General features: G+C 40.0%; 1 protein-coding gene across 2 annotated transcripts; it reads left to right on the plus strand.

Moving 5' to 3' along the window:
* The first annotated feature begins 6,041 nt into the window (after nt 1–6,041).
* On the plus strand, nt 6,042–44,947 carry hdac11 (histone deacetylase 11). 2 transcript variants are annotated; one of them, XM_084349741.1, is made up of 11 exons: nt 6,042–6,213; nt 6,704–6,763; nt 6,882–7,033; nt 9,527–9,627; nt 10,510–10,626; nt 21,320–21,362; nt 26,700–26,776; nt 27,021–27,083; nt 38,148–38,244; nt 39,164–39,342; nt 41,743–44,947. In XM_084349741.1, the coding sequence occupies exons 2-11, from the start codon at nt 6,729–6,731 to the stop codon at nt 41,983–41,985; spliced, it is 1,107 nt and encodes a 368-aa protein (XP_084205867.1). In that variant the 5' UTR covers nt 6,042–6,213; nt 6,704–6,728; the 3' UTR covers nt 41,986–44,947. The 2 variants fall into 2 exon arrangements, with proteins under 2 accessions (XP_084205867.1, XP_084205868.1); XM_084349742.1 differs by having other exon boundaries at nt 10,579–10,626.
* The last annotated feature ends 27,142 nt before the right edge of the window (nt 44,948–72,089 follow it).

Genomic DNA, 72,089 nt, shown 5'->3' on the forward strand with positions numbered 1-72,089 from the left:
ATTTTACTGATCACTTTTAAAGCTTGCCTTGGTCTGGCTCCAAGCTACATAACTGAAATGTGGATCCCATATGAGCCAACTCGCAGCCTTAGATCCTCGGGTGGGGGCCTGCTGGCGGTTCCAAAGTCGAGGCTTAAATCTAAAGGTGACCGAGCTTTTTCTGTCACAGCCCCTCGACTTTGGAACGACCTACCTGAGGAGATAAGGCTTGCAGAATCAGTAACTTCTTTTAAATCACTTCTTAAAACCCACTTTTATAGACTCGCCTTTTTGTGATGTCGTCTCCTTTTTACTTTTTAATTTTTAAGTTTTATTTTATCATTTCTTTATTTATTCATTTATTTTATTATCTTCTCAGTCATTTTTTCCCCCTGTATTGTACTCTATGTAATTACTTACTGATGTAACATTTCTTATATGTTTCCATTGTTCTCATATGAAATCTTTTTATTGCTCTGTTTCTGTGTGTATCCTGCTTCTGCTTTGTTTGTCAAAGCACTTTGTAAACCCTGTTTTTAAAGGTGCTATATAAATAAAGTTATTATTATTGTTATTATTATAACATTCCTCAAAGCCGATGTGCAGGACTAATCAACAGTTACCAGTTATTGCTGCACAAGGGGGTCACACCAGATACTGAAAGCAAAGGTTCACATACTTTTGCCACTCCCAGATATGTAATATTGGATCATTTTCCTCAATAAATTAATGACCAAGTATAATATTTTTGTCTCATTTGTTTAATTGGGTTCTCTTTAACTACTTTTAGTTCTTGCTTGACAATCTGATGTTGTTTTAGGTCATATTTATGCAGAAATATAGAAAATTCTAAAGGGTTCACAAACTTTCAAGCACCACTGTACATGAATGAATGTAAAACAGAAATGTGACTTTAGGGCCTTCTAGACAATCATGCAGAATTTTTCAACAAGATCATTACATTATTTTGATTTATTCGTTCACATCCTTCTTTAAATACATAGACTTACAGACTCTAAAGGACATAGCATAGCCCACGAGCTTCAGCACCGTATAACTTGTTGGTTGCTTGTCTTATAATGACAGGTGATTCTGAAGGTCAAATCGGGTTTTGCAATGGAAAGTTTGAAAAGTCTACCTCTATTTCAGGACATGTGTCATTAGGCACTGAAGAGGAAACTTGTAAAACACATCAATATGCATTAAATAGTAGGCTGATACCAACTTGTCTGTCAGTGGAGTCATTTTGTAGGCACAAGCTAATTTTAACCAAACACATAGACGCCATAGCCTATAATTAATTAAATGTCAATCTTACTGCTTCCGTGTGCTCTTCAAATCAACACTGCTTGCCACTTGAGGATCATGATGGCCAAACAGTTGGTTGATTTTTTTTGTATTTATAAGCCTGTGCCTCTAATGCCTTCTTCCTTTTCTATCTTTTCAGCTGCTCCTTTACTTTCTGACATTTTCATCTGATCTCGCTGTTGTTGATGGACGTCTCTAGATTGTTAACGGGGGGCAAGCAAGGCCAATGGTCAGACAAATTTCCCAGCAAGCCTTCCTTCGTAACTTTTGGGAAGAAAACAACCAAATTAAATAAATGGTGTAAGCCTATACATCGTTTTTTATTTGTACGTAAACCATTTTTCAGACATTTCCATAGCCGAATGCAAAATATAAATAGATAAAAAAATAGGTTGTAACTCAAAACCAAACATAATGAAGTACAACCAGGTAAAACCCAAACACCCCTGCCAAAGGTGAGACACCAGTGTCTGGACTAAAGATAAATAGAAGGGAAGGTGCTTATCATTTCTTGGTTGCTCTTTCAGGCCATTTAAGAGGCGAATGGAGGTGTTCCAGAGCAGTCTACATACTGAAGGATCTGTGTATCTTAAAAACTGGATACCTGCTTTTCCAGGATTTAAATTGTGGACAATAAAAGCACAAACCATATGGGTATAATAGACAGATACAGAGATGGGTGCAAAAAGTAGTGAATAGGATCACCACTGATCTCTGTAGATCCTCCCAAAACCAATAGAGAGAGCCGCATCAGTAAAAATTGAGGGCAATTGATGTTTCTGCACAGTCATTGTAGATGATATGGAATTAAATGGAGGGAGTTCAGCTGGAAAAGCCTGATTAGATATTTTACTACACCTTGTCAGAAATCCCAAGCATTTGTCAGTCATAAATTGGAACAATTTTCTTCACACTGGGAAAAATAAATTGACTACGTAAAGGCCCATAGGCCTGATTTTATTTTCTCAAACCATTAATTATGTTGCAAAGATGACTATTATTGTTATAATTATGATTATTACTTTTCTGTATATGTGTTCTTTTGAAAATGACTATTCTGGAATCGGTAACATCCACGAATAGATGATGTGAACAGGCAGTGTCTGAAATCTATACCATTAAAATGTTTGACACTAAACGTCAGTAAAAAATCAAAAATCAGATCCATGGCTGACAAGCCTGTCAGCAGTCCTCTCCAGTGTGCCACCCACACCATCTGGGGCACCTTTGCCATGGTTGGCTTCTAAGTAGTTCCAGGGTCCTCTGAATTTTACTACGAATGCGGGTATCGCTCTTAAAATTCCCTCAGGATGGGCTCCAGGTGTTGACATATGGCAGGTGGTTCCTTCAGTCTGGATACTGGCTGCATGAATGTTTGTACTTGGTACATACTTCTTTAGCTACTGCTATATGGAACAAAGGGTTCTCCTTAAGGATGTGCCCGAGATTTGCCTTAACAACTTGTTGACTTTAGATCTTGGAGATGGAGGGTCCCTTTTTAATCGTTGGAGCAGTTTTCTGCTCACTGTTTGACTTTCCTTGACTTATCCTGTAGTTTTATTACAGAAACTAAATTGGCTTCTGAGTTCTCTCACTGCAAGAACATTTAAACGTTTTTAAGTTAATAACATCTTACATGTGCCCAGATGCTAGCTTTCAAAACACTGGGTGTATTTATTTATTTATTTTAACGCCCATTCCAGTGTACCCCATGGGACCTTAATTTGAAAAAACATGTTTACAGTAATCAATGGGGAGAAACACATTCCTGATCCTGTTTGAAATGTGTCATGAATAACACATATGATGTTTGTCAAATTTAAAAGATAATATTTGTTTGTTGTAAAGATGTACCATTTAGATTTGTGTAAAACTGCCCAGTGAACTACACTGTCTCACTCAATGTACGTCACCAACACCAACATGGCTGCCAACTTTGAACAGAAAAGTATTTGCAAAGGTGAAAATCATAACAAGTTATGTGAAAGGAGAGTTTGTCAGTTCCGTGAGTTAGCTTATATACAGAACTAGCTCTACAAAGTCTTGGTTATGGGTTTATGCAACTCACTTATGTGTGTAATCTTTCTAATTATGTATTTTAACAGTCTTATACTTGATTAGTTTTATGACAAACTGTGACTTTCTCGAGTTTAACTGATAACAATCATATATGTAATTCTTGGCACAATTCAAATGGGATCAAAAAATAATTTGTCTCTTGCCATTCACTATACATTTTTATAATATATAAGATATAAGGTCCCTTGACAAATGTGAAATGGCACTATAAAGAAGAGTGGGTTGCAATATTGAAACCATAATGGAAATAAGTTTGATACTTTATTATGTTATTCTTGGCATTTTTGTAGATATTTGTATTTTATGTCCTTCTACTTATAATGTCAAATAAACTAAACTTTATTAAGCAATACTACACATTTACCTACACATTAACCCCATGTAAGGAATGTCATGTCTATGGTGATGAAAGTATTCTGTTGAACAGCCAGCTGAAAACTGCCATGACAAGATCAACAAACTAAATAAACGATTCATAAAATAGCAGTATGCGGTCTCTATGCTGTTATTTTTTATTTAAATTTATTTTACAGATAATCATCTTGGAACTCATGTCCTTTAAAAATTGTTCCTAAGTATTCAAGACTTGTTATGGTGTCGTTTTGTTTTTCACCCTTGAAAGGATGTACTCATGAAAACAAATGTTTCCTATGAGTATATGAACATCACAGCAATAATCTATGTGCAGTATTCTTCACACAAAGTATAGGGAATGAACATGAGCTAAAAATAAACCACAGGCCACAGTAAGGTCACTGTATTTCACTGCACTACAGACAGGAAAAGATTTTCAGATATCCAGCCCATCAGAGAGATCATGCCACTCCTCACTTCAGACAGAGGCAGACTCTTTCACCATACAAAAGCATTAACATATCATGTTAATTTATAGACATCTGCCTCTTTAGCTGCCAATATGCAAGATTACCGAGTAATCCAATTCACAGAAATTACAGGTAACATTTTCCCTTTCAGTGCCTCTTCAGTGGTAACTTACAAATATTACCAGCTCTGTAATAGCTTATTTAACACCAATAAGTAGCTTAAGCTATACGTACATTTTGCGGATGACACCCAGCTCTACTTCGCCAGCAAGCCCACTTCCAACCTCCCGCCCCCCTCCCTTACCGACTGCTTAACTGAAATAAAATCCTGGTTCACTTCAAATCTACTAAAACTCAACTCTGACAAAACAATGAGATTCTTCTCATTGGCACACAATCAATACTCTCCAAAACCAACAATTTCCCCCTCACCATTGACAACTGCTCCGTTTCCCCCTCCCCACAGGTTAAGAGTCTGGGTGTCATCCTCGACAGCACACTTTCCTTCCAATCTCACATCAACAACATCACCCGGTCTGCTTACTTCCACCTACGCAACATCAACCGCCTCCGCCCCTCCCTTACTCCCCATACCACTGCTATCCTTGTCCATAGTCTCATCACTTCCCGCCTGGATTACTGCAACTCCCTCCTCTCCGGTCTCACCCATAAATCCCTGCACAAACTTCAACTGGTCCAGAATTCAGCTGCCCGTGTCATTACCAGAACCCCCTCCATCCACCACATCACTCCCGTCCTACAGCAGCTCCACTGGCTCCCAGTCAAATCCCGCATTGACTTCAAAATCCTTCTGCTAACATTCAAGGCCATTCACAATCTTGCCCCCCCATATCTTTCCAATCTTCTCCATATTGCCATTCCCTCTCGCACACTCCGTTCATCCTCCTCCATTCTGCTGACTGTCCCCCCGGTCCGTCTTACCACCATGGGGAGCAGAGCTTTCAGCCGCTCTGCTCCCCGGCTCTGGAACTCTCTGCCATCCGAAATAAGGAACATCAGTACACTTTCACATTTCAAGTCCCGACTCAAAACACACCTGTTTAAGATTGCCTTTTCCCTCTAACTGAGCTTCCTGTCCATTTTAACTGTTTGTACTCTTGTGTACTTTTGTGGCTTCTTTTTATTTTATTTTATTATTTTAATTTTATTTTTTAACTTATTTTATTCTATTGTGTACTGTGCATTGTCTTTTATTTACTGTAAGGTGACCTTGAGTGACAGAAAGGCGCCTATGAAATAAAATGTATTATTATTATTTTGTACTACAAATAGAAACATTTAAGAAGGCATTCATGGAATAGTGGGGCCCAAATGAAACTATACACAGTACTGTATACACGGTTAGGTCTATTAATTAACATAACATTGGGTTAATTAAATGCATTTCTGACATACTTTATTAACCAGTCGTACAACTTTGAGGTATTTGCACCTTATTTGAGTCTTTTAGTAATTTGTTACTTTGTACTTCGTTATGTATTTGGAAAACAAATACACTAAGTTCATATTTAGAAATTATGCCCGTATTTGGAAAGGACAAGCGGCACTACTTTTCGTTACCGTCAGCATACACAGGTGCCCCTTAGCGGAGTGAAACGTGTGATTAAGCTTGTACCTGAACAGGAGGAGACGCTAATACCGTACCTCTTGGTTCGACTCGGTATGTATTGCTGTTAAGATAAATGAACAAACGTAACATACTTGTACTCCATTACATTTCATGCGGAAATACTGTACGTTTCTTTCACTTTAAATTTCGATGTGCAGCAGGAGCGTAGCAGTAGCTTGCGCGCATTTTACGTACAGTGCGTATTCTACGTAGAGGTGGAGCAAGGGGAATGCACGTATACTGTCAAAGAAACTGTCAAGACAATACGTTTTCCTTCTGTTAGCTAACACTGATCAATAACCCAAGGTAGCTCCAGTCGGGACGGACACAGACGGTCAGTGACTGCCTCCAGCAGCTGTTCTGTGAACAGCGTTATTCCGCATACAGTAGCAGGTGAGTCGCATCGGCTGTCGCTGTTTCTGTCCACAAAAAGAGTTTCATACAGCGGCTCTGCTAGCGTTTTAGGCTTACGCGCTAAAATGAGCGGGGCTGAAACGTTTACAGCCAACAAATTCATATATTGAGGTAATATGTGTCGGCGGACACATTTCCTTATGCCGTTGCGTCTTTGGAAATATATACACAACACTGCGCATGCGCGAAACATGACAGCCCCTGCTCCATGTGTTTCGGTCAGTGGAGTGTTGAGGTCTCAGTCAAACTCTATTGATTCCTGTAGTTTACCATCCCCCATTCATGCCTGTGCTATATTTACGTGTTTCAAATGACATTTATTTACACACCAAATTGCTAAATTAAAGCATTCGTTTCAAATCTTCTTTTTATTCATAATTATTCATGTTCTGTGAGTGACTGTAAGTATTTACAAGCAGTTACAAGTGAATTAATGTCATTGTCTGTTGGTTCTCTTTACTCTTGTCAGATGAAAGAAGCAATGCCTGAAAAAAATGTCTCACAAAGGAGATAATGAAGGGAAAAGGAGGTGAGTGGCACAACCATGACAGTCCCATCAGTGCTTATTAGGCCACTTGGGAAATCACTTCATGTAAATGTAATGCAGCAGTGTTGCATTGAACAACATTTTGACTTCCTTTGTTCAGCTCTCACCGCACCGAATTGTACGCATCCTGCATCCCTCGAACATGTTTGCCCATTGTGTATCACCCAGACTACAACATCACCTTCATGGGCCTTGAAAAGCTCCATCCATTTGATGCAGGGAAGTGGGGGAAAGTCATTCACTTTTTGAAAGGTAAGCGATTGAGAAACAGAGTGGCAGACAGGGAGGACATCTCCTCAAGCTGATGTATATGAAATCACTTGGAGTTGTTCAGAGAGGCGACGGGAGGTAGAGAACAAAGAGGAAAGAGTGGAGAGGTGAGGTGTAGTTGCAGGAGCGGAAAAAGACAGAGTAATAGAGCGCAGATAATTAGAGAAAACTTCCTGTGGGACTGTGTGCAGGTAGAGTAGATGAGGCCCAGCAAGGGTCTTAAGGCCAAGGGAAAACAGTCGCTAGCTAACTGGCTTGACTTCACACAAAGTTGTTGTCAGATTGCACCATTGGTTGTCTTCACTGAAGAAAGTGCCGTACACAGCTTAATGTATTCACAAAACTTTCAAAAAGTTAAAGGTGTAAAAAAGTGGTAAGCCTCTGCTGACAGAGGAAAACTGTACCCTTGCAAGAATTGGATTAAAAAGTGGATGATATTGCAGATTTAACCGTCATGTTTAGAAAACCATACAAAGGAACTTGTGTCATAGATTTTAATGAGCCCTGCATGTTACATTCAAAGTCAGAGGCAATCTTTTTTAACAGTTAAATGTAACAACCTTTTTCTGTTTCAGTCATCCCAGATCAAACAGTTAAGGGAGCAGCTAATGGCCGCGTTTCCCAGATTCGTTAAGAAGCTCTTAAGTGCTAAGATCTTCTTAGGAGCGCTCTTAAGAACGCTGTGAAAGAAGGATGCGTTTCCCAGAGTCGCTCTTAGCTTAAGAAGATCTTTCACTAAGAAGGAAATGTAAGATCGAGCTGACCCACTCTTGACAGCCTTCTTAGCGACCAAATGCTCAGTGATCAAGCGCGTCAGGGAAATTTATATCCTCCACTTTGCGAAATAATAAAACAATGCTCAGTGTTGAAATGCGCTCATAGCTGCGGACCACTGGCGCAAGAAAAAAAAAATAAGAAAATGGTAGATGAAAAAAAACCTTTTTATTGAATTACACGTTTAACTTTTCCGCAACATCTGCATATATGAGTTTATAGTACTACACATAAAAAAAAAAACAACCCTGTGGCATTTCACAGATATCAAGGGAACAGATGTATTAAACTCAGCTGAACCTCATCCAGAGAGGCTTCACCTGCTACTCTGCGTTGCCAAAGTCCGCGCGTGTGAGAAACCATGGCTGCAATACAGCACATTCTCGCTGCGAACCAACAGCGTCGCCGTGCGCGAAGCCAGACGGTTTACATAAATGCATACGTGCGTCAGCACTTCTCCCCTCTGGACGTGCTGTCAGACCGGGCTGTCCAGGCAAAGTACCGGCTGCCCCGTGCGGAGATCCAACGGCCGTTGGATCCCTTTGCCTGGACAGCCTGGTCTGACAGCGCGCGCACACACACACGCACTTATGCGCTGATAAAGAGGTGGGTGATCGATCTGCCTGGCATCGATTGATTCAGCACAGCAGCACCGCGGTGGACAGCTCCCACTAAGAGCTTCTTCAGAAGCTTCTTTGGCTTGATCTTAAGGTTCTCCTAAGAAGGCAGTTAAGAACGCATCTGGGAAACACCCGCATCTTAGCGCTCCTTCTTAGCCGAACCCTTCTTAAGAGCCTTCTTAAATCCTTAAGAACGATCGAATCTGGGAAACGCGGCCAATGTTAGTCAAAAATAAGCTAGATAGAAGAATCACAATATAGAATTACGGGACTGTTATAGGTCTATTATGTGACGTTACAATTCTAAACTGTTCGAGGTGTAACATTCTTATCATGTAAACAAACATGTTGTTATGGAGCATGTGCAGTGTATGCTGACTGTAACTGCTTCTTGGAAAATTCAGGGTTAACATGGTCCAATGCAAGAATCTTATACAGTGCTTTGCAGTGAACCGCCCCCTGAATAAATAAAGATTATAAAAATATACATATATTTACTGAAGCAATTCAAATAGCATAATAAAAAATGCTTACTTTAAATTCATTCATATGGTTGTATTGTACTTACACAATAAAAAAGCTTCTTAAGTAATTTTCATTATGATGATAGTTTGGCATGATTCAACCTTTTATTATTCATGTAGACATGAAACCTAAATCACAATATTTAAATGAGAAAATTGTCATCACACATAGAGGATAAAGGATACTGTAGGTCATTCTGTTAATCTGTCATGCTGCCCTAATTGCAGGTTCGATACATAGCGAGTGCTTGCATGTGTATTATGGTAGGTGCTAGAGGTTGACTCATCTCTCTAAACAGATATCATCAGCTATCATCTGATGGTGATTTAGCTTTTTGTTAGCTTTATTTACATTCATATCTGTTTATGGAGATTTGCATTGTTTGATTTGCAACTCCAGCTCCACTCTTGCATCTCCAGGTGCTAATCGGATAGTAAACAATAGGGTTGGGTACCATCTATCTATCTATCTATCTATCTATATAAAACATATTCATATTTTTAGCCTCAAGCCTATTTGACTTATTATGACTAATGACACAATGCCTTTGTCTCAGAGGAGCAGTTCATCACTGATGAGAACATCGTGGAAGCCTGTGAAGCTACTGAAGAGGATCTGTTGGTGGTTCACTCCAAAAGCTACCTCAACAGATTAAAGGTCACTTTGTTTTCACTGTCATTATGACAGCATGGCATGTTTTCTACATTCCTTCAGCTCTTCACATCTTGTTTTATTTCGACATCTCTGTGTTTTACGTGTATTGCTCAGTAGTACTGAGGAGCTGAGGGATCAATCAAGGTTGTAAATTCATTTATTCAAACCAGAATTTTTGTTTACTGGGATTTTCTCTGTTATTGTCAAAATTCAGTGAATTATCCCATAGGGGAATTAATCCTCAGTCAAATCAACCATGTCAAGCATATTCAGAAGATAGTGACTTTCAAGTCAGTAAGAGATTTTGCACTCCAAGGAGTTGATCAGGTTTTACACTTTCAATTGTTTTCCTTGGAGTGGAGTGGGGAGGCTACAGTTGAGTTGTTTGTGGACATTTTACACAGTCAGTGATCTGGAAATAATGTGTGTGGTTGTAAGTCTCTCATAAAGGAGTGCGTGCTACAGGTACAGGTAGTTCTATCATGCTCAAAGACTTTGTATTTATTCTCTCTCCCTTCTACTGCATACAGAGCTAAATCTTGGAGGGCTCAAGAGAGGTACTGCAGTACTCCGCTCTGTATCATTATCTTGCTGTTGCATTATTGTGTGCTGTCATGTTTTCATGTGAGAGTTGAGGCTCAAGCCTTAACCCACTGGCAGCATCACAGAATTTTGTATTTCATTAGGCAGCTTTTCATCTCCTTTATATCCACAACCCAGTTAGTACACATTGAAACATAATGTGCTGTTTTCCTGTTCGGCTTTCTTTTCAGTTAATTGAGGTCCTCTGTGGATTTTGTCAGCTTCATAAGTGATAGAGTCATAGCACAGAAAAAGGTCTCAGTGAAGGGATATTGTGTCTAATTGTGTTCTTTCTCACTTTAGTGGTCTCTGGTGGTGGCAACTATCACAGAAATCCCACCTCTTATGTTTCTGCCTAATTTCCTCGTGCAGCGGAAGGTGTTGAGGCCTTTGCGGACACAGACTGGAGGAACAATAATGGTACGTATCTAAGAGCCTCATTTCCCCTCTATCTTTATTCAAGTTTGTAGCTGATAATATTAACATATTCCACTCTGCAGTAGCATCACATATCACACATGCAGCACCCAGCTAGTATTAAAACATTTATAATTTAGGATCAAATACAGAATTTGAAAGCATTTCCTTAAAACATTTCTTAAATATTTCAAAGATAACTATAGAACTATAACTGAACTTCTTATCATACTTTTTAACTTCCCCATTGAAATTCCACTATCCATAGCAAGGCTTTAAGAAATGTGTGTCTTTACTTTTAATGCAACAATTTTTTTTTTTATAGAATTATAAAAGTCATATTCATAGTGTGAAGAAATCTATTAATTCTGACTTTGTAAATGTGATAAAGTGAAGCAGATTACCAGATATTCGACACATTGTTTTTAGTCTCTGACTGTTGCATTGAAAAACACAGTTATTGCCTAATTTCATCCCCCTGAATCTATTCTGTGCAGAGTTAGCTAGGTGTGAAGGACCACTGCAGATCTGCATCAGTCCTCCACATGAAACGTTACCTGTTCGGGTGGTGAAGTGTGGAGCGCCATAGAATGTACATTTGCTGGGCACTTGCCCACCTCTGTCTCTCTTCTTAGACAGGTGCAATTCTTATTGTTTGCTTGTATGTTTAGATTAAATTGAGTTCTAAATACGTCAGAGGAGACATTCACCTTGTACAGAAATGTTACATTACCTTCAAGCTTTGTGTGTTTAATGAGGCATTAACAAAGAGGTTTTGTTGACAAAACTGTTTTATAGAATTTAATTTGATGTTTAATGCAAATGTTGCAAAGTTAATGGCAATGAATAGTTTTTCACGGCTTAATTGTTTAGTCATTGCTGATAGAAGATAGCCTGAAGGGGAACAAGTGAAGTGACTAACTGTGATGAGGGGCCAGCACCTGGGGAAATGGTTTCTATGAAAATGCTGTTCGATAGAAAAAATCTCAGATGTAACTTTTGGAGGAGCTCCACAACCGCATATGGTGACAATAACTAAACTGGTAGGATCAGGACCTTCTCACACTCTTGTCAAGGCTGGGTCAGTGTTTCCAGTAGACATAACTTGAGCGGGCCAACCAGGTATATTTACGATCGCCCATGTATATTTTAGCATTTTTTACTTTTTTCATTTTTTTCCATCCGAGAGAACAGTGCCATCTGTGATGGATTAACTAGTGAACAATCTACCCTCACCCTACTCCTCTCATCTACTGACATTCGCACATGCTCTGCAGAGAAACAGAGAGAGAGAGAGAGAGAGAGAGAGAGATGTTTGCTGGTATGACATCCCTACTGTAAACGCATTGATTGTAATATTTAATGTAGTTCTTCTTATGCCGTTATTTCATAAAAGCTTGTAAGTGTAACAGTTTTTTGTGATGTAATTCTGTACCACATTGATTTCGATAGTTTCGATAAATAATGTCACGTCTCCACACAAGGCTCACCTGCTGTGTGAAAACCTGATCTGGGGTGGAAAAAATTCTAAACATGTAGTGTTTTTTTTAATTTATATGTCAATAGAGCAGCAGACACATAATGGGAGAGAGAAAAAGGCAAGGCAAGGCAAGCTAGTTAGTGTGCATTAAGGTGGATGATTAAAGCAACACCATGTAGGTGTTACACCCATAGTGTTATAGCTAACTCAAGTGGTGATGTATTTTAACAAATTGATTATCCTGTAAGAATGAACGGAAACAAGTTGTGAGTCTGCTGATCTTCAGTGGCTTTACTCTTGATCGAACTGCCAACCAAACTGAGTTGGAAATAATAAAAATGATACTGCACAGTTATAAGAACAGTGAAAAATAACTAATAACTAAATAACTATGAATTCAGTAGACATTTACATTTAAACTGTTCAGTAGGCTAATAATAATAATATTCACATTATCAAAATCACATGTATTATATCAAAATGTTGTAATTCAAAGTACAGTATCAACCATACATTTACAATTAAAAGGCTAATAGAATCAACTCAAAATATGCTTTTTAACACTAGGTATCGAAATGATTACTGCTATATAAGGGTATTGACAGTGTCAATATCAAATATCTTCCCTGCTCTTATTTCCTTCTATTTTCAGTTACATAACAAATCGATTAAAACTTTAGTCTTTCTCATTTATCCTCTTTATTATGGGCCTGGCTGCCATTACAACGGTCAACAATCTTGCTTCTTGTCAGCTGTTCAGGCTCTGGCTTTAACTGCTTCAGTTTAACTGTGTACACCTTTAATAAAACTCAATAAAAGAAATAAAGAAAATATAAACTACATACAGTAACACTCTGAAATTGAAATAAATTCCTGGCATGCATATCAGTCGAGTCAGGCTACGCTAATTCTGACCCCCTTTCACATGTTTTGACAAGTGCAATTTGTACCCACTCGTCCTTGTTAAGGATTTTAAACTAGAGGAAATATTAATATCAAACTGAAAAAAAACCCAAACCTCTGCAGTTTATAACGCTCCATGAAATAACACTCCAAAATTAAAGTGGGGTTGTCAGTAAACTTGCAAGTTAGTGCATTCATATAATATAAAACATTTTAATAGGCCACATAGGCCAACTTTTAAAGTGATTCTGTAGTATTCCCTGAGAAATAAATGAAAATGTAAGAAAGTAAAGGAAGTAAGAAAAAAATCCTAGATCCATCCCTTTATCGGATCCACACCAAAAGTAACTGGGTCTATTCTTTGCTGAGATCCATCCTCCATCCAAGTTTCATGGAAATCCATGTTCAGTAGTTTTTGTGTAATCCTGCTGACAAACCAACCAACCAACCAGAAAACAAACAAACAAACAACCTCTTTGTTGGAGGTAACAAAGAGGCCCTCACTAGTAACCTTGCAGTTGTGGTCAGCTTGATAGAAAGAAAGCTTTTAACTAGAGATGCAAAGGTCTATTATGCTAAGTTGGAGGTCATAGTTGACACCTGACTACTCAGGGTCCAGCAGGCTGTTCTGTGATATATAGATAAGAAACCACAGATTATCCCAGAGAGGCACTGATTTTAAAACACCCTTGTTTGGGGAAACTGGAATTGTTGCTCCTGTGGATTTTATCCATGTAATTCTGTTATATTCTAGCAATAAAAATGTAACTTATATAAGAGGCACAACATAATAGCTTGAGTTTGCAAGATTCCTCCCACTCAAACCTTTGGTTGATCTTGTCCTCTCTATGCAGCTTACAGTACTTTTTTTTAGTGGAGCATGAGGAGAAACTATGTCTTGTTGTGCATAAAAGAATAATAAGGAATATGAAATAACAGGAACCTAATGGCTGTAGACTTCAATGTGCCTACAGTAAACTGATCAGGCACATTGCATGCAAAGAGATGCTTTCTGGGTCTGATGGTTGATGGAGTCGTGAAGACGCAATTAGTGGGCTCTAGCAAAATATGCCTGGTATTCTCTGGCTTGTTTTCTGCAGACAGAGTGGAGTGTTAAAGCCATGGCCAGAGTGTGTGCACACATGCTAATCTCTGTTATTACTCATCCATCAGATAGCCATATTGCCATTTACGCACAATCCCCAGCTCATATCACTTCCCCTCAGGAGTCCTACAAGCTGAGCTCCAGGAATACGCGGCAGAGAGGCCCCCTTTATTATCTGAGGGAGAAAAATCTTGACCTGCTACCTCTGTGCATATAACAGCATTCCACTTAGGGAATAAAGGCATACAGTATGGATCCTTGAAATTTCCTTGAATTTAGCTCAGGTGTCTCAGCTATTAATGATTTATCAGATTATGTGGCCATCAATCCCTGAGAACAACCTAGTGGTTTGTAGGTTTTCTAACTACATTCCCAAGAATATTCTTTATTTGTAAATTGTACTGTAGTAGATAAGACCTCAGTGGTTTGCTAAGAGGAAGAGCCAGTGGAGCAACCAGCCCTTAATAACCCCTTCCTAATGCCATGCACATCAGGATTAGGTTGATCATCATGAGACAAACACTGCCTGTCTGTCTTTTTTCCTGGAATATGCTCTTGGGAGTAGATTTAACAGAATTCCCTGAGGAAAAGTAAAACATGTCTGTTAGCATACATACAATTCTAAAGTTGTACTGTATTTACAAAATGGATCTGTTTGTTTGACCAGTACAAGAGCATAAATGTAAAAACAACAATTGGAGGGAGAATAACCAGATGTTTCTAAATGAACAACAGTATGTCAGTTGGCCCATGCTGCAGTGCAGTGTTGCTAGATATGGTCAGTCAGTTGTGGTTACACATGCCATATGGCCACAATGGTAACACCACACAATGACAACAACACAGTCACTGAGCCCAGCTGTTGTTTTCATTGAGAAATACTTGCAGCATATCTGAAACCACAAACTGGAATTTCAGCTACAGCTAGTGGAATTATACACTGCCTGGCCGAAAAAAGTCACCAAGTGGATTAAACTTAGCAAATAGGTAAGAGCCTTCCATTGGATAATTACTGCAGTGATTAATATGTTTCAGCCCTAACTGGATGCAGTGAGTAGCTTCTCATTTCTTAAACAACCATGTCTAAAGACATATCCTGTGGTCGTTTCAGAAGGCTCAAATTATTGGCCTGCATCCAGCAAAGAAAACAACTAAGGAGACTGCTGAAACTACTAAAATAGGGTTAAGAACTGTCTAATGCATTATTAAAACCTGGAAGGATAGTGGTGAACTACCATCTTCAAAGAAGAAATGTGGTCGGGAAAAAATCTTGAATGATCATGATCGGAGATCACTTGAACATTTGGTGAAATCAAATCGTAAAAAATCAACAGTAGAACTCACAGCTATGTTTATTAGTGAAAGTAAGAGCATTTCCACACGCACAATATGAAGAGAACTCAAGGGATTGAGACTACACAGCTGTGTAGCCTTAAAGTGAAACTCTCGCCAAAAAGCAACCGAGGCTTTATTTATGATTGGGTATGAGTCAAACCTTCATGTACAAGCACACTCATGACCAAAGAGGCACTTTTAAGATTTACCGTAGTTTCGTTTTGGGGCAAGCTCATTTTGAACGGGAGTACATAGGGCATACCACGACGGCATCAAAATGTCTATTTTTAGACCACTAAGAAGGCTCCACACATCATGAAACTTTACTGGTAGCATCACCAGGGTCTCTACTCATGACACGAGCAGTAAGAACATTGTTTGTGTACACAAAGTGTGTGAAAAAGACGGTTTTGAACTACTTACGCTTAGCTACTGGGACTCCGGCGCGCCGCCGCCATTCCAGGCAAAAAGTGTCGATCTCCGAGTGCGGCCATCATGACGGAGAGTAACGGTGGGACGCTCCTCGGGCTTATTTCCAGATGAATTCGCGGATAATTCGTTGTTCTGTCGTTAGTCAAAAGCAACACTGACGTCCATGTTGACAAGGGAGCCACATATTACAAACAGTACGGCATCAACAGCCACGCGAGAGGTTACGTGACATCACCGGCTGTTGATGCCGTACTGTTTGTAACCGTCTTTTTCACACACTTTGTGTACACAAACAATGTTCTTACTGCTCGTGTCATGAGTAGAGACCCTGGTGATGCTACCAGTAAAGTTTCATGATGTGTGGAGCCTTCTTAGTGGTCTAAAAATAGACATTTTGATGCCGTCGTGGTATGCCCTATGTACTCCCGTTCAAAATGAGCTTGCCCCAAAACGAAACTACGGTAAATCTTAAAAGTGCCTCTTTGGTCATGAGTGTGCTTGTACGTGAAGGTTTGACTCATACCCAATCATAAATAAAGCCTCGGTTGCTTTTTGGCGAGAGTTTCACTTTAAGAAAACCACATACAAGTGAAGCTAATCGGTAAAAAAGGCTTCAATTTGCTAGGGAGTATAAAGATTGGACTCTGGATCAATGGAAAGAGGTCATGTGGTCTAATGAGTCCAGATTTACACTGTTCCAGAATGATGGGCCCATCAGGGTAAGAAGAGAGACAGATGAAGTGATCATCATGCCTAGTGCCTACTGTTAAACCCTGTGGGGGCAGTGTTATGATCTGGGGTTGCTTCTGTTGGTCAGGTCTAGGTTTAGCAACGTTATGTGCCCAAAAAAAAATGGGGTCACCTGAATATAATGAGCAGGTTTTTCCATCAATCAATCATCTTCCCTGATGGCACGGACATATTCCCAGATGACAATGCCACGATTCACAGGGCTCAAATTGTGAAAGATTTTCACACATGGATTGGCCACCACAGAGTCCAGACCTTAACCCCATTGAGAGTCTTTGGGATGTGCTGGAGAAGACTTTAGCAGGGGTCCGACTCTCCCATCATCAATACAAGATCTTGGCAAAAAATTAATGCGGACTGTGGACGGATGCCAGCTTATCAGAATGATGCCACGGCAAATGCGTGGTGTAATCAAAACTAATAGCGAAATATTAGTGTGTGACTTTTTTTTTGTCGGGCAGAATGATAATTCTGATATAAGCATATCATATATTTGTTGTACAAAATAATTGGGTAATTCCAACCAGTTGCTTTTAATGGTAACAGAATGAGTTATTTAAATGTTTGGTTTACATAGGCTATGAAAAGAGTTTTGTTTGAAGCCCCACTACAGTCACGCCAGCGGTAACAGTCAGTGTTCTTTCTCAGAGGATGGGGGTGTAGTTAATAGGCAGACATCATCCGTTACAATCACAACCAGATTAATTAAATCAGTGAAATCCTGTGAAGTCTGCAGCCCAAGGGGACTCTCTGGAAGTCCAGACATATGGATGCGGCCACACACTACACACCGCCCTCTTCTTAAAAGAACCATGTTACCCTTATAGCCCGTATTAACCAAGCTTGAAGGATGACAAGTCACTCCTGGATTCTACTATAGTCATACGTCATTGTTTTATTTTAGCAATAGACCATTTTCATGGCAGCCATATTGACATGAAATAGAAGGTAAACATAGGTTTATTTAATGACAATGAAGGTTCCATTCCATTTAGTGTAGTGGAGACTTTCTAGTGAGCCAACAGCAGCACCTTGACTCTGTTTGACCTGAATCGAACACAGTCATAATTAGTATCCTTGGTAACACCTGTGTTTACCCTACTATTTTGTGTCAAAATGGCTGCTGTGAAAAAGGTCTATAGCTTATTAAGTTATTTGTCAAAAAATATTTGGCGAACAGTGTGGCTCATCCCCATTGTCAGGAAAAGAATCAAAATATTATATATAAAAATGCTGAAATACACTGCAATGTGGCTTTCAAGCTAGGGTCGGTAAGTTATTCTTAAAGCTTTTGTTATAGTTGTAAAAAATATCTTAACATCCCGACAGCAATCAAAAAAATCAAATGCTCTGACAATGGAAAGAACAAATTCCTGCAACTGTGGCTGTTTGAGCTGTCTAATAAGCCTACCCAATTGTCCCATTCAGCCTGTATGAAATTATCGGACAGGCAACCTATCTGTCCACCGCCTGCATGCTCTCTGCTTATGCACTTATTGTGCATGAGTGGGCCAGGCAGATATATTGCTAAAGCTATTAGCACGCTAGTTGGGCAAGAATCGAAAATGAACGAATACTATCATGCTAGCTTGAAGTATAACAATAACCATGTCCATTGTTTACATTGATTATGTTAATATTAGGTGTTTTATACATGTCATCGAGACATGAGGAAGTGCGTTAAAGATAGCTGGATGATAACGATGTGCTGCACTCACAGTACACAGCCCCTGAGCCTGTTGTTTAACAGATGGCTAATTCAGTAGCACAAAGCACACAGCCCCTGAGGCAACAGAGCCGCTGTGGCAGCAACAACCTCCTTCAGCAGCTAAAGCAGTTAGCAAATTCAAAACAACTCTACTTGAACAAAGCATACCTTAGTGATACAAATTTAAGCTCCACCTCCAAGTCACCTTCGATAAATGTTGAGCAGCAGCAGGCGAATCACCTTCATCTTCATAGCCTACACTAAACAGGATTGACTAAAAATAGGTCACCCCCAAGAGGCAACAAGGAAGTTAATAAATGTAAAGTAAAAATCTGTGATTACATTTCCTTTTTTAGCTGCTGAACAGACACACCCCCAGAAAAGACCCCAGGAGGAAATGTATAATGTTTTTGTTGTCTGTATGTAAATTTAATGGCTATGTGTGTGCCGGAGGTCAGATTTTTTAATTGGAAAAACTAACAAAAGCTGTGGTAAACACTTATTATTTGAAGTGTTTACCCAGATAAGTGTGCTAGATATATATTTTTTAGTTTTTTTTGTTTCATTATTGAATCAGTTACAGTTTTTGCCTAATGCTTAAACACTAAAAGTGGTTGCTATGCCCAAAGCATCACAACCTCTAACTTTGGTGACCATGCCCTAAACAAAAGCACCAACCCTGCAAACACAATTTATGCTTTGCACTGTGCTTGAAATTCTCCAACACACTTATTGCAAAACACTACACGGTGTTTTTTACATAAGACACATTGTTCAAAAAGGAAATCTCATGCAATCATTGGGAAAGCACATCTATTTAAAATACAAAACACAACTAAAATTGGAAAAGCACACAGATTCACACACATGAAAACATTTAAAATCTCATTGTGTACCAATCAGTCTAAGCCATAGCACTACAAATACACCTGATGTGAGCTCAGCTCCTTTGTGCCAACTTTGGAAACATGGAGGCAGAAAGAGGGAGAGGGAGAGTAAGAGCAGTAGCAGGACGAGGAAGAGGAAGAGGACGAAGAAGGGGAGCAAGCAACAGAAGGAGACAAATATCTGATGACTTGAGTGCCACTTTGGTGGACCATGTAATAAATCATGGCCTTACAATAAGGGAGGCTGGGCAGAGAGTCCAGCCAAACCTAAGTCGCTACTCAGTTGCCTCAATTATAAGAACTTTCAGACTGGAAAACAGGTATGTTTTGAAGTTTCCACACTAAACTGTACCAAAGAAATTACAGTATTGCACATTGTTCACATTGCTGTAGCTCAGTGGGTAGAGCAGGTGACCAGCGACCAGAAGGTCCAGAAGGTCGCTGGTTCGAACCCCGGCTCCCCTGGGCGGAACTGAGCTACATGCCGAGGCATCCTTGAGCAAGATGCTGAACCCCGAAATTGCTCCTGATGCGCAGTTGGCACCTTGTGAGGCAGCCTCTGCCATTAGCGGGCCCTGCGATGAGCTGGCAACTCATCCAGGGGTGTACCCTGGCCTTCGCCCTTTGAGTACTGGATTAGGCCCCAGTAGCCCCGCAACCCCCCGAGAGGGGGGGATAAAGCGGCAACACCCCCGAAGAAAGTCTGAAGTACAAAATGTATGATGTTTCATTTTCTACAGAACTGCCAGACGACCTGCACAGGGTGGAAGGCAGATTATGTTCAGCGATGAACAGGAGGTGGCCATAGTTAACATTGTTTTGGCAAATAACGAAATCCGGCTTCGTGAATTGAGAGAGCAGATCATCGCAGATCAAATAACCTTTGCTGACATCAACACTGTCAGCATATTTACATTCTCCGGCATCCTTAAAAAGCACTACATTTCACTGAAGCAGCTGCAGAGTTCCATTCGAGAGGAACAGTGCGAGAGTCAAAGACCTCCGTCATGACTATGTGCAAGTACGCCCCATCCTCGGTCCCTAGAACACAGCCCTCATTATTCGCTTTCTGGACACACTTCATGACACAGTAGTCCAGGACGGGCCAGAGCAGCCACAGTTTGTTGTCATCTGGGATAATGTCCGTTTCCATCGGGCGGCTCTGGTCCGGGACTGGTTCACCAACCATAATAATTTTATTGCACTTAACTTGCCACCATACACCCCATTTTTTAATCCAATTGAGGAGTTCTTTTCAGCATAGCACTGGAAAGTTTGACTGTCAGCCACATGCCCGCATGCCTCTTCTACAAGCCATGGAAGAGGCGACATTGAGGAGAGGTCCATACAGGGTTGTATATGGCATGCAAGGCGATATTTCCCCCGTTGCTTGGCAAGGGAGGTAATTGCATGTGATGTGGATGAGGTGATGTGGCCAAATGCCAAAAGGGGACAGGATCCATAGCCTAAATGTCTTCCAATCATTCCCTTATAACACTATGTTTTGTAGAACATTCTAGTTGTACCATGTCTTTGTGTGTTTTTTTTTACTTTTGCAAAAACCTGAAAAACAAAAAGAAATTCTGAAGCGTTTCCATTTTGTTTTCATGTGTCTATATCAACTCCAGTGGATCAATCTTTTACAAAAACAATCTGTATGAGTCTTTTAAAGTCAAAAACCATTCAAAGTACTGAATACGGCTGTGTTTTGCATAAAGCACATCTGTGTGTTGTTGCTGCTAGGAAAGAGTAATGCAAAGGTGCATGTGTTTAATGTTTTGATGCTAAAAACAGTTTTCAAATAGGATTGTTAGGTTTTGTTTCAAGAGTTTCATTTTGCCGTATAAGTTAGGAGTTTATCTTCATGTGCTGTGTCTTACTCGGCCTGTGTGTTAAGTTATGACACAGTGAGCCAAAGTCTGCAACATGTGTGGAAGCATTCGGCAAAAACTGTAATCAGTTAATACCTGATGATTGATGGTAAATATTCTGATTAATCTGGTAAAGGACATTTTCTTTCACTCAGAATGGGTCATATTCATACATTTTTCTATGTTCATATTGAAAATTTGACTGAAATATTTTGTCTTCCACAGGCAGGAAAACTGGCTGTTGACCGAGGATGGGCTATAAATGTAGGTAAGAGAGTTTCTAGTACAAATACCCATATACAGACAACCAATCCTGCTGTAGCTGGTAAACATGCAACTCCAATATGTGAGACTGTCGCCTACTCAGTCCTTTTATTTAATACAATATTTTGCCACATATATGTGTAAGGAAATGTAATTGCTGTTGGATTCAGTGCCAACATTCTGTCCAGTCTGACAACAAAAAAAGTCCAATCAATAAACTGATCATATCCACTGGACTGGTTACAGCCCTGATACTCACATCAGGGAATCTGTCTGATGTGACCAATTTACATTAAGTAGTGTCTTTTTGACAGATTCTAGATTTAGGGAAAATAGAGTATTACCTGATGTTCAGCTGATTTTACCCTGATTTGAGGGATCAGTATCAGGCGTGAAGAATATCCTGTCCACATTTACACTTAAGAGACTTTCATTTGAATACAACTTTATTCACTGAGAACAACAATATTTAAGACATGTCTGTAGTCATAAGCCAGTCTTCATTTTGCTCTTAGATTAGTTTAATTAAAGTTAGATAGTTGGAAGGCAAAGCTCGATATTTACCAGTCCATCTACCTTCCAACCCCCACCTATGGTCCTGAGCTTTGGGTAGTGACTGAAAGAACAAGATTGTGTATACAAGCGGGCAAAATTAGGACTGTGTCTCCATTGTGATGGTGGATTCCATTTTGTCATCTCACTCTGTTTTCAGAGTCAGTTCTCAGTTTTTATCATATTAAGTCAACCTCATTCTGTTTTTTATTTACTCAGGTTAAAGTCAACTAAAAGTCTGGGTTTTTGTCTTTAGTCTTCATCAAAGAAAAACAGCTATTTTATTTGAATTTTAGTCAATACAAAAAGTCTTTTTAGTCAATGTAGTCTTTTCAAATCAAATCAAATACATTTTTATTTATATTGCCCGAGATCACAATCACATTGCTTCAGTGGGCTTTACAAGCTGTACAGTGAAACAACACCCTCTGTCCTTAGACCCTTGTTTCGAGTAAGGAAAAACTTGCCATATTGAGAAAAATAACCTTTTAAGAGGGGGGAAAAAAAGATGGAAGAATCCTCAGGAAGAGCCACAGTAAAGGGACATGCAAAAGATGTCACATGTACAGAACAGAGCAACAAAATCACAATTTGCAAATTGGATTGACAGAATATATGATACAAATTATGATTTACGTGAAGTGTGTGGATCCAGGAGACGACTGAGCAGGCCGAGACATTGCCAAGTGGTGCCCGAGCCACACGACCTCCTCTCCACTGTGGTGACCTGGAAGAAGGCCATACAAGATAATTAGCAGTAAAACAGAAAAGATCAGAATGAAGAAGCATCACATTTTACAGAAGTACAGATATAAGTAGATAGTAAAACAGAGGAGAGCAATGATCCAGTGGAGCCCAGGGTATGACGATCCAGATCCGTCAATATGTGAGGCAGCAGGTGCCGGGAGAGGTAGATGGTCCCAGGGGACTGTGGTCCATCAGAAGGGAGCCTGCATGAGAAGACAGGAGGAGGAGGAGGAGGAGGAAGCTGTAGAGAGTGAGAGAGCGACACAGCTTGCAGCTTGTGGGAACAGAAAATAAAAACAAAAGTCAGAGAAATGCAATGTTAGTCAGAATAAACAGATTGTTTCTCATCGGCAGCACAATGTGAATTATAATACTAAAGGTAACTCATTGAGACTGAGACCGACCCACTGAAGAAGCTAGCAATCAAAGTTAAAGACTAATTAAAGGTTAAGTCAAAGAAGTAAGTTTTGAGTTTAGTAGAGCCAGACTGATGTCAGCTGGGAGGTTATTCCAGAGGGAGGGGACACGATAGGAAAAAGCCCTGCAGCCAGCTGACTTCTTCTTAACCGTGGGAACTGTCAGGAGCCCTGTACTTTGAGAGCGTAATGCACAAGGTGGAATATATGGTATAGTGAGATCTGATATGTACAATGGTGCAAGGCCATGTTCAGTTTTGTATGTCATCAGCAGCACCTTAAAGTCTGATTTTATATATATATCAGGATCTCTGTGTCAGTCTTGAACATGAATTACCTAATTTTAGCTATGTTGCACAGTTGGAATAAAGTGATCTTGTTAATTTCTTTGATGTGCTGATCTCATGGAAATCCCGGTGGGCGTCATAGGAAGCAGTGGCGTCACAGGAAGCAGCTGTTGTCCTGCGCTCTGTCAGCTCATCTCCATGTTGTCTTCCTCACATATATCACAGTAATCCTCCATTCACAGTCACAGTAAAGTTCCTCACAGTCCTATATTAGATCCTGCTGACTGTTTGGTTAGAAAGTCTTTTGTAGTTATAAGATAATATTTTAACATTTTAGTCAATCTAGTCTAGCCAAAACCATTTATCTTATCATTATCTGATTTTAAAATAAAACAAAAAAAGCAGTGGCTGAACAATTAAGATTGCAGCTTTGCAGAAAGTGTCTAGGGGTCTATTGGTGTGGTGGTCTCATCAATTTAAGGCAGACATCCAGTAATTTTGATGGCAGGTTAAATCAAATTCAATGCGAGCAGTCCACGGATCACATCTGAACCCTCCAGGGCTGCTGTCAGACTCATCACGGCTGTCTAGATCAGTTTACACCTGAACAATCTGGACAATACACCTGAATGTGGACAGAGGTGTCACTAACACAGAACCTTGACACTGGAAACCAAGGTTCATGTTCTCTGTCCCTCATTTGGTTAGATTTTGGCTACTAACACTGGAAGTCATCACATCCTGTCTTGTACTTCAAGTCAGCATTGACTTTTTCCGGTGAATACATTATTTCTCTAACCAACAACCTTAACTAAGTGCTAAGAGGATTATAAAAACATGAATCATTCTTGAGTTAGGAGTGGATATTGTAGAAACACAACTAAAATACATATAAGTTGTATATGTTTACAGACACGCTCAGTGTAAACTCCTGCCTTGGCGGTAAGCATTCAATACAAATATGATGATACATCTAATATATTGTTTTACCTATTATGTGAATGAGGTGTGTCGTCCTAAAAATAATATTGCAATATTTTAAAGGTTATAACAAGATTCACAGTATCTCTACGTTTTGAAATCTTCTCTAAAGCACTTCATAAATGTTAGGACTGGGCCAGAAATTAATTATCACAATGCGTTTGACAAAATACCTCGATAACAATATTGCGACAATATTGTAGGGATGACTGGTACTTTCACAAAATATCAACACAACAAAATGTTTGATAATCATGTTTAATGTGGATATAATGACTTAAGTGGGTAAAGCCAAGTATTAAAACAAGTATACTGGTCTGTAAAGTTCAGAAATTTAACATCACTTTACTGTGATGCAGCCTTTAAAACCAGTGAAAAGACAACACTTGTGTCATATCATGACATCTGAGACGATATGTAGTCTTATATCACAATAACAAGATATTGCCCAGCCCTAAATTTCATTTCATATCTTAGAAAAGGTTTTTGCTAGTTACCGGGCTAGATACTGTCAGTGTTCCCTAATACACAATTTTACACGGGTACGTAGAAGTTTGTGCAGTACTTAGAAAGTAGTGTTGTCATGACTACTAGAATTTCTAACTTCAATATAACCTTAAATAATTTCAATATTTGATACCATGTTTGATACCACAGGGGAAAATTGACAACATTGAGGGCATAAAATTTGAGATTTTAATGAAAAGCTAAATATAACAAAGCCTGTGTACTGTAAATGAAAAACAGCATTTAAGGTTATTTACTTCCAACCTCAGAGAAGTTAAAATATTCTCAACTCCTCAGCACAAGTTGTGGAGCTGCACTCCTCGACATTTGCCCTGGCAACTTGTCAATTTTGCTCCTCCTCTACTCCTTTCTAATCACTCATAGTGCTGATCTTTGAATTGACCTCTTGATTTTTAAACTTATAGCTTCTATGCGTTCCAGGATAAGCATGACATTGCTTCTTCTTCTCTGCTGCCTGCAGCCTGTATGTATGAGCATGTCTGGTCAGCTCTGAGGAATAAATATGTAAAAACAAAAATACAAACAGCAGTGCCACTGTTTCTGTTATAATACCAGTGTGTTTTCTTGCCAGATGTGTCCGTGATGAAGCAGATAGAATATATGCTGAAATAATCAGATTGTGTGCCAGGCTGGATGGGAGGCAGGCTCAGTGCATTGACTGGCTCGCTATACCTGTCAGTAAATGCCCACTGAAAAGCACTGACCGCAGTCACACCACGCACACCATCAGGCTTAATACTATTTAAATGTACACTATATATGGCTATTTAAAACATATATCTGGTAGTTGTTTTTTATGGCTGTAATTCTGAAACATTAATTAGTTAGTCAGAAAAGTGGGAGGAGGTTGGAATATGTGGGCACAGTGTGTGTTTAAACTTGCCGTCAGAGAGAAGAAAGAGCAAGAAAGCACAGCTGGTGTCAGTATCTATACTGTGGAACAAGAGTATTGAAACACTTATTCAGTATCAATATTTATGGATATTTTGATATTATTGACGACACAGTTATTAAGTAATACTAAGAGTAAAATGTTCTTCATATTTATGGTGATACTATCTTTTCCTGGGTGTCTTAGCACACAAACATTTGCATTTCTTTGCTGACTCATTACTGTCAGTGTCTGGACTGTTTGAGTAGGAGGTCTGGGGCTCCACCCCCCCACCCCCCAGTTTATGCCAAGCAGGGAACAAAAAAGCTGCATCAGACTTTTTACTTTGTACCTGCTGCTTACTAAGCTACTTCAGACACTGTCGATGAATCAGGGGGAAAGATTGTTCTGCATCAATAAACAGGATTTTAATAAAGATATAAAGGCTATTCAAATTGGTCTGACATCTGCATATTGTGTATCTCGACACTATGCAGGCATAGGGGCTTTGTAAAAGGCTGTTTTTGGGAGCCAGGCAATAAATGATAATCATATTTCACCTGTCGCCTTACTGGCCTTATTAATATTCTGGTCTAGACTGTAGTTGAGTGAACATGAGCATAGTGGGGCAGAGGGGACTTTAACTCTTAACCTGAATGAATGGGTATCAACTCAATTTAAATAAAGCTCTCCTCACAGTCTTTCTCTCCACCCTTGCACATTGCAGCTCTTCAGGCATTTAAAGAGCAATTGGACAGTCCCATTCTGGTGTCAATACACCTATTGTTGTACCACAGGGGAACATCAGCCATTTTTATAAGCCACAATAAAGTCAATAACAGCCTATTTTAAATGGCCAGTTATGCTCCTATAGAATAATAGAATTCTCAGATGTGCAGTGACCTCCTGGATTTGTCTAATGGCCCTGATACTGAGCCAGTGGATTTTCTGTCTCCCAGGAGGAGGCTTCCACCACTGTTCCAGCGACAGGGGAGGGGGCTTTTGTGCCTACGCCGACATCACTCTGGCCATCAAAGTAAGACTGATATTGCGCACAATGTTAGCTCTTTGGAAACATCCAAACACTGGCTATGGCACATGTAGGGAGAAGCCTATTTGTATTTACTCGGAGGTCCTATTTGATTAAAGTAACATTAAAGCAACATCATGTAGAAATTGGCATTTTGTGGGATTTGGCACCCCCGACAGTTTCTGAGTGCAATCTGAACTGTGAATATGTCATCTCAGAGAAAGCTAATATTTCTCCAATCATCTCTCAGTTTCTGTTTGAAAGAGTGGAAGGGATTTCCAGGGCCACCATCATCGATCTGGATGCTCATCAGGTGAGCTAGTACCATTACCTCTGTCCATGTCAATGTACATCACTGCTTAGGAGCTGACATTCATGACAAGACGACCCCCCTTTTCACCACCATTCTAATCAATGAGGCACCCTGAGGGCCAAATTGGCCCTTGCTGTCATATTCAGTGGAACGTATCTAAAAACATCTCCACTGGCTAACAGCTAAGTGTATACCAGCTCTGGATAATAATTGACTATCACTGGGTTATCTGCTGTATGTCAGATGCTTGTATGTTTATGCCACTGTGTATGTGTTTACGATATCTTTGAATACATTATCATTAAGGATGCAGATTTAAAAATAAGATTTATTGAAATTAACATTGGCTGGGCAGCCACAAAATCATTCAATGTGCAGAGTTTTATAGTCTTAATTGAATAATACAACAACAACACAAAAATACCATTCGATCATTCATCAGTACCTTTGTTCTTACAGTCTGTGACTCTCTCCCATTAACAGTAAATCAAAAGAGTTCTTCCAAAATCAAATGATAAATCAGAAAAACATCTAAAATGACTTAAAATCTTTCAAAAAGATGAAAATCCAGATCAAAAGAACTCTGAGATGTGTTTGATTCTGTCTGAACTACAAGTACAAAAAATTGTTTCAGCCTTGTGGCTCTCAGTCAAGGATCTGACACTGTCATTTCTGCCACTCTTTCTTGAATTATGTTATCGTGGCTATTTTTCTGCATGTAGTGACAAGGAAAGCTCTCTACTATTGACTTTCTTATCATCTCTGAATCAGAGAGTTTGCCCAACTGGTCTACATGTGTTTTGTAGACTTGGAGAAGGCCTATGACAGTGTTCCCCCGGGGGAGTACTGTGGGGGATACTGCGGGAGTATGGGTACCAGTCCCTGTATAACCAAAGTGAGAGCTGTGTCAGTATACTCGGCACTAAGTCAAGCACGTTTCCGGTTGGTGTTGATCTCCGCCAGCGTTGTCCCTTGTCTCAAGGGGGGGAGGAAGGTGTCCAGTTCAGGAACCTCAGAATTGCATCTCTGCTCTTTGCAGATGACATGGTTTTGTTGGCTTCTTCAGTGGTCAGGATGAGGGTCAGCACCTCTAAATCTAAGGCCATGGTTCTCTGCCGGAAAACTGTGGATTGCCCCCTACAGTTGGGGGTTGAGTGAAGGACTTGGAAAATGGAGCATGAGATGGACAGGTGGTTTGGTGCAGCATCGGCAGTACAGGGGGGGCTGTGCCGCACTACTGTGGTGAAGAGGGAGCTGATTCAGAAGTCGAGCCTCTGTTTTACTAGTCCATCTATGTTCTGACCCTCACCTATGGTCACGAGCTGTGGGTAGTGATTGAAAGAATGAGATTGCGGATACAAGCGGCCAAAAAGATGTTTCCTCTGTAGGATGGCTAGGCTCAGTCATAGAGATAGGGTGAGGAACTAATTCCATGGGGAGCTTGGAGTAGAGCTGCTGCTCCTGAGCATCAAAAGGAGTCAGCTGAGGTGGTTCGGGCATCTGGTTAGGATGCCTCCAGGACGCCTCCCCTTGGAGGTTTTCTGGGCATGACCAACTGGGAGGAGAACCGAGGACAGATCAAGAACCTGCTGGAGAGATTGAATATTGAATCTGGCCTAGGAATGCCTCGGGATCCCCCAGGAGGAGCTGAAAAGCGTTGCTGAGGAGAAGGACATCTGGAATATCCTTCTAAGCCTGCAGCCTCCATGACCTAACCCTGGATAAGCTGAAGACAATGGATGGATGGATGGATGGATGGATGGATTAATTTATAGTCATTTAAGCAAAGAATTAAAGGTACTTGCACTGGCATGTATATGTTATATGTTGTGAATTGTCAGATTGCCGGCATTTGCTACGTGTTGATGAAGAGAGATTCAGAAGGATTTAAATAATTGAAACCGAATGATAATTTTGATCGATTTTTGATTTAAAAACAAAATCGTGACACCCCTACTGCCTTTGAAATGGCCCAAATTTGATCATACACATTTATGGAATAACCTTAATACTATAGACCATCTTGTGATGGGATCACACCAGTCTTAAAGCCTGTCAAGGTCTTCATTACTACATTATCACATGAGTACTCTGTACTCGTGGGTCTGACTACATCTATCTTTAAACTCTGACTGTATCTTGCGCATTTGCGACACTATTGCCCTGACAAAATAGACAGACACTTAGCAAAGTACTCAAAATTGCTTCTGTAGTAGTTACTGCTACAATGTATGTCTCCAGGACCACATTTTGTCATGATGACACATTCTTTTGAAAAGTAACTGCTTTAAAAGCCCTTTTGGCCTGCTGTACAGCTACCTACTCAATGATAAGATTTTTTTGGTACTTAAAAACTGATGGCAGGGATGTCATCAGTCAGTAGCTCATCAATGTGCCAGCACAAAATTGATGTGACAATCAGATAAATGTCCTATTATTTACCGATAGCAGTCGACAAGGTGCATCAGCCGATAGCAATGTTCTGCAGATAAATTGGTGCATCCCCCACAGTATGTGCTTCCTCTTTGCTACTTTTTATGAGGTCAGTTAGTGGGCTGAAACCCCCCTAGCTGTACAGAACATGACTCAACATTTTTGGAAGTCTGATTATCATATTTTACTCTTACTTTGTGTTTTCAACATAATGACTTGTATCCACCACCAATTAACCCTGAGAACTGTGTTAACATTGATGATTTCCCAAGTTCCCAAGGTCCATGGCTATATTCCAGGAAATAGGCTTTTTTCATTTTGAGCTACGGCTCATTGGCAATGATGTGCCTTTACCCATTGACACAAGCACAGGATCGATACAGATACTGAGTAAATAATTCATGAAGAAGAACAAAAGAGCAAATCTACATGAAGGCATGGAGTGCCCCTCTCACCAGGTAATTGGGCTGAGAGAAATATTGGGGATAGGCAGTAAAATCCTAATTGCAGCCCTGGAACATGACACTTAAAGTGCTCTTGTCCTCACATAAATAGAGATTATGGCCTAGACAGCTGTGTTGCTTATTCACCAAATCAACAGCAAAACAATAATGATCAATTTTAGGTTCACTTTATAACAAGCTTGAATGGAGCCCTGCTGTGGAGGCATAATGCTAGCTGTCTGTTATGAGCTGTGTGTACAGTGTGAGCTGTGTGTGTGTGTGTTTATGTGTGATAAGGCACCCTGAGGATGATTGTATCAATGAGTCAAATACAGATTTATAGACCATCAACCGGTAAAAGTAACACTTTTACTAAGTGAAGACAAACAGTGATAGCTGACCTTTCCATCGACATTGTGTGAACAAAACAAACATCACTAATACTAACTGTTTGTGTAAAGAGCACCTCTGAGGTGGTGTTGATGTATTACACTGAATTATATCAGTGTTTCTTCTATTTGTCAACTTAATTTACATATGGATAAGTGACAAATTAAAAGAAAATGCTGAGTAACTGCTATTTTAAAGGCTCATTGAATGGTTTGACGAATATTTCAATAATGTCAATCATATTCTGTAGCACTCACAGTCAGTGGACCTCTGAACTTCTGATTACCTTTGGGAGATTTGAATTTGAAGAATAACACTGCAAAGCAGAGATCCTTTATCCCCGTTGTTGCCAGGTAACCAATTCAATTTCCCCGTTCTACTGGTATGTCTACCACCCTTTTCACCTTTTTTTTTTTCTTGTTGGAGACTTCTGAGTCTGAACCCCCATGTGGTCCCAGGGAAAGAAATAACGATATTTTTTTGTGCAGTGCTAATGTTTGTCTGAACACAACACTCTTCACCACCAACATCAAAACGGACAACTAGGGAACATCTCTTATAAGTCTTCTAAAGACATGGACAATATGCGGCAAAAAGCACTGAAGCTGTTTTGGAGGCTAGGAGAACACCACCTTACTAAGACACTGATTTTCTTCACACTGTGGCTCAGTCTCCTGCCTAATGTGCTAGAGGCATGCCAAATGTTATATCATCATACATTATAGGTGGCCATGTTAGAGACTGTGACAATCATGGGCAATCACATTCAATACTTTGATTCCGTTTAAACACAGCTCTCACCATTATGACGTGCTGACAGTTGATGAATCCTGTAGATTCACTTACTGCTGTTGAACGTGTTCAAGATCCTACAGTCACCATGTTCTCTGTGCATAATAATGAGCAATTTTATTTGTTATCACAATGATCCGTAAAATAACCATCTGCAGTTCAATGCCACCATAGTGCAATAAATAAGATAAAAGCAGAATTTAGAATGCTTCCTAATTTTTGCTTGTAGTACTTTCACCTATTTCTGTAATGAAATAAATAAATTTTGAAATAAATCAATTAGATTTGACTGTTATACATCTAAGGGATGATGTCCTCTAAGATTTCCATTATTAAACAACATAGAGTCCATTAATTCCTGATTATGAGCATCTTAATGGGTATAATCCCATAGTCCATGTCAGAGAAAAACAATTAAAACACCACTAATTTATATTTTATGGGTTTTGTGCTCAAAATCTAAGGTTTTTCACAAGCAATAACTCTGATACTGGATAATAACTTAACAATAACTTCTGACGGGACCTGTTGCTCATCACAGCCACATGTCTACTCATATTGCAATTAAAAATGTAGAGCTGTAGATGTGCTGTGTGTTATTGTAAAATGATAGTGACAGGCACCACTCCAAGGAGATGGAACACACACCTGCTGCCTTCAGGTAGCTGTAAAGACAGTACAACTGTCGTTGGTTGTAGAGCTGCTTGCTATTATAAATCTTTGTTCTGCTTCGCTGGCATTGATGCCATGAGCAAAATACAATTTCTTTTTCCTGTGTGATCACATGTCAGCTGGTTGGAAACAAAATGAAAGTGGAAATTTATCATGAAATGATTTTAAAGGAGGTTTATATGAATAGGAAAATATCAGAATGCAGTCCAACAAAACAACAAACTACTGGCTAAAAAATTAAAATTTGTTCGTACATCTGTCTCTGTGTAAATCATCCAGTTTTTGGTCCCTGAGCAGCAGCTAATATACTGTTTCTCCACATACATCAGTCAAGTCACTAAATTAAAATTAATAAATAATGAACATAATGCTGTATATGTGTACAATTTTGAAGAAGCCACGGCTCTTGTTGATCACTTCCTTCTTACCAGTGGACAAACAACATTCCTTTTATATGAAAAAGAAAATCATCTGTTTTTGTGAGCTGGAGTCGTTCTGTCTCTTTAATTGTTTTGTTAAGTAGTGATAGATGGTTCTAATATTTAATACAGGTGTTTAAACTTGGTAAGGGTGGATATCTGTTTTTAAAAACTGAAGGAAGCCAGCAGTGAAGGCTTTTGGCTGACACTAACAAATTGCAGTGAAACAGCAATATTTTCTTGTACAGTGTGTGGGGGAGAGGATAAGACTAATAAGACTGCAGGCAGCAGGAGCTCAAGCAGCATATGAGCTGATTTATAGTCCCAGGCTGTCTGCTAGAGGCAGAGCAGAGCATTCACTAACATGCTGAATTAGTCATTGTCTCAAGTAAGCCTGAATGAGCCCTGTGTGCAATGTGAGTTTGTCGGTTTAGCTATAGAGTACAGTTAAAAACTGATACTAAAACTCATAGTGATTTATACACTATTATTGACTAGAGATGTACTAGCAATGATGTTGATAGGTTTTGGAAATTCAGTCGGTCCCCATTAAAATGTGTTATCTCAGTCAGAGTGCATTACAAAAACAGGATGAAACATTGGAGCTTACAAAAATGCACATGGATAACATCTCAGTGAGGAATTACATATAGAGGGGACCATAAATAAAAATGTACTTTAGTATTAGCTGCTGCACTGGTTCAGAAAAATTCGACTGACAACAAGTGATTGTAGTTAGCTGATGAGAGAAGCTGCAATCTAGGGGCACCAAAATGTGTTGCACCAGCCCTGCTCTGACAGCGCTGTCAGCAGCCGAACGGGAGAGATGCTGTTTGTCCGCTGGGATTTATAACAGAACTATGAGCAGGAGAGATGTTTTCACATCACAGGTGACAAAGAAAGGTGTTGAAACGGGAGTCTGAGGCTGCAGGTAAAACATACTGATGTAGGCTGATAAAGAAGTTGTGTGTGGTGCTAAACTGAAAAAGAAAAAAAAAAAAAGATGAATAGTTGAATGTTTCTATTGAACAGCCAAATCCGATTTGACTGATAAAAACCTCAGTTTCAGGAACAGCCCTATCACATCACCCTGATACACTCACTAGTTATAAAACAAATAAACTTATTAGTGGTTTATTTCTATGGTTTCAATATGGCAAGCCTCCCGAACAGCAAAGCATCAACCGTCACCGTCGCCATGAGAGAATACAGAATCGATCAGAGCTGATTATGACAGTGACCTAGGTAGTTTATTCACCGATACCAAGTTTGTAGCTTTGATTGTTGAAATCTGTGTGTCGAGCATTGGTCTAGTTGCAGCAGAAACGATCACATAACGATGACTGCAATATGCACACAGGTCGTAGATGGTCGGAAACGGTGATCAGCTGATTTTTTTTCTCTCTTGATAGGGAGTTTCCTCTTATAATTATTTCCATACGGATTTGTTGTTCACAATGTGGCATTATCAGAGATAAATTATGGTGAGTCCACTGAGTTCACTGCGTCCTTTCAGATTTTAATGCGCCAAAGATGCAGGACATACCTGTCAACATCACTGTACTGGTATAGCAGTTTTACTGTGTACCATGATGTCAGCAATTGCGTCATCACTTTTATTTTTTTTAACCAACATTACATATCACATTTTTCAGAGGGCACCATGAACACAGCACAGCTGCTGGAAAATCTAGCATGAGCTGGTAGCTGGTGACCAGCTTGATCAGTTTGAGCTGGGTTTTTGACAGCTGGTAGGCCTGCTGACAACTACTACTGGTGACACCAGCTCCTATTCTGACCAGCTACCAGCTCCTATTTTTGCTCCTTCTTGTTGCAAAGATGAACACCTGTTAACATTCACCCGCTTGTAGAAACTACTTTTTTGGTTTGCAGTTATTTACAAAGGAAGTGCTGTGCCTAGCCTAAAATTGTTTATACATGCAATACTTTTTATAAGTCACGTTATACATGTAAAATATCACAATATTTTTGAACATATAGGCCCTATTTAGATATCGATTTTGCAACAATATAGTAGGGATGACTATTGATACAATATACTAACACAGTGAGATTTCTGATCAGTAATCATCAGTAATGTGGATATAATTACTAACTGCGTATGTGTTATAAAAAGAATGATCTGGTAAGTTCATAGTATGACATCACTTTACTGTAATGAAGCCTTTAAAACCTGGAAGAGCCAACACTTATGTCATATCACAATTTAACAATATCCAAGATCTAAGACCATACACAGTCCCACATCAAGATAACGGTATGTATCATATATATTGCCTAGAGCTGGGTAGCCCTGTGATGTATCTCCCTTCTTTTATGTCTTTTTTTTATATTCATCTACAGGCATATTTTTGACCTGCAGCCAGTCTTGAAAACAACCTGAAAACAGAGAGAGAGAGAGAGAGAGAGAGAGAGAGAGCATAAATATGACATATAGGAGTCTCATTACATACTTCATTTAAAAGCAATAGTTAAAGGCCAGTCATTCCTGCATCATATTAATTTATCAAATAACCTTGGCAATGATTTTCTTTCTATTATAGAATTGAAGACATCAAGTAAAAACGACATTTATAACTTTTTCTTCAAAGTTAATCACTATAACATGAAGATGAGAGCAGTACATTCATTTATTTTCAGTGAGTTTGGATTATAGCTCATATAGTGGTATGTGCTGCTGTATGCAAGTGTTGTTCATGTACACCCACCAAGTTTGGCCCTTCCTTCCCTGTTCTGACAAAAGGAGCTTCAACAGTAGTGTGCTGCTCCAAATGAATGAAGAAGTTATAGACTGGAAGACAACATGATTTTGAGCAACCACCAATAATAGAAGTTATTTTCGAAGGATGAACACGTTTGTTGTGGTTAATGGTGGTTAATTTTAGAGCAGTACACTCCTTGTGAAGCTCCCAATCTTGCTCCAAGGAAGTAGTTTATAGACAAAACTTGGTGGAGGTATTACGCTTGCATATGTTGATGAAGGTTCTCAGTCATCCAGGTCATGGTAATTCTAAGTGCTGTATCGTAGGCAACTGGACTTGTTTCAGTTTCTTGAAGACGTTTCACTTCTCACCCAAGAGGCTTCTTCAGTTCTAACTAACTGGAGAGGAGTTGCAGGCTTTCAAACTCTGTGTGGGAGTGTCCTTACAGAGTCATTAAGGACACGTGAGAGCTCGTTAGTTTCAGAGTCGTTAGGGCCACTTGTGGGTCGATGACCCAACCAGCCTTCATGTGGGTTGCTATGGAGGGGTTGTTTTTGTTTTGGGGAGACAAAACAACCTCTCCATAAATGAATGGCACAACACAGGGGGGCCAACTCCTCAGGTCAAGACTCTGCTGTCCACTTACATCTGAAGAACAATCATTCCTTTGAGGACAACAATGTAAATATCTTGGCCAGAGAAGACAGATGGTTTGAAAGAGGAGTAAAAGTTTTGATCCGTGCTGGAGGGAACCCCACTGACTTTAGACAACTGCAGGTAGTTGCCACTAGCAGGATTCATCATGAGGATGACTGCTTCACTCAAAACTATTTTACTTTATGCATCTAAACTGTGTGTATGGACTTTTGATGAACATGTAGAAGAACATTGAACATAAATTAAGGTAGCGTCTTCCTCACCTCAGGTCTCGGTGCCCAGCCATGTCTCCTCAGTCACAGCCAGTGTAGGTGTGTGGGTGTGGGTGTGAGCGTGTGTGTGTGTGTGTGTTTGTGTCTGTCTGTGTGCATGTCTGTGTGTATGCCTGCGTTTGTGCCTGAGTGTGTATGTATTTATGTATTTCTATGTGTTTATTTGTGGGGGTGGGAGGTTTGGGTTTTTAAGGTTATTCTTTGTTTTTCTCAGTTCTTCTTTTATGCTTTTATCCTCTGTGAGGCACTTTGTGTTACTATATATATGAAAAGTGCCATACAAATAAAAATAAAGTTAAAGTTAAAGTTAACATGAAATACTAACCAATCCTGTCAATGAGTCAGGAGTTTTGAAAAGTCAGTGAAGGTTATCCAATGTTCCTAATGTGCAAATGCGCAAGTAGCTTTCTTAATGTTGAGCATCACTGCTGCTGGGAGATCACTGGAGGTGATGTCATTAATATTTTCCTTAATAATGACGCTGCGCTCCAGAGGTGTTGAATGTGATGGTGAGACAGTGCTGATTAAATATTGATTTAACATTTGAGTTGGCTTTTATCTTTTAAAGTTGAAAGGTTTTTATGAAGTAATTATCCTTCACTACAAGTCCAAACAACTGCTGGTCTGAATGTTCTGTGAATCCATAATTAACGTTTGATATGAAGTGAAATTAAGTGTGAGCTGCATCATGTGTAGAATAATGCCTTTCACATTTATATTTTACAATCGTGCTTCTACTCAGCACCTGACCATCTGCGTCACCAATTCCCCTTGCCTTCAAGATCCCGTAAATTTACACACATCTGAGCATGTTTTTTTTTTATAAATCCCATTTATGCTTAGAAAGTAACAAATGCACAATACAGGCTTGATACAGAGCCCCTGGCCTCCGTATCATCCTTTAACTCCTGAGAATGGACACCTTGTCTAGCATTATCTCTTCCATGTCTTGTATGTTTAACATGCACATAAACCAAAATTTGTAGTTTTAGAGGGAGTTAGGTAGGGTAACTTTTGGTGTTGCCCAAGAAATAGATACAACACATTACTTCCCGTAAAACCACTTTTACATGTATGTTTATGTACAGGTCAAACAAATTGAGTTACAGCTTTTCAATTAGTGAGCATCAGAGGTGTTGGTAAGTTTAATTTTAAATATTTCACAGACGAAGGCTAGCTTTTTCCCCTGCTTCTAGTCTTTATGCTAAGGTCAGCACACATTAAAAACACGCAAACATGAGAGAGAACTCTTGGCCAAAAAACAAACAAACAAATAAGTGGATTTCTCAAAATGTGGAATGATTCTTAATTCTACTGTCTGAGTTTAGCATCATATTACATGATCCTTACTTCAAATGTGTGATTTACAGTCACTTGGGAATGTTGTTCAGCTGACACTAAACTGTCCTGCTTTTCATCCAGTAATACTAGACTTGGCACACTGCCCCATCTCCTCCTGACAGCAGCCAGACACTTACAGTGACAACAGAGGACAGGAAATGAAAAGTGATGGAGTAGCCATGACATTTCTTTCTAAGTATTTTTAACATTTAGGGCCTACAGATGACAAGCCTATTTACCCCTGATGTGGTGCTGTCAGTCAGTGCAGTGTGTCTCAGGTGTACGAATGGGTCTGAGTGACACCTGTGTGGATCTTGGCACAGTCAAGTGATGTAGTGGACTGTCAAAATGCTGTGAGTTATTGCCTGCTATGTATTACACATGCATATTACTCATGCATGAGGCATCATCAAGGGTGAAAAAACAATTTCTTCATTCAGTTCAGTCAGGAATGCTCTCCTCATAGGTTTAACCATTTATTGCAACAAATGGAAATACAGTTATGCTTGCCGCTGATGGCCCAGCTCTTCCATGCTCCCTGAATTGACCAAGTAACTAGGCCAGAACAGAGGAGCACAATGCAGAAAACCCCCCAGCTTGAGCCCTGATGGGACTCCAACTAGAAAGGCAGAGGCTGGGGTGGTGGCAGGAAGCTTGTCAGCAGCAGCACATGTGGCAGCATTGAGTCGGAGGGATATGAATGAGGACAGAACCATATTTTAATGGACTGCCTTGTGGTAAGAATGGCTGCGATTGGTGTGTGACTGGTAACAATGATCCATTCTCCAGGTTGTCAGCTGATTACAGCTGGGGCGAATGACTGTCATGCATGAGCGCAAAGCTTCATTTTGTTGTTGGAATGAAGCTGAGACAGCATCAACATGCCTTGTTATTTTTTTCGACTTAACCTACTTTGTTACAGGGAAATGGACATGAGCGTGACTTCTTGGACGACAAGCGAGTGTTCATCATGGATATGTATAATCGCTACATCTATCCTGGTGATGGATATGCTAAAAGTGAGTGAAAGCACCATCACTTTTCTTCTCAAATGTGTTATTTTAGAAAACTACTGTATTTTACCTTTGAATTATGAGAAATGTTGTCATTTCAATATCTTTAGACCTGTTCTTGCTGTTCTAGTATTGTCATTTACTTAAATGTGAAGCATTCTGTAGACAAAATCAACTCAACACTGCTCCTGATGTGTGGCTGGAGGTTGTCCTCCAGCTATCTTCTACTCCTTTGCAATTAATTGAATTTAAGACATTTTATAATCGTCTCTCGCCTTAAGAAAGTGAAGTAAAAGTACATTCTGGCTTGTTTAAGATAAAAACCATACAGTCTCATTCTGCTTCATATTTTCCCTCCAAGACACGTTCATTTCCTTGTGCCTTCAAAGACCAAAGCTGACAATTTTTGGACACTTTCTTTGTGTCAAGTGCTCTGGAAAAACTTGAAAACCACCAAGAACCCTGTTTTACATGCTACTGCGTTGTTCATCCTTGCTTTTGCAGCTTAATTCTGTTTGAATTTTCATAAAGGTCTCCTAATTAACCTTTTTCATCATTTGCATTAGCTTTTGGAAATGTACATACTAATTAATTAAAGAGCCGCTGCACATTTACATATCTTGGTATTATATAGATAGAGAAGCATAATTTCCTACTGTACCTGAACATTCCATTTGAATTCAGTTATCAGAAATTCATTTTGTAAGGCCTTTGTTGAAAGACTTCCTGTTGTGTCAAATAATGCAGCAGTTACTAGCTTATGTATGTATATATGAGGCCAATGGATTCAGCTCAACAAAGCTGCTACTATTTTATACTGGTTGGTTAGTTCATTGATGGCAGCTATGTTCTGTGGCTGTGGGATGATGATCAGTGTGTTATCCATAATGCACCATTTCAGTCTCCATGTCTCTGCATCTCCAAGGAGCCATAAAGAGGAAGGTGGAGCTGGACTGGGGCACTGAAGACTCAGAGTACCTTCAGAAGGTGGAGCTCCACTCTGAAGGAGCACTGAACGAGGTCCGACCTGACATCATCGTCTACAACGCAGGGACAGACATCTTGGATGGGGACCCCCTGGGAGGACTCTCCATATCACCACAGGTGCTGTAGCTGCTTTGTCACACACTCAATGTAAATGTGTTTCAGAAGTGAGTATTGATCAGCCTGTAGTGACACGGCTACAGTCAAATACACCTGTCCTGACAATGTCACCAAAAACAACATGGTAAACTTCATAAAGGTGGAATTTATGGTTGTTTACTGAATTGCAATAGATCGTAGAAGTACAACAAAGTGGCTACTGAGTGCTGAAGGTACAGTTTGTTTCTTTTAATATCCACTGACACAGAAACAAAAGTAAATGGCCCTAAATATTGTGTTAACTCAACTCAGTTGTTGTCATGGAGAAGAGCTCTGTCCGACACATATCAGAGCTGTAGCACATTCACAACACGTCATTGTTGCACTTGGGAATAAAACACCTAGTCACCCTGAATCATCAAGTTATGTGTCATCAGGTTTCTACAAAGTAACATGATCTTTAGCTTCTTCTAGCTGTTAGTGAAACATGCTAAGCTCAGTAATGAGATGTTTGTCACCAAAACCCTCTCTGAGAGTTGTAGTTAATTTCTGCAAATGTCTTTTTATGTACACCAGTTTGTACTTTGTCCCAGTTTGTACAGTGTCTCATCTTCTGTACTGAGAACGAGAATAGCTTTATATCCAACAAAGCCTTAAATGTTCCCCAGTAGTCCTTCACTTACCAACAACTAACATTATCTAAGGAAAGTATGAACATTTCACAACTTGGTAACAAAATCAGGTACTGTATCTTTCAGCATCCTGAGTTACAGCTTCAACTTTTGTTGCATGACCTCCCTCCCTGCATCTTTTCTATGTCCACTATCAGCTATAACAATGCCTACAATGGCAATTAACCTGGCAGCTCATGGGCCACATCCAGCCCGCTAAAGCGTCCCATCCGGCCTACAGAAAATTCATGTATTCAGAAAATGTGTGTATCTTACATTACGCACCGGTGGAAGAGGCCCAGTCGATCCAAAGACTGATCAATGTTTGGCCTGCCAACCCCTGGCACTGAGCCAAAAGTCTGTGATTTATAGTTCACCTGTTCTACAGAGTCAGATTATTCTCCAACTCCATCCTTTCTACTCTGCTGTGGACGCACCATCAAACTGCTCAGCTTCCAGGCTGGCCACTTCGTGGAGTTGACAGCAGTGGATGGTGGGAAGTAACACCGACGTTGTTGGAGCATCACTGAGCTTGTTTATTCAGGACAAGAGGCGTCACTCTGGTTTATTTTTGTTGTCTAATTGTTGTCGTGAGTATTTTTGTTTGCTTCTTGGGATCCCAAAGAGGGGTTTTTATTGAGAGGAGAATTCATTCATCTGTAGTTGAACTGTGGGTTTGTAATAAGCACTGACTGCCTTCCTGGCAGCAGTCTGAGAGAATTTTCTTGTTGGCTGTCTAGTTATCATTGTAGATGTTTTCACACTGCCCGTTCACACTGATATAGATAAATAAAAACTAAAGGTGAAAATGTTAAACAAGAACAGGCTAACTAGACCTCAATTTTGTTTTTTGTTTTTTTTATTTGAAAATCTGCCCCTAACAGTGTTATACAAATTCTGACCCCAGACAAATGTGCATGTGACCAGAAGAGAAAATGATTAAGTTTTGAACAATAAACAAACCAGAGTGCTGATGCTGATAAGCTATCAAGATCCAGGTTCAACAACTGAACTGTCATCAGGGCAAAAACATTTTTGTTTATTTTACATTTGGCAGTAGATACAGAGATAGAAGTGACACCGATCTGTAACAACTGTTGTGAAACTGTGTGAATGTAGAAGGGGCAGTCTCAGCTGGCTCAGGTCACGTGAGCATGTCATGTCTCTAATTTGTCAGGAAATTTGAAAGTACACAGAGCTGATCCACATGAGCCAAATTTGGATTTATTGCTTCCTGTGTGCAGAGATTTCCCAAATACCAGAAAATAATTGGATCAAGTAGGGTAAATCTGCTGAATGTGTTAATGGGGATGATACAGTGATGTGTGTTGCAGAGCAAATCGTTGAATACAGAAACTCTTGGTTAGTGCAACTTTAATAATTATGTTCTGGTTGATCATGTGTTTATGTCATGCCTAATAATGTTCGTAAAATCAGTTCTTGTGCTACAAATTGCTCCATAGTCAAGAGATTTTTGAATCATTGCTGTTTCCACCCTCAATCAAAAGACAAACAGGGATATGTGTTTCTTTCCTCCCATACGTATGTGTTGCTCCAGAGGCTTGGTGCTCCTCAGTGGAGAAGCGAGATATGGGAACTGCTTCCAGCCTCCCTTCTTCTCTCAGGGGAAGAAGGAAGCGCAGATAGAACTGTTTGCCAGCAGCCTGACAACATTTTGAGTTATGACTAATACTATCTGCAGCTGTGGGTGGACTGACAGACCAGCTTTTCTCTCATCATTCTCTTCCAGGGAATTGTGAGAAGAGATGAGATTGTGTTCAGGGCTGCTCGGCGACGAGGCATCCCCATACTCATGGTGACATCCGGGGGATACCAGAAGAAAACGGCCCGCATCATTGCTGACTCCATCCTCAACTTGCACCAGCAGGGTCTGATTGGAGCAGAGGTCCTAGAAGGGGAGGGATCATCATCACTGGTGACCAGCATGATGTGCAGCACTGGATCTGTTGGATCAAAGTTCACTGCTGTCTGAGAGACATTTATCCTTACAGGTGTGTCATCTACAGCTGTGATATTGAAAGGCACTCAAGTAACTTTATATTATGTGGCAGCAGTGATGATAGTGTTACTGCTGTCAGAAAGAAAATGTGTTCAGTGAAAACTTGTGAAAGTCATGCAATGCTTATTTGCACATATATGACAAAAAAAGGACCTTAGGTAAATTTTTACCTTTTTTATGCTTATCTTGGCAGTTACCCAAAGGGAATAATAACTCAAAGAGCAAAATGGTACTGAAAGAATAGTGCTCTCCTGACTACAGCTGACTTCATAAGCTCTCACATGCCACAAAAAGAGTTGTTTAATTTTTCATCAGTTGGAGAATAATGGGTTTTATGTTTAATGTGTGTCCGGGCAGAAGGACGTATTCTTTCATCTCAGGAAATGTAATTATGTCATCTGTGAAAGATATGATATATTAATAGTTCATGAAATGATAAAGAGGTTTGATGTTCTTACAGATACATGGAAAGTATATTAATTATCCTCCATCTGAGTTTAGGGTTACGGAGGTGAGACATGACAACTGTAACTATCTAACATAAACAAATGTTGAGGTTTAACCTTCACTGTCTTCTGTTTTTTATAAGATAATATTGTAATCATAATAGAGTTAATGATGTTTTTGTGTTAATGTTTTTGACCACTCAATCTCTGCAGTTAATGTTTACAGGGAGCACAGTGTGTTTTTACCGTGAGTACTTAATTTTTTTGTCTCTAACACATTTGAAACACTAAAACATGTGACTGTGAGCACTATAACCGATGTATGGTGAAAGACAGTTTAGAAAACTTACTATATTCCTGAAAGTCAGTGTTCCAGTTGCAGTGTGTTCCTGTGGTCTACAGATCAAAGTCCTAAAACTGCGAAGTGTTCAGTGATTAATGAGCAGGCCTGTACAGTGGAGCTTTTGGGTTTGACTTCTGATTGGTTTGCTGCAGACAGATTTACAGAACTGCTCTAATGATGTTTACACATACAGTAGTTGTGTAATGAATCTTTAAATAATTTGGATCAACATGATTAATGCAGCTGCTGGAACATACAGACACTAAAATATACAGATACACTAAAGACTCTCCATCAAACACAGACAGAATACTGAGTGTGTGTTTGTGTAATGTTAACTAAACGTTTGAATTTCTGCTAAAACAACTTACTGAATAATTCTTTCTTCACTCATACATGAAATAATCATACTGCTGCATCATGCTAAAAGGTCACTGTGCATGTTGGTGGTTCCAAATCAGAATGAGAATGTACTGTTTGAAAATTTCCATTAAAGAATTATTCTGGTCTCATAATGATATTATACTTGTTGAGATCTTGGAACATGGTGACATGACTTAAGGAGTCCAACAGGAGCAAAAAAGACAAGTGGTCAGATGATCAGACTTTTAAAGGAGCTCTGTTGAACTTCTGTGTTGTGTTGGAAGCCGGTCGTCAGTTAACGTTAGCAGATTACATTTCTAAAATAACATTAGCTTCTGTTTCTCTCTGTTTGCGTAGCAGAGAGAGGCACTGAGACGAGGCACTGGAGAATGTGCATAAAGTCACATCCTTTGGACTCTTAAGGAAAATCCAACCTGAGCCCTTCACAAAGAAATAATGCTGCTGGACTATCAGCATCAAACAACTTCAACAAATTTGGCTGAATGATTGAAGTAAAACGAAACAGCAAATTGAGACATAGACTGATTATCAAGCTAAAAAAAACAGGTGAGCCAAACTTGAAGAGAATATAAGGTTAACAAAAAAAAAAGGTTTCCCACACTGTGCATTGCAAGCATCCATCAAAGTGTGCAGTCCAACTGTTGGTTGTATCTTGTTAAACTGTTGCTTGATTTACAACCTGTCTGATTGTGTGATTGCTAAGGTTTCTTCTCTTCATCTGAGTTTGCTGTAGCACTCGTCACCATGTTTCTAGATCTCAGCAGTTACTGTGGTGAATACTGTACAAACTTACAGTAATTATAGGGAAAGTAATAAAGACAAAGCTGTTGACCAAAAAAGAAAAGATGTTGCTGTTACTCTAGATGAGGACTAAGGGTAGTTTCTCTGCATTAGATGTGTATTGCAGTTGAATGGACCTGAAGTAACAGCTCGCAGGTGCTGCTGTAATGACTGTCTAATGTTTTTTTACATTTGTTATCTTCCACTGCTCTCAAGACTCATGATAAATTAAAGGAGTGAAAGGCCTATGTTTGAACAGCATGTAGAGCTGTGTTTGGGTGCTTTTCCAGGAAAGGCACGCCATATTAGTGGTGTCAGTGCTAATTAGCTAAAGCCTCTGATCTGGTGTGCTGCTTTTGAATGTGGTTGAAAGGTTAAATGCAGTCTACCTTTAATTAGGACTCAGAATACATCACTCACTGTTTACAGGCCTGTCCTTAATACGGGATGCATTCACAGATTCCAGCTCATCAGCTTCTTTATGAATGGTGTTTCTGTTTGAGCTGACTGAGCGTTATGTGCCAAAAAATGTTCAAAGCTGTGCTTTATGTTTTTGGGTGTGTTTGTGGTTTGTGCTAACGAGTACTAAACATCATTATGAATACGTCCATAACAACCAAAAGTTCTGTTTTGCATTTGTTTATCTTTCAATTTCTTTTATTGCCGATGATAAAAGTATAGTAAGTTTTGAAAACCCAGTTTATAATGCTCTGACATGTAGTTCAACATTTGTCTGAGTTTCCCCCATTGAGCACTGCCATATGGGCCCCATATGATGTAATGAATATCCCACAGTTGTGCCGCGGTGACTCATTAAGAAAACATCGAAGTAAAACGCCTTATGTCATTCAGTTTTTCCTGATGCATGCTGTTCTTAGTTTCAGCTCATTTTCTTTGCCTGTCAGTAGCTCATTGGATCAGTCAAAATCTTAAAAGTATAATATGTAAGAATTCTGCATTAAAATTTCTAAAAACCTAAGTAGACCTTTGTGATATAATTTGTTGAGTTGTTTGCTTACATTATCCCAAATGTTTCTAACAACGTTAAAATCCAGAGAAATCCACACGTTTACTCAAACTAACTGTGCTTTTCATTAGGTCGCAACACTTCCAGGAGAGGGAAGTCATGAACAAGACTACATTTTAGGTGAATAAAACTTTAAAACCATAACCTCATCTGTGAACATTTGTGCCTGAGTCACAAGGATTTTCATCAGCAGTGTTGATTGTTTAACGGTGTTAAACAAACAGCAGGAACATTAGTATTTATTTGCGTTACTCATGCAGTGTTTATCTGCCCCAGCCAGTTTACTGTACTGTTCACTAGCCATAAGCTAATGTTGATAAGCTGATGTTGATTAAGGCATAAAGGCATAGGTGTCTATGTGGTTAAATTCAGGAAAACTCTGTGAATTAAATAGCTATAAATAACTCTGTTTCTCTCTTCTTTCCCCCCTCCTCTCTGTAATGTTTATGAAGAAAAGCACATTTCCCCTCCAGCTCTTGTTGGCAGTCAACATAACAGTACATTAACACCCAAAAATGGAAATCAGCTTTGCTAATCACTGCTGCAGTCAGGTTGATTACAGGAGTTAAGATCAACCCACTTTTGAATCCCATAAGTTAAAAGTAATCTCTTAGCTCTCCTCCCGTCGGTAAACGGTTCCAGATCAGAGCAGAATCCAAAGTGCTCCAGGTGTTTATTCTTCAGAGGGTCTGGCCCTAATCCAGACTCTCTATCTGGCTCTTAACAGGCTGGACACACTGGATGCCTGTGTACTGCGTGGTGGCTGCGTTGCTGAGCTGCTGCTGCTCACTCGCATGTTTGTGTTCACATAGGCTGTGTTGCTGCTGCAGCGTGACAAGCGCGTCTCAGGCATCCAGTGTGAACGGTCTAAGCTATCAACACTGATGCCTAAATGAAAAGTGACAGGTAACGCCACGCAGCAGCACTGCACACACATCCAGTGTGTCCAGCCTGTAAGCAGCTGAGCAGCGGCTCTTGCCCCTGCTCTCCCTGGCCCTCCACACTCAGCAAACATGTTTTGTTTTGATACAGAGCTCCCTAGCAGCAGAAGTTACATACTGTGCATTCGAGTAACATTGTTAAAGACTCTGCACAGCCACACAGGTGTTTTTATTTGGTCTGAATAGATCTCTGCTGCACTATGCTTGGATTTGCGGAGGTCCCAAAACTGAATTTTCAAATGAGAATCAAAGGTCATCAAAGGCATTTATTATTCTTTAACTTTCATAAATTACAATGTTGGACACTATTTAGGTCAGTCCCCTAATTTAGTAGCTGTCTAAGTTTCCTATTGTATATGTACGTTTACTTAAGTGCTTTACTTAAAGTAAAACCACAACAATTTTGTAAATCCAAAAATCAGTTTACTGGACCAGCTGTAAAATGCATGGATCTACAGGATGTTTGTCAAATCAGAGAAATCAGAGTGACATCACCTGGACAACAAGGTCCAATTCCAATTCTGACAAGTGTCATTCCAAACCAATATAATATAATATAAATTCTGTGTGTGTGTATATATACACACACATATACACACATATAAATAAACCACACCTCTTTTGTTTCCATCATGGAGGATATTCTACATACCTACTAATGTAACTCCTGTGCGTTCATTTCCAATGGATAATAAATAAGTTGCCTTACCTCTAACAGATATGTGATAAACATACAGTTGAATAATTGCACAGATGAATCATTGAATAATTGCAAAGAGCTGAAACAGCAGATGAATAATTGCACGGAGGAAATTTAAAATATTGCACAAAATGATTGTACGATGATTGTAGAGGTGAAGGTGTATTTGTACCCTCTTTAATCAAGAGATCCTTCACAGCCAAGAGACTGACTCCATACAGAGTTGCACTTAGTTGTGAGAAGGTGTAGGGGCCAGATTAGAATTGGGCGCAAGCTTGAAATTGAGTGCCAACTGTGGGAGGAAGGGTGGGAAAATAACGACTACTAAAAACTAAGTTTTTAATGGATGGCAATGTTGATCTGTTAGTTGGTCCACCACTTGATCCAGGCTGAAATCTCTCAACTATTGGATGGCGTACCATGACATTTGTATAGACATTCGCTGTTCCCAGACATATCCTCATGAGTTTGGAGATTTGTTGACTTTTCCTCTAGCACCACCATGAGGTTTACATTTGTGGTTTTGAAATATTTTAACTAATATTGGATATATTGTCATTCATTTTGATTCAGACATTTAAGATCCCCTCAGGATATGCTGTAATCCCTCTTGCACCATCAAGTTAAATTTAAATGTGTACAGTACCTTGGTTTATGACCAGATCGCTTGCAAAAGTGATAACATTCCCATCAGCCTCAGCTGTGCTTTGTGTTAATTGTAATATTACAATTGGCTATCATGCCAAACTAAGATGGTGACTGTAGTGAACATTATAGCATTATAGCATTGGCACCTGCCATGGTGACATTACCATGTAGCTTTTGTGTAACCGATGACAACTATGAATTGGCCAGACTCGAATGAGGAACAAATGATGGATGCAATGGCTCGTGAAAATCTGAAGGGATATCAAGCCATATTTCAGGGTAAAACAACATGTGATTAGCTTCAGTTAGACAGCAGCTAATGTTGGCATTCAGTCACATCCTGGCTATGGTTACTGTTTGATTAAGGTGACCAGATTTCTGACATAAAAACATGGAATAGTAAGTTCAGTAATCAATATAGCTTTGAAGTATTCAATGTTATTATCTATGAAAGGAAAAAGGGGGAACATTCTGGTGTCATGTATTTTTAACATTTGATGTTTTAATAAAATGTTCCCTGTCACCGTTTTCCTATTATAATATAACTGCTGCATTAATGTGTATGTTTCATTGTAACCACTTTATATACTGTTGGCTTGTTTAATCTACAGCATAGCATTATATTCTACAAGATCATTATGTTTGTGGCAATGCTGTCCTGTGAGAACCGCGTATCTCTAAAAATTTCTATATGAAGATGCATTTTTCCAGCTAATCCAAGAGGGATTTTAAAGAGTTTATTTATCTTAAGAAGGAGGAGAATGTTCTCACTGTACAAAGGATCACTATATCCTTCAGTTTATCACATACAGTCAACATCAACACATCTGGATATGCATGGTTTTCACAGAACAGGAAGGGGAGGAAAATGTGTAATCTTAACAGTGACTTCAGACGTCAGACAAAAGTACAACATTTGCCTCTGAGATATAGTGAAGTTTAAGTTTCAGCAGAGACACTACAGACCAGACCAGTCTGAACAGCCATTCTTTTTAGTCTTCATTGTTCATTCTCACTCTCCTCTCCTCTCCTCTCCAATCCATTACAATAAATGGTACACTATTTAGATAAATACTTTGGCTAACAGATTCCCATGCTTGCCTCAGTTTTTGTATTTTATCTAAAAAAAAATGTTTGGAATAATTAATTTTAAGGCTCTGTGATCATATCTTTACCCTTCCTCCTCTATCGCCTTCACTCTTCTTCCTATGCAGTCTTCCTCCTCGCCTTCCTCTCCTCTCTGACTTGAAAAGATATTTGTGGTGATAATGTGGATGCATTTCAAGTTTTCCCATAAAATAGTGTTTTCATAAAATAGCGCAAGCAAGTAGTAAATAGAAGAATGAATGAGAGCGGTATGACGCTGCTGTAGCGAGCGAGTTTGTTTTAGCACATTGGATGTAATTAAATGGTAATGTTTGCTAGAAACAGTGTTGGTGGTAACTTGTTACAAAGTCATCCGTTAGAGTACTCGGATTACTTTTTTGTTTTAATGAGTAACGTAACGCGTTAGTTCTGCAATTCAAGTAACCATTATTTAGTTAGTTCTTCATGAAAGTGATGCTGTCTTTTCCTTGTCACCACAAAAATAAAATAAAATCTCTGAAGCATTTGCACAGTTTCTCTCCTGCTTCTAAGCAGGTAGATGCTGGTCCCAGTGGAAGGTAAACCTACAGTTGTGTCGGTGCATGTGTTGCTAGCTAATTCAATGTAGCGAGATGGCAGAGAGGACAGCATCAACTTCATGGAACTATTCTCATTATTTTGAATTTTTGGGTAAAAAGTACAAGAACATCACAGTGAAATGCATGAAATATGTAGGCATCGTATTTGTGCTTTTATTGTTTCAATGTTAGCATTCATAGTGTACAGATTCATTAGTTGGGTTTTTAAACATCATATACTCAGCTATAACAGCCCTTGTTGTTTTGTTTTCATTGAAACAGCTGTGCCTAATACTGTATGCCTCTGCCCAGTTCGCTGTCAGATTGTTAGCTGAATAAAGAGCTGTAAATGTTATATTACATCTGTCATTCCTATTATCGGGCTGCAGAGTTGGGATCCACTCATTATGTCGCAGACCCCGGCATCTCCGTGTGGAATAGTAGCGTTCAAGCCACGTCAAAATTAATATACATATACATGACTTGGATCAATGAGCAGGGTGATCGGAATGTTTCTCCTGGTTAGCGGACAGGACCGAGGACCCCTCTCGAGACGGGATTCTCAAACCACACCTCCAGCACATCTGGGACCCTCACCAATTAAAATGAACACCAGTTAAACTGTCACACCAGCCAAAATAAACAAAAGAAGAGCAGCCTCCCAGACCAAACCCACCAGGGCCGTCAGAAATGGGGGCTAACCCTCGACCCTAACACAACAGAACAACTAAACCTAATTGAAATGAAGCCATGAAAACTGGACTACCGCACCCATCAGATAAACATAAATCAATGACATAATACCTCAGCCAGACTCCCGGCTGACTGACTGCACCTCTTGTCTGGTGGCCTGAAGTGAGAGCGAGAGCAAGAGAGACCAGAGCCTAGTGCCCTACCCCCTCTTAATGCATCTTCCCAATCAGCCAGACTGGTATCACCTGGCAAGGCAAGAGGCCAATCACCAGCCACAGTGACACATCCTGGCCAGCAGAGAGGGAGCATGTAACATACTATAACTATACTGTGCTCATAATATTTATTTTCTTTCATATTTAACAGAGTGTATCTTAGTGCCCTTTGATAAGACACCATCTTTTAAGTTCCATTTTGGACTGCTTTGAGTCTGCTGTAAAGTATAATTACTGTCACTAGACTTTCAAACAAGACAACACGGAAAATGCTCTGCATCTTCGGCATCTTGAATAGTGTACAATTACGGACACATCCAACAGCAGAGCCAGTGAGACATAAATAAACCGCAGTTTGTACAAGCCCACACAATCCTGAGGAGAGGGCCACAGTAATCAGGCAGATGGGAAACACCTGTGGGGGTGGAGTGTGAAGGCTGTTACTTACCTGAGTGTTTATGTTGTTGAGTAAACAGCTGTTCAGCTTTTGATTGAAAACAAAAAATGCAATCACAACAAGCAGTTATTTTACTTCTACATGCAACATGACGAGCAGCTCTGCTTTTTGTGTCAGTTCAACAGAATTATAATGTTCACTTTACTGAAGACAAAACTGACTGGTCTTTAACATGTACTGAGGGGTGTTACAGGCTTTAAACAAGAGTCACCTAATGCGCTCACTTTACACTCATGATATATGGCATGGAATAAATTATACTATGAACTCATTAATTACGCTAGTCACGGTATTAATTAGTGCATATTCAAGCAACATCAGACTTGTCTTCATATAACACATGGGTGATATTAATATGAACTCTAGAGGTTATTAAGTGAAATGTAATCAGGGAGTGTCTGTGGCAGCAGTGTGAAGTTGTAATCTTGGATTGTTATTGAGTTAGATATTCCCACAGCGTGTCCACCCACAGACTTGCAGACATCATGAGAATATAATTTCATGCAGACCATGTACTGTGGTGGTGGGACAAAGAGACCTCGCAGTAAGCTTCATTAAACATGATTCCCAGGATGTTTGCCTGGCTCCTGGACGCTGTCAACTATCTACCTCAGTTGAACTGCTCCATGGTTCAGCTGGGTGGAGGCCAAGACTGTTGAGCGCTCGCTGTCTGACTGCTTTGATTGGGATGTTTTCACCTCTCGAGACGAACCAACGTAAGTGTGGTGTAAACAGTCCACAATCAGCAGCCCTGAATCAGGCGGGTGTGAAAACAACAGCACCACAAGGTAATGAAAGCTCTGCCCAATATGTTTTACTTTCACAGAAGAATGTGATGATCAGAGTTTTAGGATGTTTGACTGGATTAAAGGGGCACTCTGCCCATTTTACACATTAAGTTCAGTTTGAGTCACAAGGAGTAAGGCTGTAAAAACTGTTGTGTAATGTCGTGTGTACAGAACTTACAAAGTTTCTCTCGCAAAAGAAAAATTAACCCTGATGATGTCATCAGGGTTATCTCCATCAGGGTATGTTAGTCTGTGAGCTAAATGGGCTGTATTTATATAATTTATATATATATAGTTTTCTAGTCTTAGCGATCACTCAAAGCGCTATAACACAGGTCAGCATTCACACACACATCCATACACTGGTGGCAGAGGCTACCATACAAGACACCACCTGCTCATCAGGAGCGATAACATTCATACATACTAACATACCAATGGAAGATCTATGGCGACGTTGATGGGATCAGAACATGCTGGTGGAATTTAGGGAAAACAGCTCTGAAGTCTTGTTTGATTAAAATCACCGGCTACAATGAAAATTCCATCTGGTTGTTTAGTCGTGTTGCTGCGGACATCATACAATTCCTGCAGTGCATTTTTTGAGTTTGCTTCAGGGGAAATGAACACAGCAACAATAAAACGTGCCGGTGAATTCTCTGGGCAGATAATATGGTTTTATTCAAAACCCCATACTTCCTTTTCTGACGTTGATAATTGTATCTCATGTATGTATCTCATAATATTGTTTATTTATAAGTTTAACACTAAGTTCACTTATTATTTTCTATTTCTTTTCAGTGTTCTGCTGCTGTTTGGTTAGGATTAGGGAATGAAAAAGTTAAAAGTTTATCCTTTCTTAGATTTGAAAGGATATTTCTCCAACATGCTAATTTTTCCAGTCGTTTTCCCCAAGTCGCTAAGCCATGGCATTACAAAACACAATTGGTCACTTTAAGTCATGGTTGTGGAGCAACATTAATTATGATGTTCCAGAAACAACACCAGCATGGCAATATCAGATTGTGTGTAGATTCTTTATCTGGTCTCTGTCTTTCTCTTTTGAGTCCTCCGACATGGACATGAAACACCAAAGTTCTGGTTAGGTGAGGCAGGGTGCAAAAAGTTTTTTGTGTGTGCATTTCCATGTCATGTAAGACTAATATACAACACAACAGATTTTTTATTTTTATTTTTTTTAATATAGATCCGTCATTTAAACTCCAATCATGCTCATACTGCTTCCTGCTCAGTGCTGTGAGAGCTTCTCTGGCTGTTGGATATGGTAGCAAGTTTTATACATGTTTTACATAAATACAGCTTTCCCAGGGAAAATCATAGACAGAAAGTTTCAAAATCCAGTGGAATCCACCCGCTCACAGATCTCAGCAACATCATTAAGACCATTACGGAGCAACGTGTGACACTGTGGGCTCCTGGCTGCGCTGTCAGAGTAAATGGGCCAAACCTGGCGAACAAGGGAGGTGATGTAATCTGGATGGAAATTTGATCAGACAGTCTTATTAGAGTCTGCTCAGGTGTTTAAACTAAGAAAGCATGTTTAGCATAATGTGAGGTCTGGATTTGTTTCTGATCCAAGGCTGTATGGGAAATGTTTTCACTGGCAAACTGTTTCAAAGCGCTGTTGTTTATGTCTATCCATCATCTTGAAAGTCACGATACTGCTGTCAGTCCTTACCATTGTTTTCCGATCCACATGTGCTGACCTTGCCAGTCACATAGAAATCTGAACTTTAAAGAAAACATTAAGCTGATGATATTAACTCCTGACATGTGAAGTGTTTGCTAGGCCTCCGGCCTCATATAACAAAGTCCTTCCACAACGATAGTTTCACTAAGTAGTTTTAATGGCTGGTTAAAGCTGGAGATCAAAGGGCTTTTCTGGCAGGGCCACAGAAATAACTGAGAACAAATTTTGGATGAAAGCGCCTCTTTTTCAGGGTTATTGGCGAGATGGTAGACCATAGAGCTTTTTGGACTGTGGTCAAGCTGAATGTGTCAGAGTGATGTTGGCAGAGATTCAGGCCCGCTCGTTTACAGCAGGAATTAACCCAGCCTCTTCGGCTCTCGCAGCACGGCCCTCCTGCCTCTGATAAGTGGCGAGTGTGGTGAGCAGGAATAACTAAACTGAAAGTAGAACAATTTTTGTATTGTTTTGACAGTTGGTACCACTGTTTATGTGGGAGACTACAGCACGCAGCCAGACTTACAACTCATGTGAAGCTGATTTATTTTGGCTCTGACAGTTTTGCCAAAGGGTATGAACTGATTTGCATTCTGAAATACAGATCAGCACGACTCTGCTTCTTGTTTAGATACATACTTGTGAGCTATTCATCCTGACTTCATGTTTTGGAGTTCATGTTGATGTTTAAGTGAAGGAACAAATGCACAACAGTCTTTTCAATTGTAGGTAATCTATACAATCAGAGAAAAAGGCTTAACGGTGTAGCCATTTTAACTCACCTAAAGCCGACAGGGGCCCACTGCCCACACTCAGTTTGTAGTGAGTGAGTGGAGAGCGATGCTCAGAGCAGACAGCTGTTAGCCACCAGAGCAGATGGGAAGTTTAGCAGTGACGTTGTCTAGTGACAGTAAGTGGGTTGTCCAGGTTACTGTTTGAACATGAATAAACTCTGCAGCTCATCAATACACAAGAAGACTTCATGTTTGAGTAACAGTGTGTTCATGCTAATATCCATCCATGCTAATGAGACAGGAAGAAACACTGGCTGGCTGCGGTGGGACTTTTCCATTCAGTATGCTCAGCAGTGTTTAGTCATCTGCCTCCGTCATGTTTACAAAGCTGCGGTGGAACGTGAAGTGAATGTGTTCAGTGACGTAAGGTCAAGGTTCTTTCAAAGCGTTATTTTTTTTAAAATTATTAATCTAAATTAAGGTGTTTTGTTGACAGCTTTAATTATAATGTGATTTTGAAATATCACACATAAGATCACACAACTTAGACACACTTATTTAATATAAATGGAACATGGCAGTGCAACTTTCCACCCTGAGTGTGACGTCAGAAGAAAACAGACTAGCATCCAGTTTGTCCAAAAGTACAAACCATAAAAGTATGGATTGACCAGCTATGGACACAGCAGACATCAACTTCAACTCGAAGAGGTGAGAAAAACCATGGACTAATTTTCCTTTTGTATGAACATTAACATGGGCCTGAAGGATAAGCTCAGGGCCTAAGCTGTTTTTGAAATAAAGTTAAACCTTAAAAAGAGTGCTGGCCTTCTGGACCCCTCCAGTAGCTCCCATGCTAGCCTTAGCATGGAACCTGCCAAGTCTCAGTCCCCGGCACCCCTCTCTGGCCAATCCTCAGCCTCCAGTCAAACCTGTCTGCTCCCAGCCTACCTCCCAGTTCACCTCCTCAAAGATCCAGCTCCGTACTCAGCTAGCCATCATGTAAGCTGACGCAAAAGCAGAAAACCACCCAGTTCCCTGCCAGATCCTGCCTGGGAGCCATCTTCAGAGAAACCCTCCCAACGGAGGCATTGCTCCCTGGAGGTTCAGCTGCCCATGGGTCCCAATTGACGCCCCTGCTGTTCCTGTGTCTGGGGTCACAGTCTCTGCATCCTGTATTTTCCTGGGTTGGCGATGCATCTCGCTTTTACACTCCTTTTTGAGTGTGTTTCGTCCTGCTCCTCTTCTGTATTCGCCCTGATGGTGCGTTCAGACCAAACATGAAGTGAATTATTGGCATTTCTAGATTACATACAAAGTAAATGAAAAGACGTGACTAGACACAAATTTGCATCTATTTGTGCCTACAGGTAGGAAAATGTTTATTTGTTATGTTACTTGTGACTTTATGCTATTAGATTATTTAATCTTACAAGCTCTTAGTGCTTCCATTGGCTCTTATAATATGTTACATATGTTAATGACAGAACAAATGAGTTTTAAATTTGTGCTTACAATTCAAATATTATTTAGAAATCAAATTATTCCAGTTCTCATTTTACATGGAAATGAATAATATTTTTTTCAGAATGTTAGACTTTCTGGGCTGCGTTACCTTCATTATAAGAAACAAAAATGCTTTGCGGCTCCAGACAGATTATTTTGGCGTGGAACGGGGCAAAAATAGGTCTTTTTTTATAGTAAAGGTTGCTGACCCCTGCCCTCAGGCCCCTCAGGCTTGGTGCTGGCTTTTGTTTTTCACTTTTTACTGAGAGCTAAACAAAGCTCCAAGTGAACTGTGAACTAAGTAGAAAGATATGCAAAAATCCCCAATATACACAAGCAAAGCCCGCCATTTGATATATAAATGACCATTCATACATTTGCTTCCAGTTCTCCCTTTTTATGTAGTTAACTTTTGACATTTGAAAAGTTTTTGGCTCCATGCATCCCAACTCTGCAGCCTGTCACTGAAAGCAACAAGACCAGAGAAAACATGATGTACATGCTCAGTTAGGCCTTGTCTGACCGTAGATTCATCATCCTGAAGAAGCAAGACCAGTTGCTTCACTGGACCTAATGTACATTGGTTATCATCTGGCTGTCACCGTGGCTCCCAAGAATCATCGATTCTGCTCGCCATGATCGGCTCTTTCCAAGAAGATCGCCTGGAAGATAGTTATTTCCTACTTTTCTGTGGTGAAGGATGGGCTGATGATGATCAGCCCATCCTTCACCAACAAACACAGTTTTGTGTTTGTATGAAAAAATATTCCTTATGCAAACTGTTGTAAACCACAACAGGGAAGTGAGGATTTTTTCATTTTTGCAATATCAGTGAAATGACTGTTTTGACCGAATGTCTGATGGCTGGCAATATTGGTGGTCTTGCCAACCCCCTTTGACAGAAATAAAGCAGTTTTGACTGCTTATCTGGCAGTATACAAACCTGATTTAGACCCTGAATGGTGTAACTGGATATTGAGGTGATAGTATAGGCGTGACAGGCTATTTCACGTCTAATAGCAAGATCCACACAAAATCTAAAGACAAATCTTGTTTTCCATAGTACCCCCCTCCCCCTTGCTGTTAGTGTTGTCTATGAGCATTGAGGACAGTGACAGTGAGATATCTGGCAGACCAACCTCCTGCAGCGACCAACAGGGATTTATTTCTCATTGCTATCCTCCAATTCCATGAATGCCTCACAGTGGAATTTGTTTACAGCTTAATGTATGATAGAGTATACAATAGCTCCCCTGCAATGCCATGGGAATATTAAGTTGTTTCACTCACCTTGTCAGATTCATGTTGCAGGGAATCTGTCTACACACTGGGTTTGTGTTTTTACTACCAGTGGGTTTGAATATAATCAGAGGGATTTAGCATCGGCCTTCAAAGAAAAGTGGATCATTTCTTTGTATTAAAGCACATGGAGTCTATCTGTCTATCAGTGGGTAGTGTAAAACGTACATTTTTCTTGTGCACCACCAAAGAGGCTGTTCCTCCTATCTAATGATGCATCCCGGGTTTACAGTTACAGGGACACAATGTCTGAGTGTAGGAAACTCTGCTCCAAGTTACCAAACTCAGCTTCGTTAGAGTACCCTGAATGTTTTGTTTTTTACAAAGGCATAGCTATCATTAACAACACATCATTAACAACACCAAGTTCTCAAATAAAGGCTGCTGTCAAAATAATGGCCAGCACAAGGCCTGGTCACTAATGAAGACCAGTTGTGTTCAATCCACATAGCTTTAAACCCCTTGCCTTGCCTTTTTGTGCACTTTGTTAATTCGGTCATTTAGATTTTTGTGCCTTCACTATGTGGAGAAGGCTATGTAATTAAATGTCCAGTGTGTAGAATTTAGGATGATCTCTTGGCAGAAATAGAATATAATTATATCATTATACTAATAATGTTTTTATTAGTTTGTAATCCCCTGAAAATTAGAGTTGTTGTGTTTTTGGTTTATATCTGTACAGGGGGCGGGCACTCCATGCTTCTATAGTAGCTCAGAACGGACAAACCAAACACTGGCTCTAGAAAGGGCCCTTACGTGTTTTTTCATTTCTAGCAGCCACCATAAGGTAAAATGAGGCGAGGTGTATTTTGTTGGTTGCAGTCCTCAACCTCAACACTACATGCCACTAAATCCTACACACTGGACATTTAAATTTAACAGTTTTCAAGGGGACCCATTGTCAATTGAATGAAAGTGATTTATAAAACAAAAACAGTAATAGTATTTCTCAACTGGGATTCCCTTGTGTTGTAGTGAACACTGTAAAATAGTATTTAGACCATCATGTTGGTATGGAATATTTACTTAAATATAATCAAACATTTAAAGGAAAAAAATCAACAGAAAAGGTCAAAATAATCAGAAGATTCCACAGATTACTTTTTCCCAGTCTTCTAGAGTGTGAGGTTATGCTGGGTGAATTTGGTCTCATGATCTCAAGCTTTAAGATACTGGCAACAGCCATGGTTATCTGCAAAAGACACCACACCCTCGTCTGTTCTGAAAGAGTTGCTTTCTCACAGTCAGCGGTGCATGGTAGTATGGACAGCACACCCAACAGTTCATAGATCTGTTGGCAATCTTGCCAATGTCACCTCAGGATAATTCACCCTTTGTCTTCTCATATCTTATCTCATTTTGAACATATGGCTCCTGTCCTGTTTCATTATGTCAAATATTTTGGAACTGTTGACCTCCATAAAGCAACAATAACATAAATAGCATAAATAACAGATTACATTCCCACAACACAAACCCCATATAGCAATTAAGCCGCCACACTTTTGTTGACCCCTATTCATTAACAGTGATCAATAAACACTCTCTACAAAAGAGACCATTATGTGTGCAGTCAAACTGTCAGACAACAAAAACATGCACAGGAATGGAAAAAGTAGAGAGGAAAAACACTGTTGTCTTTGGCTATTTGAATGATATTAGACTGTCATGTAGATGAATGTGTCTTCTGGATGGAAATGGTTTTAGACTGCTCTTGGCAATCTTGGTGGGCTTTGGGGAAGTAGAGGTTTACCTGGAACTGTCTTCCAATAGAGCAGACATGAAGACATTTCTGCAGAGTGCTGTGCATAAAAAGACAGTAGGACACTTGCATATGAGTGAAATGTATCATTTAAAATGTGTCTGATATAAATCCCTCCTCACAAGTACATGAGCGAAAAACGGACTTACAATGTTATTCACAACTTCACCTCACTGTTGTGTGGAAGGGAAGGAAACCGAAAGCCTAGCTCCAGGAGCCAGGAAAGGAGCAGAGTCTATAGAAAGGGAAGGGAATCAAGGGCGGATATTTCACTTCACGGTTCGGGGGGGCAATAAACGGAAAACATTTTCAGGAGAAATTCCTGAAGGAGACACCAAAGCTGCTGGCAAAAGTACTGTTATACTAAATGTATAAAGAGGAAACACTGAATACTAAGCCCACAATTAAACTATACCGGATAATAAGAGATAAGTAACTTCAGCGATGTACCAGCGTGTCAAAAGTACCAATATTTTGGCTTGGATTCAACTGTGAGCTAACAGACAAAATGTAGTCATAACTGTAATTGTGTTTTAGTTATTAAGGTAGAAGTAAATTGTGATGTCTGACACATCTTTCACTTACCAGGATAACATTTAAGCAGTTATATTTTCTGCACATCATATGCTATGGACTGTATTTACACTTCCAAACAACGTGTCATACCATGTTCACAATACATGTTTATTTACTTAATTTTTGAATCGGAAATTTTGAGAGGGGCCGTGGTGTTTCAGTGTTTGTAAACGCTGTAAACACCCCTGAATATACAACCCGGGAATCTTTCTAGCCGTGCTTGTGGCAATAAATCCAGGTGTTTTTACTGAGTCCTCACATCTGCAGCATGTTTGTGGCGACTGAAGCAGGGAGCTACTTTGAGCCAACACACTGATTTTCTAACCCAAACTAGGTGTTTTTTTGTGCATTAACCTAAAACTTTGTGACAAAGTTAACTTTTGCAAAATATCTACTTACTATGGCCTGCAGCACCAGCACACTGAGAGACTCCACAGTAAGGTGTGTGAGCTGCAGGTTGATTGGCAGTGGACCAAACCACTGTGAGGCATATGGAAAGGGGGAACCAAGCCTTTAGAAACTTAAAAACACATCATTCCGCATCTTTAAAGTGTTTTCATTGCATATTATTATATATTTTCAAATTATATGTTTTCACTGATAAAGGGTGTTGTGGATTGAATCTCCCTGCTTCTTACAAAATGGAAATGTCTGAACCTCCCTGTGTATAGAGAAACTGTGTAATCATGAAATGTTTGTGTTAAGCTCATGGTATTAAAGAGTTGCTACATGATATAGTATTTGTTAGATTCCCCATGTTTGGTGAGGGACTGTCAATTGGAATGATTGCTTAGGCATGTCAGCCAAAGACTAAGGTATACTGAAGCAGATTGGAGATGCTTTTAATTACGTTTTTAATATCTGTCTTGCAATATTAACACAGTTCTTTATTAATATGGATTCCAGTCACCTGCATGTCTCCAACTAAGGAAAAGACTGCTAGGCTGCTTGTATTTTAGTCAACTTAGCTTGCTGTGAATAGGTCATTTGAGAGTGCAAACAGTTTTAATTGTTCTGTGTGTAGTGGTGGTTTTATCCAAAAATTACCTAAATATTTTGTGACAATCCCTTTTGGTATGCATGACTCTACACCTACCCCTCTGGTAGCGCAGTTGTCAGCTGCTCTAATGGTAGTGGCAAACTTTAAGTTTGGAAAAAACTTAACGTACTGTAAAATTCACAAGCCTTTACCTAACGCCCCCGTCTGTGTAATGTGTCTTAACATTACACATTACATAGATTTACTGAGTGTGCAGAGAACCAAGATGTTCGCCAGAAGTGGATCAAGAATATTAGAAGTATGATTTTTATATTAATTCATGGTATTACTGTAACGTTGACCCTCTATGAGTGAATCTTGAATACCTACATACAATACTTATATACCAACATATACCAATGTTGCTGAATTTCCCTCTATTTTTCCATGTTCTTTTCTGGCTTTTTTCGTAACAAATGTCTAATATGTAAAATCTGAATAACGTTTAGATCAGCATCCATATAAGGTACCTTCATCAGTCACTAGGAGCCACTAACATCGTCAACTTTCCCTGCAGCTGTCGCTGTCAGCAGAAGACTATGGGTACATCCCATTTCTATTAATTGCATCCATGTTTTCCTCACCTGTGTCTTTTCCTTGTGTCCCTCCCACCAAGGATTTATGGAGAGGCACGAGGAAGCAATTGGAGGGGAGAGGAAATGAGTAAATGTGTTTTTAGGGTTTTTAATGAGACAATCTGTCATCTGAAGCATCACGTGAAGCCACATCTGGTTTTGATGACGCTGGCTGAGGTGGATCTGCTGAAGCAGCCAGCATGTTACCGTTACAGACAAGCAGCAGCACCCCCTGACTTACAACTCTGTTCAGACGCATGTACATTTATTTACATCATTATGGAGTCATTTGTTGTAGTTTGCCACACTGATGGGCTACCTGCTCATGTATGAAAGATCAGCCTCTATTCCTCCGTTGCTATTAATTTACTTAATCATTGTGATGAGCAGATTTATTCCAGCGCCTTTGAATATCAGAGGTAAAGCATGTCATGGGGCAGCTGATACTTCCTAACAGTGATTAGTTCCAGTGTCATGTTTCCGTTTGGTTTCAGTTTTTGTGAAAGGCACCACAATCCTACAAGTTGAATTGAATCTGAATTAGTCATGTGTGTGTTTTGGGCGGAACATAAATCAAACCAATCCAAGTGTCGTCTCCTATTCCCTTTAAGAGCCAGGTGTGCCACGGCCTGGCACATATTAAGTAATAGCACTCGTCTTCGCTGAGGGACAGGGATGTGGTCCAGGGCTGCTGGACCCTCTGCCCCGCCATTTCACAATCATCTGTCAACAACTCTGTTTGTATGCATATAAAAAATATTTTAATATATTAAACTATTACAGTATTAAATATATAATATTAAACTGAGGAGGAGGAGGAGTGCTGCTGCCTCCCTCTGTGTGTGAACGATTCTCAGTCTGTGGATCAGACGGGACGGGTCATTAAAAGTATCATCCTGATCAATAACGGTGGGATGAGAGGGGACATACGTCCTTAATGAGGAAAATGTTAATGACATCACCTGCAGCGATCCTCCAGCAGCAGAAACCATATGTGTACAGAGGCACAGATGATAAACTTAATTGATTATTTAAAACTCCTGACTCGTTTCCTTTGGAGAGGTTCTAACTACAGCTTTTAGTTTTGCTGATTAAATGTACCACGATATTTGTTGTGACATGACTGCATTCATGGAAATGTTTAAAATAATTGAAAGCAGCCTCTCTAATCATAAAACTTTTTTCCTTGCATAAACTTCCCACACCGTAAGTGCCTTCAATATGATTACACCCTTCAGTGACATCCTTTCAAATCACCTGTTTCGATGTAGATAGACTGACGTGAATGTTTTCATATTGAATGTATGTCATTAACTCACTACGGTCTGAAGAAGACAGATTGCGAGATTGAAAAAGGCACCGAGAACAAAACAGACCACAGGTAAGAGGTGATATGTGATGAATCAGTCATGTAGTCAAACTATTTTCTATATTTCCTACTATAGCCTTACCCTCCCACATATTTCAGGATGTGGAAGATGTCCCCCTGAAGAAGTCACAGCATGTTACATTAGCATCCAGCTGTGCAGGATCAGGTACTATATAGGCTGCATTCTTGTACACACATCCCTCAAGGTTTTAGAAGTTCACTGATCCTGTTTCGCTGACATCTCTCCATTCCCACTTATAGCCTAGTAGTCTATAGCCTACTCTATTTTTTGACCTTTTGCATTATTATTATACTGACAATCCACAATCTGTTTTCTTTCTCCACGAAACTGGAAACAGGCAAACTAGGAACCGTGGACTGGGTATGTATCCTACTGTGTGTAATGCTGAAGGCTTGATGCATAGCAATATGGTTGTGATGATGCCAGTAGTTACAGATATCACTGAAAACCCTTTAACTTGAATTGGCTTTTGTTTGCATGCCTTTGGTATGGGGAAAGTGGACATTGTTTTTGTCATGATCACCAATTGAGGTACTGCTCTTCTTAATCATTGTTTTATTTCTTTTTTACTGAAGGAAGCAGATGCTCTTCTAAGGGACACCCTAGAGGCAGCAAGGTGGTGCAAACACCAAATGTTCAATGGCACAGTTTCTTTCCCTAAAGTAATTAGGATGGGCAGGAAGTCCTCATAACGACAATTAAAGAGTTGCGGTTGTCTGATAACTTGGATGACAAAGACGAAAATATTCTGAGGGAATCATTCATGTTCTCTTTCCAGTTACAGAGTGACTATGAAACGTTTTGTGTGGAGTTACTTGATTACAGACAAATGAGAGTTTTTGCTTCTTTTGAGAAGGAGTGAAGCCATCTTCTATACTGCACTAATTGTCTCACTTGGCAATCATGTTATGTTAATTAAAAATGATGTAGAAGTCACTGGAGTCTCGTCTGTTTACTGGGGCTAGTAATGGGAACAAAGCACATTTGGCTTCAACATGTTCATATGGTGTAGTCAGACTCCACTCTCATCAGGAAAATGTAAGGATATAAAGATATGTTACAAGGTGCATTATGAAAACAGGCTATGGGACAGACAGAGGAGAAAGCATATCGACGCTAAGAGTTGTATGATGGCCTTGATAAAGAGTTAAATATTCTCATGAAACCAGTCATGTTCTTGCTCAGTTTGATTATGAGACTTTCTGTGTGGAGTAAAGCTATCTGTTTGCTGCATTAATGGTCTTATGTGTCTTAATTAAGTCAATTAAAAAATGACACAGAAGTCACCTGAGAGTCTGATCTCTTACTGGAACTGGTATAAGTTAATGCACAAAGCACTTTCAGCATGCCAGTATGTCTTTATGTCACACTCTGGTACAAGTAAAATGTTACACTTAAATTGTAGCAGTGACAAAATTATGGACTGGAAAAGAAAGAACATACTTCTTTCAAAAGTTGTCAAGTTAAACACAGGAATTACATTAAGCAATGTTTTTCAAATGTTTAAGCCTATTAAAAAACGATGTTTCTGTGTTAATTAGAATAAAAGGCCAATCTTCAATCTTCCCTTGTCAATTTCACTCCACTGTTTGTCACTGTTAATCTGACCTTAGATAATGTTACACAGTAAAAAACAAACAAACAGTAAAATCAAACATCTGCGGGGGTCATCAACTAACAAGCAACCATTATTTTAATCACAAATAATGCATTTTTAATGTATTGAGTATTAGTTATGTTTAGATACACAGACTAAAAGAAACATGTTTTCCAAAAGAACTACGCTTTGCTACCAGAGCTGTTGCTGATATAAATGATGATGATGAGATATAATCAGAATTATGGGATAGAAAGTCAAAATTATGAGATAAAAGTCAATCATGAGATCAAAAATAATTTTGTGATTAAAGAAGTTATTATTTAGTGGTTATTATCATAATTTTATTTGTATCATAATTTGGACTTTTTTTCTCGTAACTGCGTCTCTTATCTCATAATTATAACATTTATCTTATAATTTCTAGTTTAGAAGTTTTATTACACAGGCAGACTTGTGCTGGTGCGCTAAATATCATTGTGTATCCAGATGAAATACAGTACTCACCCCCAGGCCTTCTTAGCTGTGTGCCTGTGAAGAGGCAGTCGCTCTCATTCCTATGGTGGATGAGGGCTTTGGTGTGTCGTCAGACCCTAATAAATGAGACCTATTAAACCATATCAGTGAAGGGCAACCTACAGACCCCCAAACATATTAATTCACTCACATAAAATGCAAAACAACAGTCAACAGTTTCTACAAAATGATGTCCGATCAACACACTGTGAGAAGGTGCTGTTAGTGAGATTTATGGCATGACACAACGGGCTGTGGTTTGAATAAATATAAATGTAATTGAAGGTAATCAGTCTTTGGAGATCCTCTTAGAGTCAGATCTGAATTGCAGCTATTCATTGCAAGTAGGACAATAACTGGTACTTACACTTGAACTTTCCTCCACCACCTCTTTCAAATGTGCCAGATGTAGGGGCGGAGTAATTATCCGTCTTTGTGCGCCAGCTGCTCTCGTGTATCCTTGGTCATTGCTCCTCAGAGATCGGTTCTCATTCCTTGGAGCACAAATAAGAGCTTTGGGACGGCCTGCAAGATGGCGGACAGGAACGACTTCCGGTTCAAGCGAGGATCGAGGAGCCTGAATTCTGTGCCGAGTTCCTGGGTTCTAGTCTGTCTCCAGCCATGACAATTGACATTGTTTAAGTGCTTGTTCTGGAGAAGAAATGCTTTTCAGAGATTGTCTTTCTAAGATTGCAGTACACATAATAGAGCAGACATACAGTATGATGCAAGACTAATGAAAGTCAGTAGAAGAAAGATTTGCTCAAGGGATTTAATTTCCCACTAGAGTCCTGATGAAAGAATTTAAAGAAATAATGAGTTTTCCTTAGGGCTCAGATGATTATACTGTACAAATCAGGATTTACATCCAGACAGTCCTTGATCCCTTACTGTTATTATTGGTGCTGGTGAACAGTAACTGGCCTGCTTTCTTAGTGTATAAATTTAGGAGAGACGATGAACAGCAAATACTTTACTTTTGGCAGTTGAACCCATTTCTAAAACCCAGCCTATCTGTTTGTATACTATTACTGTTTTACTGTTGGTGAAGTTATGCAATCCCACCCTTATTTTTTTAAAAGATACATTTCAGGACGATGTATGTAGGTATATTGAAGGTATGAGGAAGCTGCCAGCATAGAGGCCTCAGAAGCTGCAGGACCACACAGGGATCTAGACTCAGCTTTCATCCTTCAATCCACCAACAGCCGCAGAGACATGGCCCTCTGCCTGGATGCAAACCGAACAATAATCAATCAAACTGCTGACTATCGTGCCAAGACACACTGCAGTCTCTTAATGTCTCAGGAAAGTGATGATTTTATGTGTTAGCTGTAACAATGTTATCTGTGAATCTGTTTTACTGTAGGCCTAGCAGTTATGTTCCTTAAGAAGTAGTCTGTAAGTAACAGTCTAATGTTTTTGAGGGTGCATGACAATGTCTTGAAACAGTGGTTGTTTGTAAAATAGTTGACCTTCAATCCTAAGAAATCACATAAAGTGATGCATGTGATGATTTATACCAGAACTCAAAAAGCCATGAGACACCATTGAGTGGAGCTTTCTTTGGCCAGAACACTAACTGCTGTTCAGGAAACACTGTATATTTTACTCTTAGGAATTCTGCTCTGACATTTCTTGAAAAAAAGTCGACTTGCCATCATACTGAGAAGTAGGAGAGAAGCTCAATGTTAAATCCATGCATGTGGGTTAAATGAGATAGTTCTTTGACATGTTTTGCCTTTTAGCTTATCCTTAGCACAAAGACTGGAAACAGGGGGAAACAGATAACTTGTGCACAAAACATCATTTCCAAGACTGTCTTATGTTGTATGTTGTTAAATAGCAATTTACTTACAGATTAGCTGGGTAGTTACAGAGTCAGCTGGGTTTTGAAAGCTGGCCTAGTAGCTGTCAGCACATAAGTTCCGTAACCACAATGTCATGTGTTCTTTTGTAATGTCACGGTGCTACTGTGGCAGTCTGGTTGTTTTTCTGTGTTTCTGCGTTCTGTTCTCCCTATCTCCACCACTTCAGCACTAGATTATTACGTCCCGTACGGTGACTACAGAGTGCTGCTCTTTAGTGTTTTCTTGAAGCTCAGAGTATTTCATGTTTTCAGTGATTTTGCCTTTGCGCTTTTGCCCTTGTCTTTGTTGGCTCCCGCGGAAAACTCCAGTGGCGTTCTGCTCAGCTTCCTGCTTGCCTTCTTTCCTGTGTATCTCCATGCCGGCTCCTGAACTAGTTTGTACATATGAATCCTTTACTCACCGACTTCCTGTCTACGATCTCTGCAAGTGGTTCCCAGTCGGTGGCCTGGTTGACACCTTCCAGTGGTTCCCAGTCGGCGGTCCAGCCAACACTTGGCAGTGGTCCCCAGTCGGAGGCCCGGCCGAGTCCTGTTCCTGCCAGTGTTTCTCAAGCCAATGGTTCTTCCATCGGCGTCCAGGCCGACAGCTGCCAGTGTTTCCCCACCTCCTGCTCATCCTCCTCCGGAGGGTCTCTGTCTTCGTCACCAGCCTCCAGTGAGTCTCTGTCTTCGTCACCGGCCTCCAGTGAGTCTCTGTCTTTGCCACTGGCCTCCAGTGGGTCCCAGCCGTCGCCGTCGCCGTCACTGCTGGCCTCCAGTGGGCTACAGCCGTCGCCTACGGCCTTTCTCCCTTGTGTATGTGTGTGTGTGTGTGTGTGTGTGTGTGTGTGTCAGTAGCAGCAGCGTGACAGCTTCCTGCTTGCCTTCTCTCCTGTGTTCCTCCATGCCGGCTCCATTTAACCCTGCTTGCCTGCCTTCAAGCCCGGTCTTCTCGTCTACGTTTCCCTCAAGGAGAACTAGTTTGTATAAATAAATCCTTTACTTACTGACTTCCTGTCTACGATCTCTGCATTTGGGTCCTAACAAAAACTTCCACTGTAACAGTAAATCACGGTGTAAACAGCACATCTTCAAGCTCCCTTTATTGTGAACTGACTATGATATTTCACTTTACCTGGACGGCATCCACTGCATGTTCATGTCAAGAACTTGGGAGAAATTAGGCTACATTTTTAAATTTGGATGTATTCATAACTAACACATTTTTCAGTGGAGGGGTGATGTAACATACTCATGTAATGTTATGTGATTAATACCACTTGTGTATTATGGTTGGGTAGGTTCCTGGTTTTTGGTGGTCTGGTGTAAGAGCTTCAACCAGTGTGATTTTGTGCTAACCAACTGAACCAGGCGCAGCTACACAGGTGGTGCAGTGTTTATGCCTCGTCAAGTTCTACTTCAAGTTCAGAGTTGTCCTAATGGACTGTAGTGCTGCTGCACTCATTCATGGACTGTTATCATGTTCCTCTGAGGAGTGGCTGAGTCTTGTGCGATGTCTACAGGTTGAATTTAATATCACTGTCCTGGTCCGGTTTGAAATGTTTTAAATTGGCCCAACCCTATTATGACCCTTACTTTAAATAAGTTACGTGACTATTCACAGGTCGGAAACTAGGCTACAAATTTAGTTTCTTTGAGTGTTATACTGTACAGTCATTAGAGATTTTGTTGTGTTTTTCCAGATAGCAAAATTGTTGCAGCCCAGATCTGGCCCACACCATATACATTCATCCAACAATGATGGCACTTGGGCAGTCTGCTCCTGTTTGCCAGATCTGATAAGCACTTGGGCCGCTCTTGCCTGACATCTGGCCATGCTATGGCCTGCTTATGGCCACTACCCAAGTGCTATCATTCCACGCAGTATGTGGGCTGGATGAGGGTGTCTGTTATAATTTTGCTATCTGGGTTATATCTGAATATCTAGCACTTCCATAAAATGGCGGTGCGCATACGTGCAGCAGCTCAACACTCCTTGTGTAGGTGCTCATTAGTCTGCATAATCTGTATTTATGTAGGTGCTGTGTATGTACTGTATGTGTGTACTTGTGGGTTTGTGTGTGCATGTAAGTTTTTTTTATTCTATTTGAGCTCCACTCAGGCAGTGCAACAGAATTTCATTGTATAAACCTGTACAATGAAGTTGTGCTATTCTACAAATAAGTGGAAAAAGAGAGGGAATGTAGCCAAGCAAGAGCGTTGTTGGTTATGGAAAGGAAATAAGTGGGTAAGGTGTGTGGAGACTCAGATGTTGAATACCTGACCCATTAAAAGTGTTCCTCTGTGGGACCGGCTGTTCTTGCTGTGTCGACAGCAAAGAAGTCATGTTCAAGCCCTCATTTGATCGGCATGCTGGTGGGCCTCAGATGGGAGCCAGGCATTTTTATTCATCCGTCTCAGACAAAGCTGTTTTTGAGGTCTCTGAAATCACCATGAGCAATTGGAGAAACTGCTGTCCACATCCAAGCTGCCAAGGTCAATTAGGAGCAAACAATTGGGGAAAATAGATTTATTTTAGAGTTATTAAGTCTGTTGAATTTTCTGTGTGCTGTCACTACCCAGCTCTAAAGCCATGACAAAAACGAGGGAGATGCGGACTGAAACTAAATAAGTAATTTATTTAACAAAATAGCATAATTTGCAACACAAAAGTAACTAAGAATAATTTGAGGTGTGTTTTATGAGTAATGTTAGTGGTGAGGGTGCTATGTGCATGAGTGTAAGATGTAGTGTGAGTGAAGGACGTTGGGTGGCTGGAAAACAAACATACAATGGACTGGCTGAGGGAGAAGGTGAAGAGTAGAGCAGAGATGCGAGTGAACACCCGGGTCCAGGTGCTCCAAACCATGGACGCTCCCCCTCCAAGGCAGGTACCTGCTAAACAACAAAACAAACATAAATATAAACATATAAATAACAAGCAGGGAGCCGTCACAGCTGTTTAACTACATGAATCTGTAGAGAAGGTTGCGTGACAGTGCAATGTCCTTTAACCAAACATGATCTTCCAGGATCACACTCTCTCAATGAAATAGCAAAATCTATATCAATGACATCTCATAGTGTGGAGGGACGTGGAGTTTATTTCATATTCACACACTGTAATCTTAAAGAGTGGATTTTTGGGGGGATTTATGGCCATACCTGAAACACCTTTTTCATATCTGCAACAGCTCTTGATTGATAATTCAACCAGACTGTTGTCTGAAGTTAAGAGGCCATGCTACAAAGAAAGTTTGATTCACACAACTTTTATTATCACCAAAATTGATTGTTCAAGTCACTGTATGTCTATTTTTGAGCCAGCAGATTTGGTCACATGTTTATAAGACCTATAGTTTAATTATTGAAGCAAACTTCATTTATTTTTTTAATTGTTTTTTTGACAAAGTAGTATGTGTTCAGTCAGAGGAGTCAGAAGGTGAGGAATTGTGTCTCTAATAAGCAGAAGTTTATCATTAAGGAAGCCCATAAAGTCATTGCTGCTGATGCGAGTTCGGGGGTTGTACCATGGAGCAAATTTCTTATGCTATTCTTTTCTTTTTCTTCTTAAGTGTCATTTGCAGAGAGCTTACAACACTATCAACATGATCAATCTTCACTCGATCAGTCATACAGAGATGGATGTAGCCTCTCATAAGCCCACCAGGGCTAAGGCTTCACAATCTGAGAATATCTCCTGTCACAGTCTGTAACACTGCAGCTCACATACCATAGAACACAGATACCAACTTTCCTTGCTGGTCCTGCACTCAGTAGTAGGCTAGTAGTAGTAGTAAGTAGGCTAGGGTACCAGCTTTGGCTAACTCATCTTAGGCTTGAAATGCTTTCTTTTGCTCTGGTCAGAAGGGAAATGGAACGTCTTCTGGTCGGGCATCATAGTGTGATATGAACCTGCTACTGTAATTAACAAGTCCTAGGAAGCTCCTCCGGCTCTCTGACTTCCATTACAGCTCTCACCCTCTCTTCTGGTCTGATACCTTTCTGTATCCCTATGAATACCAGTCTGTCCCGGTTGATCTGGCCCTTTTCCTGACTCTGTCAGTCCACACTCTGAGAAGGTGCATCCCATTTAACCTAAATTGCATCCATGTTTCCCTCACTTGCATCTTTTCCTTGTGATTTAGTCCTTCCCACCGAGTATTCGAGGAGAGACGCGAGGAAACCACGGGAGGAGAGAGGACCGAGGAAATATGTTTTAAGACAAATGAGACTTTTCTCCTTTCCTCTGCAGCGTCACGTGAAGCGACGTCCGTTCCTGATGACGGATGCAGCTGATCACAGCTGAGATCAGCTGTCAGTCAGCTTTAACAGCTGTAGAGACGTCAGATGAATTAATGCCAAAAATGCCATTATCTAAATATATTTAAATTATAACAATTTTGCTTTGCAATATAAATACACAGCTACAGTAGCTAAATGCAATACAATTGCTGCCAAATGATCTGAAATATATTGCAAGTCCATAAAGTGGTGATATTAATGATGATATTAATAAACAGTTTTGTTCAAAAAGACATATCTACCATTTGTGAAAATTGGCACCTTTCTTTGTTAGAAAAAAAATATTCCTTGCATGAAAATAAAATTCATGATGAAATATGATCGGCGTATTTGGCTGTCTTAAAGGGTAAGTACCGTTTTTTACAACCTGGACCTTATTTCTGGCAAAAGATATGGTCATTTACTCACCCAGATAACTTTGGTGTCATTCGGCGTCGTTCGGACGAAATTAGATCCAGTGTAGCGGCGATATATCCATTTAATGGGAGAGACGGGGCAGCGACACACAGCCTCTATATAACGCATTATCTGCCACGAAACTAGTTAATTTCATCAATATTTTGTTATGAAATGCTAGCGCTATTAGCCTCTGAGTCCGGGCTCGTCCGTTATCAACATCCGGGGTCGAACTAGCAGCAGCAGCTACAGGTAAACAAGGCGCGCTGTCGCGGGTGCGCGCGCAGCTCAGAGACGACATCTTCCAGGTCAGAGGTAGTAGATCAGCCTACAGACCCCGGATGTTGACAATAGACGAGCCCGGACTCAGAGGCTAATAGCGCTAGCATTTCATAACAAAATATTGATGAAATGAACTAGTTTCGTGGCAGATAATGTGTTATATAGAGGCTGTGTGTCGATGCCCCGTTACTCCCATTATATGGATATATCGCCGCTACACTGGATCTAATTTCGTCCGAACGACGCCGAATGACACCAAAGTTATCTGGGTGAGTAAATGACCATATCTTTTGCCAGAAATAAGGTCCAGGTTGTAAAAAGCGATACTTATCCTTTAAGTCCTTTTCATACAGAAAAGACATTTTTTTGTGGATACAATTGTCTGTATTGTGTAACAGTGAACATCAGCTGACTTTTATTCCTGAAAGAAATGTTTGTGTTTTGGAATGAAACCCATCAAAACCATGCTTTACTCTAAGATTTTTGCTTGCCTGTAATTAGCACACTGTGCTAAACGTGTATAGCAGCATTGGAATTTAAAGTGAACTGACCCCTTGCATGCTATTGATTCTGAGCTAAACATGTTTGCTAACAGTCCATTGGCGCCGAGTTTAACTTTCACATTACCAAGTGACTGACCTATCTGGGTGTGCTTTCAGGTGCCTGATAAAGTTTGATGTGGTCGATCCAGCATCCTTATTCATTCTGCAAATGTTGCATTTGGTGATTCTTTTGTTTGCGCCTTGTGTGTAGATCCTGTAGGCAAAGCTTATGACAAACTGGAGAGCAGCAGCAGTTGTTGTGCTTGTTGACATAGTGTTGTTGTTGTTGTTGTTGTTGTCGTCATCTGTGGCCACGCGCAGCTCGCACCAGTTGCGTAAGGTCACGCATGAGGGAATGATGTTCAGCTCGTCAGTCTTTCTCTTAATGTTGATGAACCAACAAAAAAATAAAAACATATTGTTCACAAGTCCCAAATCTCGAGTCAGGGTTGAGTCTCAATTCTTTTGAGGGCGAGTCTCAAGTCAAGTCTCATGTCACTGAGTGTGCAACTTAAGTGTGACTCACGTCCAAGTTGCAAACTGGAGTCCCCATCTGTGGGCGATGACTCACCAAATACCAGTCTCTTGTATCTATAACTCCACTGTGTACACCGAATGTGGTTATCTCTCGTGACTGTGGTGTCAGTTCTAACTGACCATTTCAGGTCTAACTGGCTAAAGCAGAGCCATTCATGCCTTGGAGTACTTCGTCCACTATAGGAATAGGGAACGGTTCTCTCAGGATTGCTTCATTTGCTCTTCTCATATCTATGCACATGCTGATGTCCTTATCAGGTTTTGGGAGCACCACCACAGGGTTCACCCAGGAGTCGGGCCTTCAACCCACTCTACAATGTCCATGTCAATATGTTCTTTCATCTTTTTTCCACAGCCTCCCTGAGGTTATATGGATTTAG

The sequence above is a fragment of the Pagrus pagrus genome (assembly GCF_965226575.1).
Source record: "Pagrus pagrus genome assembly, chromosome: 3".
NCBI lineage: Eukaryota > Metazoa > Chordata > Actinopteri > Spariformes > Sparidae > Pagrus > Pagrus pagrus.

Excerpts from the sequence above, each read along its gene's own strand:
- hdac11 (XM_084349741.1), top strand. The coding sequence starts at position 6,729 with ATGTCTCACAAAGGAGATAATGAAGGGAAAAGGAG. Across the intron at positions 7,034-9,526 it reads AGTCATTCACTTTTTGAAAG|AGGAGCAGTTCATCACTGAT; the intron begins GTAAGCGATTGA and ends CCTTTGTCTCAG. Across the intron at positions 21,363-26,699 it reads AGGATGGGCTATAAATGTAG|GAGGAGGCTTCCACCACTGT; the intron begins GTAAGAGAGTTT and ends TCTGTCTCCCAG.